At 55.2% G+C, this 58498-nt stretch overlaps 2 protein-coding genes across 2 annotated transcripts; one reads left to right on the top strand and one right to left on the bottom strand.

Moving 5' to 3' along the window:
- The first annotated feature begins 1637 nt into the window (after positions 1-1637).
- Positions 1638-22529, top strand: PPP5C (protein phosphatase 5 catalytic subunit). The gene is made up of 13 exons (XM_037155102.2): positions 1638-1838; positions 7640-7881; positions 14682-14829; positions 15371-15492; positions 17382-17447; positions 17773-17871; positions 18627-18732; positions 19507-19649; positions 19785-19872; positions 20677-20717; positions 20790-20968; positions 21769-21850; positions 22013-22529. Exons 1-13 carry the CDS (start codon positions 1718-1720, stop codon positions 22073-22075), a joined length of 1500 nt encoding a protein of 499 aa, XP_037010997.1. The 5' UTR covers positions 1638-1717; the 3' UTR covers positions 22076-22529.
- Positions 22530-45562: 23033 nt separating this feature from the next.
- PNMA8C (PNMA family member 8C) lies at positions 45563-49197 on the bottom strand. Its single transcript, XM_037155088.2, is given in 5 exon segments — positions 45563-45609; positions 45612-46037; positions 46040-46087; positions 46090-46517; positions 48989-49197. Coding segments are annotated over 5 exon segments (1158 nt in total).
- Between the last annotated feature and the right edge of the window lie 9301 nt (positions 49198-58498).

Raw genomic sequence — 58498 nt, 5'->3', positions numbered from 1 at the left:
GTGGTTTGTTTTTTATCTTGTGGTTCTTGTGCGTATGTGCTGTTGAGATTCTATGTACATGCATAGAACCGTTTGATACCATAATTCTGTGCGCTGCTATGTGACGTGATTCTCTGTACTTCGGTGTGTGTGAGATGTTGTGCGTGTACAAATTTTATGTGCAGAGGGCTGTGCCTCTTCTCTCACGTGTCTGTGCATCCCCCTGATAACACCTCTCCTGTGACCCACGTAGGGATCTTTTCAAAGAACAAAAAACCATTTTCACGACTTGGCAATTTGCTGCTCCCTCTGCCTTAAATGCCTTCCTTTCCACTCTCTCCTCAATTGTTTATCTCCTACCCGTACGTTACACGTAGGTTCCGAGACCCCCTCCTCCACAAAGTCTTCCCTGCTTGTCCCAGCTGGGTGAGATCCTCAGCCTCCTTAGAGTCCCCCTGTCCCCATCACAGGTGTAGGTCCTCTGTCCCACTCTGAGTATTTATAATGGAGTGACTGTAGAAAGCACTTCCTCTGTCAGGCCCTCTGCCAAACACTCTCCTCAGGTGGTCTTATCAAACTCTCTAATCCTACACGACGATTAGGCATGACGATTAACGCCATAAATCCAGAATTCAAATCCCCCATACACACCAAAATAACCTCAAAAATCTGTCCCAAAAGGTGGGCTCTGGACAGCAGAGTAGGAACTAAGAACCCAGGAGTTAGGTAGAAAAGGTCCAAGTTTTGACTCTGCCACATTCTTGTTGTATGACCTTGAGCAAATGCATTGACCTCTGCAAATCTATGTCCTCACTTGTAAAATGGAGATACTAGTATCTTCCAGGGTGATGATGGTTGGCTTTGGTTGCGGGGAGTGGGTGTCAGACTGCCACAAGAAGAGCCCTAAAGGATTTAGCGCGACACTTCGGCATGAATCGCGGTTAAAGACTTGGAAAGGATGGTCTGGAAGCCTGTATGTGTGGGGATTGGGGTAGGAGTGGCAGCGGGACATTTTGCATGAGGCTACACTATTCAGGGCCTCTTAGGTCCTCCGAAAGAACTCGAATTCTTCTCCGAAAGGCACGAGGAGCTATAGAGGGCTGCGGAGTGGAGCGGGGTGCGGGGCGGGGAGGAAGAAAGGAGATGGTGCAGCGAGCGTCTGAGCCGCAGGCGGCTTTCAATGAATAACTTAGAAACACTGATCCTCGGGGTCGGAAATGTATTCTGCTGGTTTGAGAAATCGCTCATTTTTCACAGAGGGATAACAGACCCTAGAGAGGAGAGGAAGATGTGTTCAAGGTCTTACAGGTTAATTGACAGCTGGGCTAGACTCCGGTCCCGCGCTGGGCTTATTGTGCCCTGCTGAGCAGCCACATGTACCCACCAATCCCGGAAGACGGAGGGTAAATCCCACTTTAAACCCCAAGGATCTTCGATCTCGCAACGTGACAACTTTGACAGCGGGGACCCTGCGGGGCCTTTTTTCCCCAGTGCGCCCGTTTTCACCTTCCCATTGGCCCGTTCTAGATAGGAAGGGTGAGGCTGCGGCCTCCGTGGTCACCTTGCCCTCCGCGCAGGCTATGGCAAAAGAGCCCTGCGCAAGCGCCCGAAGGCAGCTTTCGCGGCCCGCGCTTTACGACACTTGTGCAGCAGCGGCTGCTGGAACTCGGCTCTCCTTCGCGACGATTCGGCCGGGTGCCGCTGGCGGCCGTTGCCAGGGTGGGGGTCGCTTTGCGGCATGGCGATGGCGGAGGGCGAGCGGGCTGAGTGTGCTGAGCCCCCCCAAGACGAACCTCCGGCTGATGGCACTCTGAAGCGGGCAGAGGAGCTCAAGACGCAGGCCAACGACTACTTCAAAGGTGCGCCCGCCCCGGAGGGGGTCAGGGTGGGTGGACAGCTGCCGGGGTCTGGGGGTGCCCGGTCCGCGCGGAACCATGGCAACGCGGAGCGGCAATCTGGGCGCGGGCCCGGCACTACCAAGTGTCCAGGCGTGGGGAGGACTAGGATGGTGCTATCCAAGCGAGACAGAGGGGGCTTCTGAAAGGAAAGGTGGTACCTGAAGCTGGCGGATGGAGCGGATGCTACTAACTAGGGATTATGAGGAGGGGGCGGGAGGGGGAGGGGAATGAAGGGTCTACCAAATGCGAGACCCCGAGAGGTGCTAGCTTTTTGGTGAGACCTGAAGAGGACGCTACCAAATTTTGACATAGGGCGGGGGAGTGATGGCTCTGCCCAGTTGGGAGACCCGGGGTAGGTGGCACCCGGTGGGGGTTAGAGTGGACAGTGCCAATAGAGTAGGGAATCGTGTGGGTGAGGAAGTAGGAGGTGCGAGGTTGCACGAGGGATGTGTGGAAGGCCCTGCCTGGGAGTAGAGGTGAGGGAATCCCAGGAATAGTGTGACTTTGGATCTTGAGAAGGAGAAAGATGTGGGGGCCCTCATTCATTTATTCACTCGGCCTGTTGAGCGCCTGCTGAGGACTGTGCTGGCCTCAGAAGACGTAACAACCAATCAGACGGACGCAGCCCTGCCCTTGTTCAGCTCCTAACGCAGCAGGAGACTCAAGCAATGAGTAACTACACAAATTAATAAAATACCTAGAAGTTGTGATGAGTGATTTGGGGGGAAAAAACCCAACAGAGTGTGAGGTAGATAATAAGGGTTGGAGGCTACTCTAGGTAGTGGTCAGGGAAGGCCTTACTGAGGAGGTGGCATTTAAGTAGAGAAGGAGAACTGGGGGGGGGGGGGGGGGGGGGGGCGGTGCGCCAGGTGGGTGGAGCCTCAGGTGCCAGACGCCGACGGAGGAAGTGGACTCGGGACTTCAGCACGTTAGTGGGGAGACGGAAACGAACAAGTTTGGGACAGGGGCCAGATTATGTAGGATTCCATAAATCATTGCAAGGACTAGTTTGGATTTTACTCAGCTCTCCAAGAGGAGACAGTGAGTTAGATGGATAGGCCAGCCTGGAGCTCCCGGGAGAGGGATTTGGGCATGAGCAGCCTACAGATGCAATAGAACAGGCCGGGAATGGATGAGGTCATCTCGGAAGAGAAGGGGCCCAGGACAAAACCTTGAGGAATTCTAATGTTTAGAACAGAAGAGGAAGAGGCAGAGTGGGGGTGGTCAGCGAGTAGAAAGGAAATCAGGAAAAGTGAGAGAAGAGAATGCTTCTAGGAGGGACTGTACCCTGGGTCCGATGCTGCCAAGGTGGTCACGGGGCATTGACCGTTGGATTTGGCTCCACGAGTGTTGGTGGGAGTTTGACAAGAGCAGTCTCTGGGGAGTGGTGGGTTGGTGGCACTGAAGAATGAATGGGAGGTGTGGAAGTGGAGACAGCCAACGCTGACGGTGTTTCGGAGATTTGGGCTCTGAAGGGGAGTGGAGAAATGGGGGGGGACCTGCTTTTTTTTTTTAAGGATGGATGAGACTAGAGCCTGGTGCCTGTGAGGGAGCATTGATCCTAGGGGAGAGAGGGGAGACTTGCGATGGCAAAGCCCTGGACAAGGGGTGAGGAGTGGAACGAATCTGGAGCCCTGGAGAGAATTGGCTTTCAATGGGAGCACAGGCAGGTTCAGAGAGTAGGAGGAACGTTGGATCAGGCTGAGGCAACCAGGAGCACGTGGCATCGGTGGGAAATGTGGAGGTAGGGCCCTGAAGGCCAGTCAGGGACACTGGAAGCCCTCCTGGGGTGGCAAGGAGCCATGGGAGGTTTTAAGAGAGGAGCAACCATCGTCTGGTTAGTATTTGAAAAAGACCCCCAGCTGCCTTGTGGCGATTGGACTCAAGGGTCAGACTAGGGACCAGGAAGGAGACTGGTGGCGGACAGGGGAAAGGTGTGGTGCTGCCAGCCGGGCTGGAGAGACAGAAACTGACTCAGGAATGTTTCCAAGTGGCTGCCTGGAGAGGAGGAAGAGGGAAATCCAGGCAGAACGAACAGATGGCAGAGGCCCAAAGGCCTGGCACCGAGATAGGGAACGGGGCTGGCCTGTCAGAGGCAAGAGGACTTAGTTTGGTGAGGCTGCGGGGAGGAGCCTGCACTTTCTGCTGAGGACCCCAGGGGAGCCGGGGCTGGTTCTGGGAAAGAACAGAGTCGGGTTCGTGCCTAGAAAGACCCCTGTGGAGGGGCAGGAACCTGGGCGGGTGAGGATGAAAGCCAGGGCAGGGTGGGGCGGGAGGGATGGAAAGGAGTAGATCTGAGAGATGTGCAGGAGGCCGACTTGACCGAACATGACGGCTGCCTGGCTTTCTGCGAAGGGCTGAGAGAGCCGGAGGTGTCCAGGATCAGGCCCAGTCTCCAGCTGGGGGTGACATAGAAGGTGGGGTCTCCCCTGAAATGGGCTTGGGTGGAGCAGCAAGTGTGGGGGTTGACGCTGAGGCCCCTCGCCCCCCAGGACCTGGGATCTGAGTTTCCAGGAGCCCTGGGGCTAGGTGAGCAGCCAGGGGTCCTGGCACTGAGCTGGCATGGAGGAGAACGCCCCTCCTGGCCCCGGCCCCTCTGTGTGGCAGGCAGTGGCAGGCTCTGGAATAGCAATAAAAAGAATAATTGCAGCTCCCTTAATTGAGCCCTGTGCTGGCCAGGTACACCACTCTCTTTAATCCTCCCTGGGGCATTCGGAGGTGGGTGGGTGAGGCCCTGTTTGTTTTATAGAGGAAGCTGAGGCGCAGAGAAGCGAAACCACGTGCCCAAGGTCAGAGCGCAAGAGCTGCAGGGCCGGATATCCCCCTTCCTCACCATGTGCGTGCCTCCCACGGGCAGAGTCTCCTCTGTGACCTCAGGCCCGGTCCCCAATGTTATTCAGCTCCCTTTCCTTTTTTTTCTGGGCCTCATCAGTCCCCTTCTGTAAAATGGGAGAGGTGGTATTTCACTCCCAAGGAAGCCTTCGGGTCTAAGCATTCGTCAGCATGGTTTAGAGCTCAGTCTGCTTGGGTTCAAAATCTTGTCTCTTCCTCTTCCCTGCTGTGTGACTCCTGAGCAAATGACTTAACCTCTCTGTGCTTTGGTTTCCTCATCTCTACACTGAGGGCTGTCTTGATGATTCAGTGCGCTCCTGTTTATAAAACACAGGGAATAGAGACAGGATATAGTGCTTTGGGACATGTTTGTGAAGGGCTCCTCCTGTTTCCTCTGCTCCATTCTCTCTGCTTAGTCATTCATGCGTTTCTTACCCAAGTATCTGCCGTAGGCACGCTTCATATATGAGTTCCATTTAGCCTGCACGGCCGCCCCATGAGGCAGGACTGTTTGTGACTCCACGTTTCAGGTCATCAAACTGAGGCTCAGGGGGGCAGCTATTTGCCAGAGGTCTCGTGGTCAGTGTCCACAGAGCCGGATGCCACACACTCAAACACCAGGCTTTCCACACCACGCCAGACGGCCATGCAAGTAGCATCTCCCCCAGCAAGAGAGCGGGCCATTCCAGCTCTGGAACACGGCCAGGAGGCTGGGTCCTTGAAGGCACTGGCATCGAGGGGGGGTCAGTTGCAGACCTGGGCGGCCTGGTGCTGCCCGTGCTTGTTTCTGGGAAGTCCTGGGCTTGCGCTCCGGGCTCACAGGCCTGGGGGACACACCCATCACAGAGTGTGCGGGGCTGGGACAGTTAACCCAGAGGGGTACCCGACCCCGCCTGGGGGTCCAGGAGGGCTTCCTGTAGGAGGGGACACCAAGCCATTTGAAAGAGTGCCAGATGCTAGCCTGCAGAAGGAATCGTTATATTGTTCCTGGCCATCTCCCTGGGACCTGGCTTCTTGCTCTCGTGTTGGGTTGGTTTATCTGTCTGTCTCTTTTCCTTCCTTCCTTCCTTTCAGAACCTCTTCCATTCTGTTTCTTCACCTGGCTCACTCTTTCTCAGCCTCCAGGTCTCAGCTCTGACATCCCCTCCAGCTTCCCCAGCCCTCGGCACTCTGCTTCCACTTTATGGGGAGGGATCATGTGTCATCCCCCCCCCCCCCGGCCCCCACTGGACTGTGAGCCCCAGAAGGGCAGGGCTGGGGTGGGGGGTGCTGTGTCCTCAGACATGGCAAGGACTCAAAAGGAAGTAAGATAAGCAAGGCCCCTGCCCTCACGGGGCTTAGGTTGAAATTGGGGAGATAGGTTATAAGCAAAAAAAAGACAAAATAAACAAAAACCCTGGAGGCTTACCAGATGACGCGGGAGAGAAGTAGACCGGGGGTTAGGGCGGGCATTCCCATGGAAAGCCAGGTGTTAGGAGGACTCTCTGGACCTCGTGTCCCAAGGATGGTGCCAGCTGCCCAGGGACACCCAGCTGGTGAGAGGCAGAGCCAGGGAGGCGCCCAGGGCGCCCGCCCAGGTCTGTTCCAGCCCCTGTGCCAGGCTCTCCCAGAGCCTGCCAGGTGTGGAGGGTGAGAGAGTGGGGGCATTGGGTCTCGGCCTGGCTCTGAGTTCCCACCCGCCACTTTCCGTGTGACCTCGCTTATGGGCTTTGCCTCTCTGAGCGTCAGTCCCCTCATCTGGAAAATGGGGTAATGCGGTCGTCCTCAGGGTTGGTGTGAGGGTTCAGCGAGGGACCCATGTGCCAGGAGCCCTGCCTGGCATGTCGTGCCTCATGGTCCCTCACTTCTGGCGAGCCTTGGTCATCTTCTGCCTGTTGAATGGCCACATGGGAGGGGTTCAAGCCTGGCTCTGTGAATATAGACTTTGACCTTGAACAAGACCTAATGACCCATCTGTAATGTGAGCACCAGACGGCAATTATGCTATGGAAATGCAAGGATTTCACAGGTCCAAGTAATAAAGTGCACAGCCCTGGCCAAGTAGCTCAGTTGGTTGGAGCATCCTCCTGACATGCCAACGTTGTGGGTTCGATCCCTGGTTAGAGCACTTACAAACATCAGCCAATGAATGCATGGATGGGTGAAACAGCAGGTTGGTGTCTCTCTCTCTCTCTCTTGCTAAAAATTAATAAATAAAAATTAAAAGTGAAGTACAGGGCACAGCCATGGCTCATTTTAAGTACAATCGATCTCTTCCCCTTGATCAGGTGTTAACATCCTGTCGTTCTGCACTTAGAACGTCTCTGTCCAGACCCGCTGTGGCTGTGGCCCGCCAGCCTCCCGGCCCTCACCTGCCCCGCCCACACCAGCCTGTCATGACCCGCCCCCCAGCGCCTTTGCACCTTCCGTTCCTCCTGTCGGGAATGCGCTTCAGTCTGGTTTGTCACTTTCTTTGGACCTTGGCAGGTGTCTTGCTCCTGAGGCCTAAGTAGGTTCCATCTCCTTCCCTCCTTCCCGTTCTGGAGCCCCCTTTGGACTTGTGCCTTGATTGGGGACCAGACAACCAGGGGGCTCAGGGCAGGTGCACATTGGCTGGGTTACAGCTCAGAAACTGTCCTCTCAGAGACCCCCCCCCCCAAGTCCTAGAAGGAGTGTCACCCAGCCTGGGGCCTGGAGGGGTGATGGTCTGGTGGGTGGCGTGTAGCAATGACCTTGGGTCCTGGGAACTTGGAGCTGAAGAGACTAGGCCTGTGCTAAGGTGGGATGGTTGGGACAGGGAAGAGGGGCAGGCTGAAGGGACCTCTAGGAGCCCAGCTTTGGTCCTCAGTCTCCCCATTTGTAAATGGGGAGATGGGGCTGGCCTAGGTCCTGTTCTTGCTGGGTGGCGGCGGCCCCGCCTCACGCCTCCTCCCCCTCCTCTGTCTCCACAGCCAAGGACTACGAGAACGCCATCAAGTTCTACAGCCAGGCCATCGAGCTGAACCCCAGCAATGCCATCTACTATGGCAACCGCAGCCTGGCCTACCTGCGCACCGAGTGCTATGGCTACGCGCTGGCTGACGCCACGCGGGCCATTGAGATCGACAAGAAGTACATTAAGGGTTACTACCGCCGGGCCGCCAGCAACATGGCGCTGGGCAAGTTCCGAGCTGCCCTGCGAGACTACGAAACGGTGAGCTGCACCCCGGGGGCCGGGCGGGGAGGGGCCGTTACGCAGCACCCACTCCTCCAGCCAGTGCCCGGGAGGCCCCTTGGCCTGCAGCAGACCGCCCGCCCGGGCTCACCTCTTCCCTGATTCACTCGGTCACCTGGGCGACTCGCCTGGCCCTCTGCACCTCCTTTTCCACCTCCAAGAAATGGGAGGGCCGCGGGACCTGCCCGTGCGGGTCGCTGCAGAGGAGAAGTGTTTCCGATTTTCGGACATGAGTCACGGCCCCGGGAGCGGTCGGGTTCCGTGCCAACGAGCTGTTGGGGTTTCCGTGGCGGCTGTGGTCACTGGACGGGAGCCGCGGCCCTTCTGTCGGAGCTGCTCCTCAGGGGAGAGCAAAAGCCAGCCCTGGGTGGACAGAGTCAGAGCGGAGAGGAGATGGGACCGGGGTGTGCTGCCGGGGGGGGGGGGTGTGCAGTGGTGAGGCAATGACAGAGGAGACCCAGAGAACGGCGAGTCTGCTCGTTCCCTCACCCACCTGCGTTCCCAGCGCTGTCCCTGCTCCGCTCGTCATAGTGACCTGGGAGGACTTCCACAGCGCATGCCTTCATCCCACGCACCTTCGCCAGCCTTCACGGGGACCAGCTGAACGAGTCATTGTGGTGGCCTTGAAAGGTGGGACCAGGTCACCCCATTGTACAGATGAGACTACTGCCCGGAGAGGTGGGGAGCTGGGGCTTGAACTCGGGCAGCCTGGTGCTGCGGCCCCTGTCTCCTCCACTTCAGAGACTTGGCCTCCTGAGAGGCGAGCTTCCTCTGTTCCGTTCCTTGCGATGATGCGCCCAGGGGCTCTTTGGTCAGCGTGTGTGGGACGAATTCTTACTCTGCCCTCAGTACACACCGCCCTGCCCCCACTCCCTGCGGCCAGGGGTGCTGAGAGCCGCAGGCTGCAGTTGGAGGGACCCGGTCGGCCTGCTGGGGCTGGCTGCTGGCCTGGGTGGAGGGGGCCTTGCAGGCCCAGGGGACCCCTGTGTGGGTGGGGGCAGAGGCACGTCGGAGGGCATAGAGACTGAGGGGTGACCTGGAGGAGGGCGCGGGGTGGCACCCAGGAGGAGGGGGGTGGCAGAACAGGGTCCCCGTAAGCTCAGCTCCGAAGCCATTGCCCATCAGACCTCCCCCGTCCGTGGTGTCCGCCTCCGGAGCATGGTCACGAGTGGAGTGGCTGCGTAACGGTCAGTGGGGCAGCGGCCGGGCTCAGTAATGTGTAACCCAGAAGTTCAGTCGGGTTGGGTGGGGGCAGGGCTTTTCTGAGAGCCCCTGCTGGGGAGTCCTGGACGGGGCACTTGAAACTGAGAAGCGACCGGAGCACAGGTGCCCACAGGGTCTTCGCCCGCCCGGGGCTGCAGGCCGAGGGCCCGTCACTGGGGTGGGGAGCCGGGCTCTTCTGGCTCCCGCCCAGACTGGGGCCTAACCCTGAGTCTCGCGTGAGGCGGGACTTCCAGCCATCCTGTGTGGGGACCAACCCTGAGCTTTATCCCAGGTCTCGTGGGCGTGGTGGGGGGCTGGTGGGGGGCAGGGGTCCACAGCCCTTCCCAAATCAGCCAGCATTTCATTGTCACGGCCCGTTTCCCTGCGGGGGCTCTGCCCGCAGCCCTGGGAGTCCCCACGTGAGCCTGAGATCTTTGCCCGCCCGGGCCTGGGCCTGGGCCACCGTTGCAAGCCACCCACACGCCTACAGGCTGTTCGTTGAATCAGGCTCCATGGGCCCCTGGCCCTGGGGCGGCTCCGCACGCAGAGGCCTCACCTGCACCCTTAGAGCTGTCCTGTGACCTGCTGGGGTTTCATGGCCCCGCCCCTCAGCTCTAGGCACCTTGGGAGTTGGAGCCGAGCTGGGACCCTGGTTGAACACAGAAGCCCAAGGCTCTGCCTCTCTGCAGCCTGGCCCTCGGGTGAAGGGCCTTTCCCTCCTCCGCCTCAGTTTCCTCATCTGCAACCTCACTGTGGGCCCAGCTCCGTTGTGAGGCTTTACATCTGAGAGTTCAGTTCATTTAGCAGGAAGGAAATAGGTCCAGAGAGGGGATCCCATCCCCCAAGGTCACCCAGCAGGAAGTGGCAGAGCTGGGACTTGAACCCAGCGTTCATGCTGGTGACTGTTAGAGGGCCGTGAAGTCAGTGTAGTGGTTGGAGAGCAGTGCTTTCATCATCATCGAATACAATGAAGAAGGAAAAAGTGCATTATTTGGGGGAAATTGTGTATGTATTTCGTGAAAAAAATGTTGTTTACATGAATTACATGTGTGTTGGGTGTGATGTAGAACGTATACCCGGTGCTGTGTGGGTCGTGACCAGAGGGTGTGCAGGTGGCCGGCCCAGTCGGAAGCATCCAGGGTTAGGGCGCCCCCCCACCCCGCCCCAGCGAGCCACGGGGCTCTGAGGGCTTTGCTCTTCGGCTCAGCGTCCTTGTCTGAAAGGGGGGCGGGGCGGGCCTGCCTCGGGGTGTCCCTGTGAGGGCGAAGGCCGTCAGTACATTTAGAGGGGGGTCACCCCCACTGAGTACTCACAGCGCTTTTTCCTGGGGATGTCTGGGGGCCAGGACCTTGTCAGGGGCTGGGAGCCGGGATGTCTGTGTGCTCCCCTCTCCTGGGTCCATGTTGGCTCCCCACGCCCACGCCCCCTCATCTCCAAGGTAACCCTCCAGGGGGCCCTTGCTTCAGGATTCACTGCTCCTCTGTTGGCTCCTCTTCTCGGGAGACCCCACCTGTGTTCCCTCTGTGCTTGGAACTCAGGTGGTCTCGTGGGCCCGGGTGGGATCTGGAGGCTCCTTCTGGGGGTTCATCGGTGTGGTTTGTGATGTGGTTTGCATTGGGGTCTCTCACAGCGCAGTCCAGCCCAGTCAGGCAGAGACGCGTCTGCCTTGCGAGCCTGCGCCAGCGCCGGTGCACCTGCGGCTCGGACACACGATGGCACCGGGGTGGGCCCAGCCAGCTCCTCGTGCGGCGCCCGGCTCGGCGGGGACCTTCGTGCCCGATGGCTCCCGTGATCTTGCAGTGGGTCTGTTACCATCCTTGATTTGCAGAAGAGGAAACTGAGGTCACCCCCCCAGGCCCACAGCCAGGAGGTGACAACCTGGTGACAGAGCCAGGCTCCGGGCCACAGACGCCCGGGCAGAAGGTTCCCGCCTCGGTTCTTGCCCTCAGCTCGGGCCGTGGACTCCGATGGTCTTTCTGTCGTTGTAAGAGGGATGTTGGCTGAATCGGTTCACCAGAGAGTTCAGCCTGTGGGGTGAAGACCTAAGTGCCATACTTAGGATGGTACCCACCCGAGAAGCCTGGCTTCCCTCTGGCCGTCTGTGCCACGGGCCGGCCTGTGCCTCTCCCGGTCACATCCATCACCGTCGTTGCAGACAGTCCTAGTGCCCGTCACATGTCTTCATGTGGGTCCCCGGAGGTCCAGAGCACTTGTCCGCAGGGGCCCAGCTCCTGCTGCTGGTCTGTAGTCCCTCACCCCCAGGTCCAAACCCAAGCCAGTCGGAAAACCACAGTTTTGCTAGTAAGTTTGGTGGCGAACTCTGACCTGAACTAATAAGAGGCCTTTGATGGTGTTCATTGCTCCCGTGTGTGTGTGCCAACCAGGTACCACTCAGACCTCCGAGGGTGCGATAGGACAGAGCATGTACACTGTGTTACCCTTCCAAAACCCAGAACCCACGCAGCCCCCGTGGCCTCACAGGGGGACGGAGGGCTGTGCTGTTCCCGTCCTCTCACCGACTCCAGCATGGGCACCTGGGAGCTGCGGGCACCACTTGTGAAGCTGGCTTTGTTTTTTTACTTGGGGACGTAATCCCGAGATCACATTCTCCCCGGTTCCCCAGGGACGTATCTGGCGTAACTACGTAAATGTCACAGCCAGGAGGCTGGCGTGATGCAGTCCAGCTGACGCTTTGTGGAGACGGACTGAGCGTCAAGTCCTGACCCAGGGGGCCTCGGCTGCTGAAGCCCCCGCCAGGCACCACGGGCCCGGAGTGCTGACCTTCTGGGGAGCCGGCGCCCCGCAGGGCCACTCCCCCTTGCCCGGGAGTGGCAGCGGTCACGGCGGCAGCAGCCACAGGGTCCCTGGAAGGAGGCCTGGCTCATGCGAGGCCCTGTGATGGGCCTGCCGTTCAATCCCCACCCCCGCTTCCTGCCACAGGACTGCAGGCACCCCCCACACACACACACACACACACACACTCACAATTTTTAGAAGCCAAGGGAGGGCCAGGAGATGGGGCTGCTTGCCTGACCCCAAGCTGGTGCTTGGGACCAGTCCCCACCCTGTCTCCCTGAAGGGCATGAGGGTGGGAGGGGACGGTGGCATTGGGCAGGGGAGGGAAATGTCTGCGTGTGTGACAGAAGTCAGGAGCCTACACAGGGCGAGGACAGAACCTGGCTCTCGGGTCAGCGACACTGCTCTGGGCCTCAGTTTCCTCGCCCCTCAGGTGGGATCGCAGTCACACCACCCAGAGCTGCGTTGGGGGCAGTGGGAGCAAGCTCGCTGCTCACAGCAGTGTCAGGCACGCACTGCCGAGCGCTCGGGAAATCAGCACCGTTGCCGCTCCTGCTCCTGGGGCTGCTCCTCTTTTCCGGTTGTCGTGGGGGTTGTCCCCAACCCCTACCCCATCCTGGGGACCGAGAACAGAGACCGACACGGAGGGAAAGCTGGGGGGCTCGTCCCTTCGCCCACTGGGCACGCACTGCCGCAGCCTCACGTCATGGGCCACCTTCCGGTGGGAGACGGCCCCTGTCCAGCAGCGCTCAGGGCTGGCCAGGCCATCCAGGGGCTTGAGGGAGCCCAGAGGGGGTGCCTGACCCAGCCTGAGTGATGGGCCAAGGGGGGCCTGGAGGAGAGGAGGTGTTCTCGGCCGGGGGGCAGCTGTGCAGGCCTGGGTGGGCGCACGTGGGGGCTTGGGAGTTTGGTCTGGGGGGCAGTGCTAGCAAACAGAAAGCGGGTTCCCGTGAACCAGGCCGATTGGTGGTTTGTGCTTTTCCCGGGTGTGGACTCATCACCCCTCCCTGCTGCAAAGGGCTCCGGGGGGGGGGGGTGTCTGGTGCTGCCTCCCTCCTCGGCCCTGCACCCCACCCACACCCCAGGTGGAGCCGCCTGGCAGGGTGCCCTAGCCTGGGCCTGCCGGGCGGGGAGGAAGCCATCGCCAGCCAACGCAGCCCCGGGTTCTGCTGCACGTGGGCCGCACAGCCATTCCCTGGCGGATGAGCCACGCTGACCCTCCGGCTAGTGAGTGCACCTTGCACAGGCTTCCGGCGCCCTCCGCCAGCCTTCCACCAGGGGGCGTCACGGGCCCAAGGTCACACAGCCAGGCAGGGGCAGAGCAGGGGTCTGCATCCAGCCCTGTCTGCCTCTGAGCTCGGAGGATCTGAGTTTGTGGGAAGCCGGACAGAAGGTGGGGAGGGAGGAGGAGTGGACTCCTGTTTCTGAGGACCGACTGTGTCCCGAAGCGGAGCAGTGTCCCTCTGTGTGTGAGCAGGTGTGACCAGCGCAGCCGCTGGTGAAAGGGGCTGTGGGGAGCAGCCGACGCTTACGTGGGGTTGGCTGTGGCCTGGTGCCGCTGTGCTGGCTGCCTGAGCGCTTGCTCCTTTAGTCCTCAAGGCAGCCCTCAGAGGGGGGCACTCTCCCCGCCCCGTCCTACGGAGGAGGACACCGAGCCACAGAGAGGCGGGCTCACCTGCCCAAGGTGACTCAGCGGATGATTGGCGCAGCTGGGATTTGAACCCAGGCAGCCTGGATCTGTGGCCCACTTCCCCTCAGGAGAGGGGACCCATTTGTCCTGGGTGTCCCCAAAGGCCCCGGGTGAAGTGAGGGAGATGCCACTGAGCCTGACTGAGGGGCAGGGGTCTGGGTCACCCAGCAAGTCACTGGCCCTCCGGATAAGTCTGGGCTGTCAATCACGACCTGAGACCCAGCCCAGTCTTCCCGTTAGCCCTGCCAAGCTCTAGTCCTGCCAAGCTCGGGACGAGCTGTGGTGACAGCAGTGACGTGTGCCGCCACCTGCCCTGCACCCTGGACCTGGACTGGTCACATGCTCCTCAGGTGGGGCGGTCTGATTCTGACGATGGTCCGAGCTGAGATTTATCTATTTGTTTGTTTGTTTATTTTAAAGATCTTATTTATTTTTAGACAGAGGGGAAGGGAGAGGGAGGAAGAGAGGGAGAGAAACATCAGTGTGTGGTTGCCTCCTGCACAACCTCCATTGAGGACCTGGCTGGCAACCCAGGCCTGTGCCCTGAACCTGCAGCACTGACTAGGAATCAAACCTGTGACCTTTCGGTTTGCACTGAGCCACACCGGCTGGGGCTGAGTTGAGATCTATTAAGAGCACCCATGTGGGGCCTAGCTGGCGTGGCTCAGTCGGTTGGAGTGTCATGACGAAAACCAAAAGGTTGCGGGTTCGAGCTTTGGTCGAGACACATACGAGAGGCAACCCATTCATGTTTCTCTCCCTCTCTCTCCCTTCCTTCCCCTCTCTAAGCGCATCCTTGGGTGAGGATTTTTTTAAAGGGGTCAGAGTGCACCTGTGTGGGTGGTCGTGTTTTCCCCTCACAACAGCCCTGTGTGTCTGGGTGGTGGGTGCCGAGGCCTGGAGGTCGGAGGCGTCTGGGGTTGCACCACCAGGGCACTAGGGCCTGGGCGGTCTGGTCTGGCTGCCTCCTCAGAGCCCAGGAGGGCGGCAGGCATCCCTTCCTCCTTCCTGCTGCTCCCCCTGCTCCGTCTGAGCGTTGATGCCCCCTGCCTCTTCTCTGCGTTCCCCCCTCTGCCCCCTGCCTACCCAGGTGATGAAGGTGAAGCCCCACGACAAAGACGCCAAAATGAAATACCAGGAGTGCAACAAGATCGTGAAGCAGAAGGCCTTCGAGCGGGCCATTGCGGGCGACGAGCACAAGCGCTCCGTCGTGGACTCGCTGGACATCGAGAGCATGAGTGAGTTGGGCCGGGGGGGCCCACCACCCCAGCCCAGGACGCTCCCCATCCCTGCACCTGCACGGGCCTCTCCGTTCCCATGCACACCGCGGGGTGGGGGCTCAGGGGTGGCCTCGCGTCCCCGCCCAGACGTGGGGTTCACGTTACCCGTTTTGGGAGACATGGGTGAGCCACTCCTCCTGCTGCCTGGGCTCAGCCCCCTGGCAGTAGTGCCCGCCCCTCACGGGCCTCCTGTGCCCGATTTGTCTCCAGTTCCTCTAGTGCTCAGGTATTCAGTTCATCGCACAGTTATTGAGCACCTACTGTGTGCAGACTGGTCCTCAGCACTGAGGACATGTGCAGCTGGGAACAACACAGTCTCTGCCCTGTGGGCTGATGTCCTTGTGGGGAGGGAGCTGCTTGGTCAGCATGTGAATTCACAGTGTCAAGTGCGGTAGAATCTGAGGAGGGAGGGGGGCCCGGCTGGGAGTGGAGTCCTCCCTCCCACCCTCCCCATCGGAGCCTGCGGGCGCCCCTGACGCAGCCCCCATTCCCACTCCAGCTATCGAGGACGAGTACAGCGGGCCCAAGCTGGAGGACGGCAAGGTGACAATCACCTTCATGAAGGAGCTCATGCAGTGGTACAAGGACCAGAAGAAATTGCACCGGAAGTGCGCCTACCAGGTAACTCGTCTGAAGTGCCGCTCACCCGGGGCCGGGACAGCGTCCCTGTGCCGGCAGTGCCGGGCCAGCCACAGGGCAGGCGGGGGGAAGGGTGGCGGCGGCAGCGGCAGCTGAACCAGCGCTGTGCTGGGCACCGTGAACTTATTTCTTATACTGTTTTTTCTGTTGTTGTTTTTAGCGTTTCCTTTTTAATCGTTTTAATCCTTCTGCCCCATATGTTCACACTGTTGCCTCCCGTTCCCACTAGATCCTCAGTGCATTCATCAGAGTTATTTTAAAGTCCCTGTGTGGTAATCCCACCACCCGGGTCCTCCCTGGGTCTGCCTGCGCTGCCTCTTCCCGAGGGTCCTGGGTTTTCATTGCATTGCACACAGATGTTCCGTGGGAGAGACCGTGCACACCTCCCCCTGCCGGGCCGCGGTGTGAGGGCCCCTGTGGCTGGCGTGAGCTCACCACTGGCTTCCCTGTTTCCAGTGCGGAGTCAGGGTCTCCCTGCAGCAGGGCTTGGAAGCCAGCGAGGTCTTTATGTCGTCAGCTCTCCAGCTTTTGGAGCGGGGAGCGCTCTGATCTCCAGGCCACTGCCAGCCCTTTGGGTGCAGGGGGGAGCTCTACTCGAAAGTCCTCCCCCCACCCCCATTGTGCCTCAGGAAGTCTCTCCCCACCGCACTGCCCTACACCTCGCCTTTGGCGAGGCACAGCCTCGAGAGAGTTCTGGGCAAGGGCCGAGGCCGCCTGCAGCTGGGGCCCTTCAGGGCTCTCATCTGCCCGTGAACTCTGTGCTGTCCCCTCGCCCAGTGTCCAGTATGGCGGACTTGCCCCCCTGCCTCGCTGGCAGGACGCCCAGGATGAGAGCGGCGTGGTCTCCGCCCCCCGGGGCGGCCGGCACTGTCGGCAGTTGGACTCACTGGGGTTTCTTTGCATCCTCGGCTTGCAGATGTGTTTTGTTTCATTTTTGGTTTCTTTTTTCTTAATTTTGTGGAGATTTTGACTCGTTCTCATCATCAGGGTGTGAGTGATGGTCTTGTACAACTTTCTGCACTGACCAGAGTGGACGTTAATGTGTTCCGTAGCTTTTTATTTTGAGAATTGTTACACCTCCAGAGAAGCCAAAAGAGCAGTTAACTCCCATGTGCCCTTCACCAAGATTCGCCAACTGTGAAGGTTCCTTTGCTTTTTTCCGAACCACTTGAGAATCAGCGGCATCAGAACCCGTATCTCCTAAAAGCAGGACGTCCTCACCGCTGTGGGGGTGCAGCTCTGGCTCCTCTGCTGCTCCTCAGAAACTCGGCCTTGACACACACACACACACACACACACACACCCACCCCCACCCCCACCCCGACGCAGGGAGGCCGGCTGTCTGCAGACTGGCAGCGATCTGGGAGCATGGTCAGCATGCATGACCCCGTCACGGCCGTGTTCAAGTAGTAAAAACCGTTTCCACGTTTCTAGACAAATGCTTAAATTTTCCCAGTTTTCTTACAAACATCCTTTTTAGTTGTTCCTCTAAAGTCCAGAATCCCCTGGAAGGCTGCTCAGTGCACGGACCTGCCTTCTCACTTTCACTGAGAAGAGCCCCTTCAGTGACCCTGAGGTGCAGATGCGCCCGGGCCAGGTGTTGCATGAATTGCTCCGCATCCGGGTTCATCCAGGTGTTTCATGATGATGATTTTTTAAGAGAAACCAAGGATCTCAATTTTCATGTGAAACAACTCTGATGTCTAAATGTCATGGAGGCCAGTCAGGTCGCAGTTTGGGGGACACCTCTGGCTCCAGCCAGCACCCCATTGGCCTGGGCCTGCCCTGCCCATTCCTCTCCCCACCTCGCCGTCCCCTCAGTCCAGGGGGATTGGGGAGCAGGCCCACTCACAGCCTGCCCTGCCTTCCAGATCCTGGTACAGGTCAAAGAGGCCCTCTCCAAGCTGAGCACGCTGGTGGAGACCACGCTGAAAGAGGTGCGCGCGGCGTGCGGGTGTGGGCCGGGGTGGGGGTGGCGGGCTCTCTGGCTGGGGAGGGGCCGTGGAGCTCAGAAACTCACCGACCCACCTGGCTCGGTCTGCCTTCCCTCTCCCCTGACCCCCTCTCTGTCCCCCCACCCCCACGTCCCTCTTCTCCTGGCCTCGCGGCTCTGTCCCACCCTCCTCGTGTCTGTGTCCCCCACCTGTGTCTTTGCATGGTTCTTCTCGGTCTGCCGTGACCTCTGGCCCTTCCCTTCCCTCCTACCCCCTCCCCACGTCTCTCTCTGGGCCCCTCCCTCTCCGGTGGCCTCTTTTCTTCCAGACAGAGAAGATTACAGTGTGTGGGGACACACACGGCCAGTTCTATGACCTCCTCAACATATTCGAGCTCAACGGTTTACCCTCGGAGACCAACCCCTACGTATCCTTCCCCAGAGGAGCAGGCCGCCCCCTAACCTGGATGTGGGAGAGGGGCCGCAGCGGAGGAAAGGGCCTGAGCCTGGGAAGGGCGAGGGCGGAGCACCTACTCGGGCACCGGGGGTGGGTGGAGCGCAGGCGGTCGGTCCCCTGTGTGGGGACCGGGGCAGGTGTGCAGCCTCCCTGGGCACCAGCTCATCCTCACTGTGAAACGGGACTGCTGTGAGATCAGACATGTGGACACTGTCTGCACTGGGTCCCTCTCGGCCTTGCCAGTTCCTAGCTGTGTGACTGTAGCAGGTCACTTTATCTGTTGGGGCCTCGGTTTCCTCATCTGCAAAGTGGGGGTGATAACAGGGCCCACCCCTCGGGGTTATCAAGAGAGTAAATGAGTTAATACGTGTGAAGTCCCTGCAGTCAGTGCTGTGTGTTTGCTGGTGTTACTGTGACGACGGCTCGATGAGTGGCCACTGTCAGGGCCACAGGGTGGGGGCAGCACTGGTGGGGACGGGCACCCCGTTGCCCCTGTGGCTGTGGGCCGGTGTGTCGGGGAGACGAAGTGGGCTGAGTATTTAGTGTCTGCCCCTCCGCCATCAGTTTCCCCGAAAACAGGTGAGGCTGGGGGCCAAGCCACTGGGCCAGAGCCACACGGTGAGGAGAGGGACGGAAGCCCGGACCCCCGGGGTGGGTCCGGCGGGGCAGAGGGTGCGGGGAGTCTGGGAGGGAGTGGCGCCGCCCGTGTTGTCCTTAGCGGGGCAGATATTTAACGGCGACTTCGTGGACCGCGGCTCCTTCTCCGTAGAAGTGATCCTCACCCTTTTCGGCTTCAAGCTCCTGTACCCAGACCACTTCCACCTGCTCCGAGGTGAGCCGGGGGGCGGCAGCGGCTGGGTCGGCGTGGGCCCCGGGCGGGCAGTGGCTTTCTCCTCCGTGAGCCTCCAGCTTCCTGTCTGGGAAGCGGGGGCACAGGGGCGGCCCTATGACGTCGGGCGGGCTGTGCATTGCACGCTGGCATCACGCAAATGGGGCTCCAGGGGCCTTTGGTCACGGAGGGCTCTGAGTGGAGGAGGGTCATGGGCTGATTTGGGAGGCACTGGGCCCCCTCGGGCCTCTCTATGGTGGACAGACCTCGGGCCAAGGGCGGGAGCAAGGGGACATGTTGGTGCTGGCCCAGGGCAGGCAGGGGCTGGGTTGGGCTCTCTGTGAGGTGGAGTCCAGAGTGTTCGCTGGTGGGCCGAAGTGGGGGTGCTCCACGGTGTGGGCTGCAGCACCGTGGCTGCCACGGGCGGACAGGGGTAACAGGTGGATGGAAAGAGCAGGGTGCGGGCCAGGAGAGGAGGGGCTCGGCTCTGGACGTGGCTGTGACTGAGGAGACACATCGGCCACTCCTGTGGCAAGGACTGCATGCTGCGGCCTCGTGGCCACGCGCCTGTGTGTGCTTCATGGCCCACACTCTCCTCCAGAAAACGGGCTGAGAACTGTGTCTGTCCCTCGTCGGTTTCTGTGAGGGGCCATGGAGCTGTGGCCTGAAGGTCGCCAGCATGGGGCCACCACACAGGTCTCCTGGACCCCCAGGCCTGAGTCCGAGGGCCCCGGGGGAAGGGGAGCTGAGGCTTCTTTCTGTTCTGCTGTTGGCCAGGCAATCATGAGACAGACAACATGAACCAAATCTATGGCTTCGAGGGCGAGGTGAAGGCCAAGTACACAGCCCAGATGTACGAGCTCTTCAGCGAGGTGTTCGAGTGGCTCCCTCTGGCGCAGTGTGTCAACGGCAAAGTGCTGGTGAGGGCGGCCGCCGGGCCCACGGGCTTCCTTCCCCACCGCCGCCCGTGGGCAGGTGGGGTTGGCGAAGCAAGTTGGAGGGCTGGGGTGTGGCTGGCCCCCCCCTCACACAGCTGTCCCCGACCTGAACCCCAGATCATGCACGGGGGCTTGTTCAGCGAAGACGGCGTCACCCTGGACGACATCAGGAAGATCGAGCGGAACCGGCAGCCTCCAGATTCAGGTGACTGGATGGGCCTGGCGACAGCCCCTCCCCCCCGGGGGCCTCGGTGTTTCCAGCAGAGAGGAGCCGCCCGGGCCCTGCCCTCGTGAACTTCATGCCCTTGGCCGGGCCGGCAAGGCTGGGCCTCCGTTTCCTCAACTGTGGCCTCGGTCGGTGCAGCTCGCTCGCGGGGCCGCACTGGCGAGGCAGTGGCAGTGTCCAGGCCCGGGGGTGTCTACTCCTGTGCCCAGCCCTGCCCCTGCAGCGGCGGTGCAGCGGGGCGCCCACTCTGGTGACGGGGACACAGCAGAGCAGTCGCACCCGTGCACGTGTGACATGCACCCCCGGGAAGGCCCCCGGTGTGGCGGGCGGGCAGGAGGGCCTCCCTGGGGACGCCGCGTCACCGCTGACAGGAGAGGGGACACCGGCCCTGCAGAAGAGCGTCCCGGGCAAGCGCAGGTGTCCCCAAGGCAGGAGCAGGCCTGGCAGGTGGGAGGGACGGGAGGCTCTTTGAAGGGATTGACCAGGTCGGAGCCTGTGGAGCCTCAGGCCCAGGCGAGGAGCCTGGGAGAGGCCATGGGCTTGGGGGGGGGGGGGGCTGAGCCAAGTGGCTCTGTCACAGGCTCTCCTGGCTCCGAGGCCTGGATGGATTGACCTGGGTCTGGAGGGAGGGGGCCGCACAGGTGAGAGAGGCTTGCAGCCAGCTCACAGTCCCCCCTGCGCGTCCCACGCCCCCGTGCACTGCTGTGGGGTGGGCAGGGCGGTGGTCCGGGAGCGCACAGGTGGCCCAGGTGCCGACGTTCTGTGCCTCCCCTTCCCCTCCAGGTCCCATGTGCGACCTGCTCTGGTCAGACCCGCAGCCGCAGGTCAGTTTGCCCGGGGCCACGGGTGGGGGCGGGGCTGGGGCGGCAGGCACCCTCATCTCCCTGTGTCCACAGAACGGGCGCTCGGTCAGTAAGCGGGGCGTGAGCTGCCAGTTCGGGCCGGACGTCACCAAGGCCTTCCTGGACGAGAACCACCTGGACTACATCATCCGCAGCCACGAGGTCAAGGCCGAGGGCTACGAGGTGGCCCACGGCGGCCGCTGCGTCACTGTCTTCTCTGCCCCCAACTACTGGTGGGTCCCCGTCACCCCCACACATCCGAGCCTCTCTCCCCAGCCCACTGGTTTTTACTTTTAATCACAGGAAATTCCAAAGATACACAGAAGCAGGTACAATTGTATAGTGCACCCCCACGTCACTGGCTCAACTGCACCAACTCAGGTCGCTTTCCAGTGCTCCCCACCCCCACCCGGGGCTGTTGTACAGCAAACCCCGGGCAGGACCTCTCCTGCCCACTGATGTGCGGTATTTCTGAACAGCCTTCTCCGGGCGTGCCATGTTGCACCGTGAAACCCTCGTTAGCGGTCACACGACCGCAGCCAGGGATCGTTTCCCCATGTCTCATAAATGTGTCTTCAGCTACTTTCTTCCAAGCAGGGCCCAAAACAAGGGCAGTGTTTCAGCCTTCTTATCCCCGCATTCATTTGCCGTTTTTGGTTAAAGAACCCAGGCCCCTCGTCCTGCCAGGGTGCCTGTGCTCTGGGCCAGGGCAGCTCCGGTCTCAGGGGCTGTTCACCACATCCCTCTGCACCTGTCTCCTGGGGCTGCAGATCCCCCACCCGCTCCCTGAGCCCCCCCTTTTGTCTGGACTCTTCTCTCCCACTCCTGTCTCTGTCCTTGACTCCATCTCTCCGCATCTGTCCCCATCAGTGCCTGCCATGGGCGCAGTCCCTCCCTCTCCCTCTTTTCTCTCAAGCCTTTGTGCTGCCCAGCCTCTCCCCGCCTTCTTGCCCCCTCTGTCTCCTCTCCCAGCCCTGCTCTACCCCCCAGCCCCCGCAGCCCCAGACTGGCCACTCTGCCCCTGTCCCCACAGTGACCAGATGGGGAACAAAGCCTCTTACATCCACCTCCGGGGCTCCGACCTGCGGCCCCAGTTCCACCAGTTCACAGCAGTGGTGAGTCGCCCCTCGGCCCCTAGGGCCCTAGGGCCGGGGCCTGATCCGCGGAGGGGGCGTGGGGGCAGTGCATGGCAGCCTGGGGTGGGAGCGGGGCGGGTGGACACCTCCAGCTGGTGCCCCTGGGACGCTGCCCCTAAAGCCTCCCCGTCTGGTTCCCAGCCTCATCCCGACGTCAAGCCCATGGCCTACGCCAGCACACTGCTGCATCTAGGGATGATGTGAGGCCCGCGCAGCAGGGTCCCCACGCCGCGTCTGCCCCCAGGCCCCGCCCAGGGCAACATGGGACCCCCTTTTACTTTGTAAAGTTTGTATTTATTCCCCTTTAGGTTTGCAGAGGGGGTGGGGGGCTGGCCCGAGGGTCTGCTCCCTGGACAAAGAAGGGGGTGGTGGAGAGGCTGGGTTGGGGCGCTGTCCCGGGCATTTCTGAGGGAGGCCCGCCGTGGGGAGGGGAGGGGCCCAGAGGCTTCCCCGCCCCCTTTGTTTGCATGGCCCCTCCCTTGCTAAAGCAATAGGGCCCCGCCATAGGAAGACCCTGGAAGGAGGGTCATCAGGGAGGCCTCGCCCGCACCCCCTCCTGGCAGCCCTGGGGTGGGGCTAGGCTGGGGCTCACCCCCTCCCCCAGCTGTTTTATGTCTGTAATTAAATATGTTAAAAATAAAGTCATTATTGTAAGTCAGCTTGTCTCAGATGGTGGAGTCTCCGGAGCTGCTAGGATTTGAGTGACCGCTTTGTTGGGGGGCAGGGGAGCCATAGAATCCCTCTGTCGCCTGGGCTGGAGAACCCCGTCAGAAACCTCACACGCAGACTGAAGAGAAGGGTGGGTGGGCCCACAGGGCCGGTCAGAGGGAAGCTTCAAGACACTGCTTTCCACTGCGGGCCTGAGGCTGCTGGGCGCCGCTGCTGTGCCCTGGTCCTCTCACATTTCGGGCGGCAGATCCCTGTCCCAGCAGGCCCAGCCTTGGTTCTTACATCACATGGCAGAGCAGACGTTCCCACCCCACGCAGAAGCTCAAAGGCGTCCTCGCCACGCCCTCTGCTCCCTCAGAGGTCACCCTGACTCCCAGTCAGGCTGCCCGGCCTGGCCCAGGGCCTTCTGGAGAGATGCCTATTTTCAAGTGTGAGCTCTCCTGGACCCACCTTATTCTGGGGAGGCAGACCTGGGGATTGTCTCCGGGCAGGTGATCAGGGACAGGGTGGAATCCGGTGAGTACTCCGCCCCCACTGGCTGCCCCCGCCCCCCGGGGGGGGGACAGAAATGAAGGGACCTCAGCCCTACTTCCGTGTTGGCGTTCAGGGAAGCCCTGGGGGCTGTGCACAGGTTTAGCGTCTCCTAAAGGAAAGAGGCCCCGGTCCCGGTGGGCTAGCCTCGCTCCTTTCCCGAGCCCTTCAGACCTGCGGAGGGAGCTGAGCTGCCGGAGAAACCGCAGTGTTCCCAGGCACCCGGCGGCTGTGGCCGTCCCCTGCTGCTGCCCTTCCGGGGTCCCCGGACCCACACGCGCCGGGACCTGCGGCGGCGTTAGCCGAGCCGGCTCCAGTCCTCATCACGGTTTCCTCACGGTCTCTGATGTCTCTGCCTGTGTGTGTGGCCGAGGTCTCCACACGCCCATATCCGCACCTGCACGGGCAGCTGCAGCCACACCCGCAGCTGTGCCCTTGTCTGTGCCCCGGCCTGCCCGGACAGCCGCGTCTCGACCTAGATCCAGGCCCACATTCGTGTTAGTCCCCCGGAGTCACCGGAACAAACCCCATAACCTGGGTGGCTTGAAACAACGGAGATGATTCTTCCATAACTCTCAAGGCAGGAAGTCTCTGTCCAGGGGCCCTGGGGGGGGCGGGGGGAGGGGATTCTTGCTGCTTCCGGTTTCTCCCGGCTCTTGGCATTGCTTAGCTCCAGCCTCCTCCTCCTGCTGTACCTGGCCTTTCTCTGTCCTCTCTGTCTCCCATAATGACACTGGTCATTGGATTTGGAGCCCGGGTGAATTTCCTGGGTGACCGCATCTGAGATCCTTAATTATGTTTGCAAAAGTCTTTTTCCCACAGGAGGTCGCATCCGCAGGTCCCAGGGGTTGGGTTAGTGTGGGGACATGTGTGGATACGAGCAAATAACAATGGGCGTTATTTCTGACCAAAGAATCTTAGCTTATTTTAATTTTTTTATGATTTTATACTTATTCAAATTCAATAAGCATGTACTACTTTTGAAACCAAAAATAAGAAACCTGTTACCATATTTAGGAATATGAGAAAACCTTCCCTGTGTCTAAAACTGACCCAACTGTCCTGTCATTCCCAGCTTCCTCTCCTGCCCCACCTGGCTGTCCTCTCCGTCACCCAGGGCATACATGGTCCCAGCCTTGTCCTGGCCCCCCCACCCCCTCCCGTCTTCCCCACCTTTGCCCCAGGTGGGGCTCAGCCTCTGCACCCTGGTTTCTTTTCCATACGGGGGGTTGAGGGTGCTCTCCCCCTCTTCTAGGCAAATGCACAGCCCCAGCATCTGCAGAGCCTGGGGAACAGCCTGGCCTCACCTGCCACAAACCCTTCACCCCAATTAAAACTGAATCCAAGCCCTGGCTGGTGTGGCTCAGTGGTTGGAATGTCATCCCGTAATCGAAGGGTTCTGGGTTCAATTCCCTGTTGGGGCACGTGCCCAGATTTCGGGTTCCTCCCTGGACCGGGCGCTTGTGAGTGCGACCCCCACTCTGGACGCGCATAATCCCTGGTCTGGTGCAGATCCCCAGTCTGGGTGCGTCCAAAGGCGGCCAACCGATGCCTCTCTCCCATCGATCTCTCCCTCTCTCTGGAAAGAAGCAAGTGGAAAAAAGATGTCCTTAGGCAAGGATTTTTTTAAAAGCTAAATTAAAGAATTGGGGTTTTACATATATCTCTGTAGATTATTTTATTTTGAGGCTTCAAAATAACTGTGCTCTGGGTATAATACACATTTGCGTATAAGCATTGAACATGGGAGAGGGGAATATGTGGAATCTATAAAACTAAAAATGCGATCAAACCGAACATGGAGAAATAGTACGTGCTAGCTGGAGAAACTAATGAAGATAAAAAAAAATTAGAGGTAACAAGAGTGGCCCAGCACCACGGGCCTGAAATAACTGTAAAAATTCAAATGCACTTAAGTGTTTGGAGATGGAAGCAACAGACCATCTGCTCTGACTTGCTCAGGCGTCTGGCTGGGAGCTGGTGCTCGCTCGCTCACTCGCTCGGCTCCTGGTAAGCCCCCTTCCTCGGCCGGCCGTGTCTTCTGGTGAAACTGGGAGCGCCCCCCCCCCCCCCGGGGCGAGGCGCTCGCAGTGGTCGATGGAGCACAGGCTCGGTTTCCTGTGGAGGATCAAGCACCCCGTCAGCCCCGAGTCTGCAGACTCGGGCCTTTGTTCCTCTTCACTGTGTTCCTCTGGCTTCACTCAGCAGACACTTTATTATGTTCTCTGCACAAAACTTTAAATGAATGGCCTGGGAGTCATAAAATGAAACAGTTTGATGAGAGATGTTGCAGTAATGAGAGACCGTGGATGCCTGGGTGAATGGAATCAATGGGAGCCTCTAAACAAAGCCACCTTCACTATATGTCAGTTACGTTGCAAGCCCTGGCTGGTGTAGCTCAGTAGATTGAGCACAGGCTGCAAACCAAAGGGTCATCAGTTCGATTCCCAGTCAGAGCACATGCCTGGGTTGTGGGCCAGGTGCCCAGTAGGGGATGCGTGAGAAGCAACTACACATTGATATTTTTCTGTCTCTTTCTCCCTCCCTTCCTCTCTGTCTAAAAATAAATAAATAGCCCTGACTGGTGTGGCTCTGGTGTGGCTCGGTAGATTGAGCACAGGTGGCGAACCAAAGGGTCATCAGTTCGATTCCCAGTCAGGGCACATACCTGGCTTGCTGGCCCCAGTGGAAGCCACTTGAGAGGCAACCACACATTGATGTTTCTCCCCCTCTCTCCCTTCCCCTCTCTCTAAAAATTTTAAAAACCTTTAAAGAAGAAGAGAAAGTTGCAGAACATGGTGCACAGAAGTTTTCCAGATTTTCATTAGAGTGACCTTACAGCCATGGCCTCTAGCCACAACTTGTATTTTAAAAAATAAATATATATTAAGATTTTATTTACTTTCAGAGAGGGGAAGGCGGGGAGCAAGAGAGGGAGGGAAACATCCATGTGAGAGAGAAACATCCATCAGTTGCCTCTCACACCCTGCTCAACCTGGGAACGAACTCCCAACCCAGGCACATGCCCTGACCGAACAGGACCAGCAACCTGTGGCTTTGTTGGAGGACACCCTATCAGCTTAGCCATACCGGCAGAACTCTTATTTATCAATGAATTCTTATTCAAGCTAATGTCTTCCCAAAATTCATTATACTATTTCAAACATACCTTTCCATTATGAAATATACTTGACCAGTGCAGATGCTGGAAAAATACACCGCTGGGTTGCCCCCAAAGACTGCTGCTTCCTGTCCATGCGTGTCACTCCTCCCACCACTAGGGGCACTCTGCTTCCCCTTCCCCATGACTCCAGGCAAGCCAGTCGACTAGTTTTGACCAATAGAGTGCAGTGGAAGTGATGCTGTCAATTTAGGGCCTGAGCTTTATCAGGCCGGGCAACTCCCGTTTTTGCTCTCTTGGAAACCAGCTGCCATTTTCCAAGGAAGCTCAAGCGTCAGTACCGAATAGTGAAAGGTCATTTGGAGGGAGAGAGGCCGCCTGGAGAACCAGCCCCGGTGTCCAGCAGCCCCAGCCACCACCAGCGGACTGCAGCCACTGGCAAGACCAACAGAAGAACCACTCAGTGACCCCACTGTGCGGTAGTAACTGTCGCTGTTTTAAGCCCACCCCTTGACCTTGGACTTCCAGCCTCCAGCATTGTGATGAAATTAGTTGCAGTTGTTTAAACCACCCAGTCTGTGCTATTTGCTGTGGCAGCCCGAGCTGACTAATGTACCGCATGGCCCAGCAATTCCGCTCCTCAGTATCTGCCCCAGAGAAATGAAGACATCTGTCTACACAGAATCTAGTACATGAATGTACTTAGCATTGCTCATAGTAGTCAAAAAGCTGAAACAACCCCAAATACCCATGAACGGATGAATGAAGAGACAAAATGCTGTATCCGGACAATGGAATGGGACTGGGCCATACAAATGGAGCTCCACCACACGCTACCATGTGGATGAACCTTGAAAACATTGCGTTAAGTGAAAGAAGCCAGACGCAAATTGCCATATATTGTGTGATTTCATTGCTATGAAATGTCCCGAACGGACAAATCCGTGGAGCCAGAGAGTAGATTGGTGGTTGCCAGCAGGGCCTTTGGGGGATGTGGATTGACTACTAATGGGTGTAGGGTTTCCTTTGGGGGTCGGTCATGAAAATATTAAAACGTTTTTCATGGTAATGTGCAAGTCTGTGGATATACTCGAAGCCACAGAATTGTATATGAATTATTATCTCAAAGCTATTATTGGCCCCCCCCCCAAAAAAAGAAGAGAAGGAAGGAAGGGAAGGGGAAATTTTTTGGAAAGAAAAGTTACATGTGATCCAGACATGGCTCTAAATGGCTGGATAAGAAATCAGCTCTGAGATGCTGCTAAGGGGCAAATGCGAGAGCAGAAAGATGTGTAGAATGCAAAGTCGTGTGTGGCGGAATGTGTAGGGTGGCTCATTGCACTTTTGTGTACACCTGCACACACCTGGAAGGACACACGAGAGACACCAGGGGTTTCTTTGTTCAGAAGGTCGAGCCCCGCTTTTTCCACTCCCCTTGACCTTGGCTTAATCATTACAGGTGTCTTCTTGGAACAAGTTTTTCCCCTGGGTCCCTTTGAGACTTCCTTTCTTTTTAGGGCCAAGTCCTGAGTTTCTGTCCCACTGCCAATAAGAATATTTCCAGAAAATGCAAGTCCCCTCAAATGGCAGACTTCAGACTTACTTTGTGTTCATGCCCCTAAAATCAGTGTTTTCAAAAAACTATCTTCCCCACCACATCCAAACATCAGTGGAGAATATTTTAAAATACATTTTCAGAAACGATTAGCAAGTCACTAATGGGCACTTGGCTGTACTTGATTGATACAAATGGTGGCACTAGACACATTCTCCCCGTGACTTGTTTTATTTCCCCATTTGCCAGATCAGTGTCCTGGGACCCAACAGACCATGAACTTGACACAGCTGTCAAACAGCTGTTCGTGGGATTGACACTGTCAGGGGAACTGAGCTTACCTTGATCACAACTGTACCCATCAAAGACGGGTGCTCCGTTGAATAGATGAATGGAGTGATGGGGAAAACATTGAATGAATGAATGAATGAATGAATGGCAGGAGTGGTGCTGCCAAAGGCTGCCTGAGGTAGCGGTGGAGTCCAGGGTTTGAAGTCTGAGAGAACCTGTGTTCACTTCCTGTTTTGCCACTGCCCAGCTGTGTGGGCTTGGCAATTTCTCTTCTGGAAAGTGGGTTCGGTTTTTTTTTAAACAATGGGTAGGGTTACAGTTTCTTTTCGTATTGTTTTTAAAGAATTTAATTATGTTTAGAGAGAGGGGAAGGAAGGGAGAAAGAAAGGGAGAGAAACATCAGTGTGTGGTTGCCTCTCACGTGCCCCCTACTGGGGACCTGGCCTGCAACCCAGGCATGTGCTCTGACTGGGAATCAAACCAGTGACCTTTGGATCTCAAGCCCGCACTCAGTCCACTGAGCCACACCAGCCCGGCCATGAAGTGGGTGTATTAATAGCATTGCCCAGCCCTGTGACTTCGAGCCTCTAAGCTTATCGGCAGCTTAGATGTGTGACCTCGGAAAATTAAACAAGCTCACTGAGCTTGGCTTTCCTCGTCCGTGTTGGTGAGGTCTCATCTAGCTGTTGATGTAGAGATTGGGTGTGTGGATCACTTAGCGCCACCCCCGGCAGGCAGGAGAGCTGAATTAGCCACTTGGTGTAACTGTTACTCCTTTCTCAATGCCCGACTTGGCCTCAGCCCTGAATTAAATATTTATTGGGTCAGAGCGCCCTCTGATGGGTACAAGGAGCCACAGCTCAAGGAAAAGAGATAGGGACCCAAGTTTAAACCGAAGATTATTTCATTCTGTTGTTCAACAAACTTCCTTGAAACCCTTCGTGCTAGGTGGTGTCGGGGACCCATTTATGACAGGACAGTTCTGAGCCCGCCCTCCCAGGGCTCACGGTTCAGCGGGAGAGACAGAATGACAGCCCAGAGGAGGCACCTGCCTTAGCCCTAGGCGTTTAGGCTGGAGTGAGACCCAGAGGACACACCACACCCTTCCCCACCTCCTTCCTGGGCCATGGTGAGACGCTGGACTTTGTCTTAGAGTCACTGAGGAGCCATCCGTGGTAAGTCCTGAGCTGAGGAGGGGCAGGGGCAGATGTGCGGTTTGATGGGAAGGGGCATGGAGAGGGGGAGGTATCAGGGTAAAGCCTGGGGCTTCCCAGAGAGGGAAGGCTCCAGGCCACTCCCAGCCTAAGGGAGGATGGGGCGGTCTCCAGCAGAGGCCACACCCACTCCTGCTCGGACTTCCCCTCTAAACCCCTTCAGCCCGGAGGAGGGTCCCGGGTTCCCCAATGCCCCCAGCAAGTCCTAGCCCTTGGAACAGGCCCGTATCTGCCAAGGGTGATAAAAAAAAAAAGGCACCAACCGGGGAAAGGGGAGAATGGACGTATGTGTGCACGCACACGCGCGACAGAGATGAGTGTGGGAGGGAGCTGGGTGTGTGTGTGTGAGTGGGTGATGGGGTTTGTGGATATGTGAGGATTTTAGCAGGCGTGTGTGTGTACCAGGGTCGGTGGGCGTGCAACTGTGTGGTGTGTCTGTGTGTCTGTGAGTTACTGTGTATTCACGAGACTGTGATACGGGCTGACAGAAGCCTACTTCGCATCTGAAAGCCATTACACCTGCACTTGTCCCTGAAAGGAGTCGCCACCGGGAGTCTGTACGTCCTAAACGGGGTCCCAAAATTTGGGTGTTGCCCTCCGTAGAATCCCTGCGTATCGGAGCCTCCCAAGTGCAAGGTCAGCAACTTCTCTTGTGGCACAAAACAAATGAAAACAAACACAAAAACAGAACCCCTGGGAAGAAAGGAAGCCAGGACTGGATGGGAAATAGTCTCGGAGGACGTTAAGGAAATCCGTGCAGGTTAATCTCAACCCCGCTTCCTTGCTCAGCTCCCTTCCCGCCGTTTCGTGTTCTCGCCCACCGGCGGAAGCCAGGCCAGGCGCCTTTTCGGGGCTGACCCTGAGGAAAAGGACGAAGGCAGGTTTTTCTCCCTCGTTTCCCGGATGAGGAAATTGAGGCCCGGGAGGTGGAGAAGAAGAGCTCGAACAGGGTCTGTCCGACTTCAGGGTCTCCCTGGTCACTGCCCCTCATGCCCCCTGAGGAGGAGCAGAGCGGATCCCCCAGGCAGGTGCAGCGGAGCTGCCCCCGCACCAGGATCTAACCTCCCCAGCCCCGCACACACACCATCCCCTGAGGCTGACCCTGTCCGGGCCTCTTGGCGCGTTCAGGCATGACGAGGGGTGCCCCACGACTCCCTCGTGTGTGACCAGGTCTTACAACAGTCGGAGGGAGGAACGAGGGCCCCGGGAACAGAAAGCAACCTCTGCCCGCAGCAAGCAAAGATCACTGCAGTGGCGTCAGCCCACGCGAGTCGCAGCGCACGCGGTGCCCACCAGGGGGCGCTCCAGGACCGCTGGTTGGAGGCGCGCGGTTGGAGGGCGCCTCCAGGTGCAGGGGGCTAAGTAACTTGTCCCGACTGACTCAGCTCTGAAGTGGGGAGGTGAGATTCAACACTAATTACGAAAATAGCAATATTTTTGTATAGTTTCTACCATATTCCAAGGACAGTTGAAGCGCTCAGGCTGATTTTTTATATTTATTTTTATTTTTATTGAAATACACATAACAAAATTACCATCTTGGCCCTTTTTTAAAAAATCATTCATTCATTCACTCATTCATTCTTAGACAGAAGTGAGGGTGCCCGGTGCCCGCACACGGTGGTTGCTGTTTTCAGCTATTGAATGACTGACGGATCGGATGAACCTCGAGGGCTTGGCGAACCGGACCCCGTTGTGTGCCCAGCGAGGCAGGTGCGGGGACGCTCTGGCCCGGCGGGAGGGAGCCTGGGCCCCACTGAGCGGTGCCTGGGGTCCCGGGGGCAGCGGCGTAAAGGCCCTGAGATCCCACCCGTAGGGGTGGCGCGAGGAGCCCCCAGGCCCTTTGGCAGCGGGTTTGCCCCCGCGGGGCCCGGAGTTGCCGGGGTCAGTGGGGCGCGGTCGCGTCCACTCCGGTGGGAGAAGGAGGTGGTGTCTGGAGAGGAGGCCGACGACCCGCGCGCTCTGGGCACTGGGGCTGCAGCTGGGAGCAGGGTGGACACACGCAGACGCTCGCGGAGCATCGTGGGCGGGGCCGGGCGGAGGGATACTGAGTGCAGAAGGGCAGCCAGGGGTTCAGCCTTAGACCTCGGCGCCGGCGGGGAGGAGAAGCCGGCGGGCGGGGCCTGCGGGTGCGGGGCAGGAGGGTTTCCAATCGCCACCTGTTTAAGGCTTTGTGGGGAAGCCCTCACTGGGAAGGTGGCACTAGGTGCGGGGCGAGGCAGTGGACACCCGAGGGAAGCGCACCCAGGGGCGGGAACAGGCGGTGCAAAAGGCCGGAGCCAGGGCTGTGATGCCCGGGGCTGAGTCATGTGTCATGACCGACGCCTCCGGAGCCAGGCTTCAGTGCTGGGCTTGGGTCTCTGTGGAGTCTTCGGGGTAAATAGATTTGGTGTGTGCGTCTCTATTTGATTCTGTGATTAGAATAGGTTTGTAGAAACAGGGTGAAGGCAGGTTTTCGTCCCCATTTCCCAGAAAAGGCATCTGAGGCTCAGAGAGGCAAGGAAGGGCGCTCAGTCCCTGTCCTTCCCCACGGCTCCCTAGCAAAACCGCAGAACTGTTCCCGCGCAAGAGGCGGGAGTGTCTTGGATCAGAATCCCATGTCCTACCCAAACTCACCCTCACTCCCGGCCAACCCTGTCCTGGCCTCTCAATCAGCTCAAGTCCGGAGTGTGGTCAAGTCCTGGAACTACTGAAAGGGAAGATCAGGGGATCCAGGAGCAGCGAACAACGCCTCCTCTGCATTACTCAGCACTTCGGAGCCAGGGAGACAGCCTGCACCAGCTGCAGTACCCGCGGCGCCCACCCGAGGGCGCACCAGGACCGCTCGTTAAATCTGCTTTAGATAATGAGTTACGCAGAGCCAGAGGCTCCACCTGGCCTTTGACCCCCAGGCTGGGGAAGGTGGACATTCCTAGAGGGCAACGCTCCTTCAAGTGAGGTCCTGGTAGCAGCCAAATTAACAGAATAGAAATGCCTGTTATTGGATACATCGTAGATCTACGAAATCATTTGAGGCTGGGACCCAGCAATTTGTGATCAGGTGATTCTGATGCACGACCAGGTCTGATGAGTCGCGATTCTTAGCGCCTCCAAGAGCACATTGGAATCATCCCAGGTGTACATTGGAATCACCCCGGAAGCTTTAGGGCTCTCAGTGCCCCAGCCATACCCTGGACCAGTTCCGAGAGAACCTGAGAGTGCGGACTGGGCATGCGTGTTTCGAAGCTCCCAGGTCATTCCATGCAGCGCTCAGGATTGGAGACCCTTTCTCTAGGAGTCCCAATCCGGGCTGAGATGTCTCCTCGAAATATTAATATAACAGGAAGAAGACGAGATGACGTCTGTTGGGGCTGATTTGAGCTCTAACACATCAGGTCTTCTTCAATCCTCTCAGCCATCCTAGGAGGAAACCTCTGTGATGCTTGTGCTTTCAGATGAGTACGTGGGGGCACAGAGACGTTAAGTAAACAGCCTGAGGTCACGGAGCTTGCGAGGGGTGGTGCTAGAGCTGAGATGGGCAGCCTGACTCCAAATCCTTCACTCTGTCCCCCTAACAGTTTCCTCCCTTCCAGTCACTTTATCATGGGGCCTGGGAAGGGGGATCCAGAAAGTCCCTGCCTGTGGCGCGATGGCATTTCTGTGTCCGTGTTCCATTGTTTTCTCTTAGGTCACAGTGAAAGGCGGGTTTGACGACGAAAGCTCCTGGCGCGCCCTCTGGTGGGCACCGTGGGTGCCGCAGCTGGTGCGGCCTCTACCCCACTCCAGAGTTGTGGGTACAGGGGAGTTTTCTGCGGACTCCTCCCTGGAAATCCCAGCACGTTTGAATCCAACCCAGGAGGCACCTACATTATGGGGCTGGGTCTCCACTGGCACCATTTGAAACCCCTTGGGTTGAAAATAACACTGAAAGCCCCGCTACCATCTCAGGCTACTCAAGGGTCCTTCCACCTGCAAGGCCTGGCTGGATGCTCACGTTGGGGACACCGGGGACAGGAGGGACAAATTGAGAATCAGCAGAGGCAGGGGGACAGATATGCCTAGCTTCTGAGCCTCTCTGGGTGCCTCTCACCATCTCTGCTCCCAGGTCTTTTCACCTTTCAGGCCAGGCCCCTCCCCCGCCCCCTGGAAGCAGGCCAGAGGCCACTATTCCCCAAAATGGGAAGTAGCCGCAGCCGGCCCCAGCTGCCACCACCAAGCTGGCTTCCAGAGTCCTCACTGGCCACTTCAGACACAGCTCCACCCAGTTAAGTTATTCCACTGCTGTGTCCTGTCCCCCGCATCCCTCCAACTGGAGCTGAAAGCCCAATGGGAGCTCCTTCTTGCAGGGATGTGAACTACGCCCAATACAAAGGGGTTCTCAGCGTAACGATAAGCGGCACCCATGTGACCACTTCCAGGGGAAGGGGTGAGAGAAGCCATATCGTGCTTTAGTTCCAAGGGGAATAACCAAGAAACTCAGGCCAGGCAGCCACCAGAGTCAAGAGGACAGAGCTGGCCTTCAGATACCTTCTTCTGGGAATTTCCACTTCTTCCGCTTTCGGCAAAGCTGGGGCGTGGTCCTTGTTGCTACTTTTCTTTGGTGGGAAGCCAGAGGGGACACACAATACAGAGATGTCCCCCGGCCCCCCAGTCTCTCCCAGCAGTAATCACAGCACACTCCACACTACTTACTCCCTGCCGCGCTCTCCCCTGCTCCGTTTCCACTGCAGTGATTTGCCCAGCGGTCAGGCGGCCCCAGATGTTCGTGGAGCTTGATCAAAGCAGATTCCTGGGCTGCCCGGCCAGTGCTAGCAAACCCACAGCTCTGGCACGAAGGACCCAGAATCTGCACACGGGCACATTTCCCGGATGAGTCTTCTGTGCCTTGTCAGGCGTGTGGGGCATGCGCACTGCAGGTGCTGGGCTTGTGGAGCTCACGGGACTCAGCAGCGCAGGCATGGCGGTCAAAGTGCCGTAAACGTAGGTCACCCTCATGGAAGGCGGAGGGGACACAAGCGCGTGACAAAACCGCCCTGGAGCGTTCTTCAGCTGCCAAGTCCAAAGCCAGGAGGAAAGTTTGTAAACATTTTTATTTGCACGTTTTAAGTTCCAGGAGGCCCTTAATGTGCAGGAGAAAGGGGGATGCAAAAGGGGGTGGGGGAGGAATTTCTCCCTATCCCCTCCCCGCCTGGCTCCCTGTTTCAAGCTGAGCACCTGGAATTGAACTTGAGGAAGTGAATGCAGCCCTATTGTACGGGGTTTCTTTCTTTACATTCCTTGGGTTACTACAAAGTCTGTATTTTTTAAAATCAATGCATGAGAGAAATGTTTAACAAGAAAAGAAAGAGGGGTGTTCGGTGGAGATGTGCGGGGCGCTGCCTGGCCCTCTACTCCACTTTCACGTGTGGGGCAGAAAGAGCATCTGTGTCCCAGTGCAGAAGGGGGGGACACGCCCTGAGTGGCCCATAGGTGGCAGGGTGCTCTGGGGCTCCCACGCCCTCTCCTCACGGCAGGTCCTCTTGCTCTTGCTCTCCCCACTCCGCTTCTGCTCCGGCCTCAGCGCTCAGTACGCGGAGGCTCCGGGCCTCGCCTGCCCTGGGGACTCTTGGGCAGGGCCGCCAACAGGGGAGTGTGCTAGAAGGCTCTCTGGCGCTTGCAAAACTATGAAAAGCACCCAGGGCCTGGAACCTCACTGTCTTCACCTGTTTCCAGGCCCTAGCTCCTGGGGCTGCTCCTGAGCCCCCTCCCCCCAGGCGGCTAAGGCTTCAGCGTCGGGGACAGCTGGGGCCTTTGCCCCCTGATGATGTGCAGCTTCTGCCCTCCGGTCAGCGCTGGCCTCCACCCTCTGCCTTCTGATTATGCACAACATCTGCCCTCTGGTCAGCCATGGCCTCCACCCTCGGATCAATTGCAGCCTCTGCCCCCTCCCCCCCCAGCTGTGGTTGCTGCTTCCTCCCTCAGGCACAGCCTAAATGAGGCCCAGTTGACCTTGGGCCTTCATCGCCTTGTGGGGGGCTCAGGCACCACCAGCCCATCTCCTGCTTTCCCCACGTTACTCCACTGATTGGCGCTACCTGGCACGCCCTCCCTCTCCACCCTGGCGGAGTCCTGCTGGGCCTCACCCACTCCGGGGCTGGACCTGGGCGCCCAGCCCTTCACCCTCCTCTTCAGCTTCCCCCAAGACACTTGGCTGACGCGCTCTCGCCGCCTGTCCGCTTTGGACGGCTGGGGCCCCAGGTTGTCTTCAAACGTGGGCACCGGCATGTTCACGTGGCGGCCGGCCGGCGGCGCGTTGGGCTGCTTCTCCCTGCGCCGGAGGAAGGCCTCCACCAGTTGCTCCTCATCCTAGCTCTCCACGTCGCTCCCCAGGAATTTGCTGCCCAGGTAGCCAACGGGCATTTTGCGCACCTTCCTGCCACGCCCGGAGCCTCTGTGGCCCTTGTCACCCTCCTCCTGGAGGTCTCAAAATCGCTGAGCTCGCCGTCGCTGGCGTTGCTGCTGTCATAGCTACCCACGACCAGCTGGGGGGAGGGGTCACCATCTGCTGGGCTCTCCTCCCCAGTCGGGGCTCCTGGGGCTTTTGGGGGTGCTGGGGTGGGTGCAGGGTGCTCTTCCCAATGAGGCGGGCAACATCCTCCAGGGTGCGGCCTTCTTCCTCCAAAAACTGAGTCAGCCGCTGGCGAAATTCCGCCTCCCTGGTGGCAGGCTTGGCGATGACCCTCCAGACGCCCCCTGCCGGCCTGACCTTGAGAGGGATTAGCACATAGTCTGTCTGCACCCTCCACAATCTGCAGCATCCCCACGGTGGAGTCCCCCTCCCCACGGAACACCTTGCCGATCTTCTTAAAGGTCCCCGCAGGCTTCAAGGCTCCCACGAGGGCGTCCAGACCCACATCTTAACAGACGTCGGGGCGGCTCCAGAGGATCGGGCAGTCGGGGGACGGGAGGAAGCCCCAGGGGAACCAGCCCCCCCGTGAGGCTTTTCTCGAGGGCCTTTAAGATCTCCAGGGTGAGATCTGGGGTGGGGAGGCCCACGAGCCCAGACTGCAAGAAGGCCCTACTATGGGGGTGGGAGTCGCGGGGATGGGGGGCTCCCCAGGAGTGCGGCCAGAGTCTCCACCTCTCCAGCGGGGATGCACCAACACTTCCCATTTCTAAGCCCGCAACAATTTTCCGTCTGAACCGAGGCCGGCTCCCCCCAACGACTGGTGGGTATCAATTTTCAGGATGCGTACGTGAGCCGGGGTGAGGCCATCCTGGGGCTCAAAATCCACTGTAACCTGAAAACGTGGTGTCTCTGCCCCAAAGTGGGGCGCATGGACTCCCTGCGATTCTTCCTGACCCGGGCTCCGGGGGCGCGCCTGGACCTTGGGAGAGGACTTCGCAGACAAAGACGGCCCAGCCGTGGCTATTCGATACCGACGAGGCACTTGGAGGAGGCAGCCCAGCCCCCCGGGAGGGTCTCCGGTCCCTGGGCAGGCTGCCACCCCGTCCAGGCTGACCTTGACGCCCTCCCGCCTCCCCGCCCGCGCAGGAAGTTCCTCCTCACCCTCCCCCAGGACGAGGCCCACCTCCCCCTTCTCATCTTTCACTCCCTGACCCGGGAAGAGTGACAGGGGGGCTGTCCTCTCTCTCCCGGGCGCCCTCACTCCCCTCCTGCACCGGGGTGTGGCCGCGCCCCAGGCCTCGCGGGGGCCAAGTCAGCACCTTCCCCGAGAAAGGCGCCGTTTCCAAACCTTCCATCCTACACGGGCAAGCCCGGGAGGTGGGGATGCTAGCGGGACCGCCCCCTGAGAGCCACTGACACCGCCTATGACCACTTTCAATTGACACAACTTCTGGTCTCAGACGTGTGGGTGGAGAAGGCGGTACCAGGGGTCTTCCCGCACCTGCCCCTAGCGCGGGCTTGGCTGGCAGTAAGTGCTCAATAAATATTTTTTGAATGAAGTGAATGAATGACCCTAATTGTTCATTAGTAGGGGCTGACTGAATTTTCGGATCTACTCTCACCGTGAAATACTGAGTAGCTATTAAAAAAAAAAAGGATACTCAAGTTTTATGGAGCAGTGCTTAATGATGAGACGCCCCTTTAAGCACGTTCTGTGAAGTCCTCGCCATAACATTAAATATAATATGACGGTCATTCCCAATTTACAGCGAAAGAAATAAATCACTTGCTCAACGTCACACGGCCAGGAAATGCTGGTTTGGATACAAATCTGATGTGTGTGTGTGTACGTGTGTGAGAGAGAGAGCAAGCTTAGGTGTGTGTGCCTACAAAAGGCGAACACTGGCTGTTTCTGGGGAGGGGCCTGGGGCCCCACAGAGGGGGACGCGACAGGTATTTTCACTCTCTGTCCTTTTGGATTGCTTGGAGTTTCAGCAATCCAAAATGTTAATTAAGAAATTCAATGAAAACCTAGGTCCTCAGATTCCACCACACACCTAGTGGGTCGGGATACCCGGGACGCCGGGGGCCAGGATTTGCAGTCTCCCAGGCAACGCTTGGGCGGCCGGCTCAGCAACTGTAAGCAGAACAACAGCGGCGGCGTTGGTAATAATAACAGCAAATTTATGCGGAGGGTCGTCTTGAAACCAGACACTTTGCAGTGTGCTGAGTAGGCCTGTTGTGAGTCCTCAGTCACCTTACAAATGGGGAAACTGAGGCTGGCCCCACGCCGCGCAGCTCTAAGTGAACGTGAGCTCTGGGATCCCAGCCCGGCAGGCTCAGGAGACACAGCGGATCCTCATCAGTTGCCCGGATCCCCGAAAACGCCTCTTCCGCTTTCGCTGCCTGCAATCCACCCCCACCCCAGCAGCCGGAGGGACCTTTCAAAAACAAGTCCGATCTGTCTCCAGTCTTTTTAAAGTTTTCATTGCAATCGAAGTCCTCACAAAGCCCTGTTAGGGCTCCCCCACTTCCCTCTCCCTTCCTCTCTTCACTCCGCTCCGCCCCCCCCCCGCCCCGCCTGCTCTTTACTGCTTCTGCCAACACGCTGTGCTTCGCCCCCAACCTCAGGGCCTTTGCACTGGCTGTTTTGGTCCACCCAGAATGCTCAGCTCTCCCCTCCTCTGACAGTCTCCCTCTGCCCTCTCGGCTCCACAGCCGGGATTCCTTAACCCTTCCCAGGCCATTTTATCTTTCCAAGATAAAATGTCTCAGCGCATAGAACTGCATCTATGAGATTACAAAGGAAACCAATTATAGTGAAATTCCAACAACAGCAGCAAAAAAGAAAAAAACCACTTGTAAAATACTGGCTTTAATACACGATATAAAAATGAACACGTGTGATTTTATTAACTCAATACGTGCGATTTTATTGAACTCCTGAAGGAACCAGGCAGAGGTTTAGAGAAAGAGGGACGGGAGAAGTCAAAGGAGGGAAGGGAGAGCTGAGAAAGAAGGAAGAAAGAAAGAGGCCTGGGCGTTGGGGGAAGGTTTCAGTCTCCGCCAGGCCTTTGCACGATTGTCGGCTCATTCCGGTCGCTTTCCCTGTTGCACAGCTGGGTCGTTAGGCTTCGCTGGATTGTCTGCTCCTCCTCCTCACCAGCTCCATCCAGGCCTCCACGGTTGGCTGTCCCCGGACCTCCCCACGGCGCCCCTCCTGCTCGGCTTCTTGCCCCGCCTCCCAGCAGTCTCCATGGCAACGCGGAGACCAGAGGGGACTCTGAGAGGGTGAGATCCCGGCCCTCTGCTCCTCAGCCTTTCCTAAGGTCTGATGCCCTAAGTCATCAACCCTGAGTAACTGCTTTGTAGAGACCCTAAGATAAACCCCCCTCGGAGAAATAATGGCGTAAAAATCCAAACTGAGGCTGTGAGGCTGTGTATAGTCTTCATTTATTTCGCCGAACGTCAAGATCCCACAATTCCCTGGCTGGTACAGCTCAGTAGATTTGAGTGCCAGCCTGAGAACCAAAGACTCCGGTTAGATTCCCAGTCGGGTCACCTGCCGCGATTTTGGGCCAGGTCCCCAGTAGGGGGCGCGCGAGAGGCAACCATTCATTGATGTTTCTCTTCCTCTCCTTCCCTTCCCCTCTCTCTAAAAAATAAATAAAATCTTTATTTTAAAAAAATCCAAATCATAGAAGTCAAGAAATGACTTCGCACGTGAGACATTTGGGTTGTTTTTCACTTTTATTTTTTGTTTTTTGGTGGAAGGAAGGGAGGGTTATCCCGGAAATGAAAACCTCAAATATTCAACATCCTTACAACACTTGGGAAACCCTGAGCAGTTCCACTGGGGGTGTTTTAAATTGCCCAGAGCCCTGGCAGGCCAGATCCTCCTCCAGCCGCCCCAGGAAAAAAAAAAAAAAAGGATATTAAAGCTTCCAGTTTTATATATGTTGAAAAAACACAGAAATCAGAAAATGGGGGAAGAAAACAAAACATGGCCCAAATCTCTCCACTCAGCTTCACTTGGTTGCCATTATTTGAAAATTAGTAATATTAAAAGTCACACACACATACTAAGAAAACGCTGAAGTTACAGAAAGGTGTAAAATTAAAAACAAGCCCCACACCCACCCCCTGCCGCAAGCCTCCAGCCTCGCATTCTCCAGAGTAACCACAGTTAAAAAAATATATATCTGTACTTTTCCAGGAAAAAAAAAAAAGCTTACTTTAATATCTGTGTAACTTTAGGATTTCCCCCACAGCACATTTTCACATTATCCTAAGTTATTTTCACCACAGCCCTTTCCACTTCCTGTTTTCTTATATGTTTATTTACTGTCTCACTGTATTACACCGTCAGCCCTGTGAAGACAGAGGTATTTATCTGGGTTGAAAATTTATCACTGTGGAATCTCCAGCCTCTAGAACAGTCCTGGTAGGTACTCAAAATATTTAATGAGTGAGTGAATGAATAGATTGCATTTAGATCTCGTACCATAAAAATGACTTTTTTTGCTTATTAGCCTCTGTCGCGGTCTTCTGCACCCAGTTTTCTTTCTTCCGTGACAGCCTCCACCTTCGTGGACACCGGAAAGGCGGGAGCCTGGTACCACTCGCTTTGACTGAACGCCCATTTTGTCCCCTGCCCTGTGGGTTTCCTCTTTTAACCCTTTCAACCCCTCCTACGAAAGTGTCCTTCCCATTTTCCAGATGAGAAAAACTGAGGCCAAAGAAGGCCGCGCTGCTAGGAAGTGGCAGAGCTGAGCTCTGAATCACTTAGGTTCCTCAGATTTTTAACCCCCACGCTTTTTTTCAATTTTTATTGATTGATTCGAGAGCTTTGCTGTTTCACTTAGTGATACATTCATCGTTAATTGTTTTTTTAAAAGATTTTATTTACTACCCTTTGCAACAACATGGATGGGACTGGAAAGCATTATGCTGAGTGAAATAGGCCAGGCATTGAAAGACAAATAACATATGATCTCACCTTTAACAGGAAGCTAAACAACAAAACAAACAAGCAAGCAAAATAAAAACAAAGACACTAAAATAGAGAACAAGTGGGCAGCGACCAGAGGGGAGAGAGAAGGGAATTTAAGGGGAAAAATAGGGAGGGATTTTGAGGAACAAGTATGAAAGACACAGGGGACTTCCGCCAAGATGGAGGTATAGGTGGATGTGCCGTGCCTTCTCACACAACCAAGTTTAGGGACAACTAAATATTAGCATCAGAAAACACAACCAGAACACGGAAAATTGAACTTTTCGGACGTCCGTTAACAACAAATTCTTCAGCCCGACCGGTAAGGGGCGAAACCGGCGTCTGGTGAGGGGTTGCAAAGGAGGACTCTGGTCGGACCCGGGCGCAGAATCCAGACGCGCGAATCCAGACGCACGGGTTCCAAACGCAGGATTGGACCTAGTGAGCGACCGAGCAACCCACCGGGTGAGCGACTGCAGAGGAGACAGTGGGGAGGCGGTGCTGCGTGTTGACTGCGGTTGCCTATCTGCGGGCGAGCGGACAGGCGAGGGAGTGGGCGGTTGGACGGGCCACAGCGATAGAGGGCGCCGCCATTTCCCCGCTCTGACCACGCCCCCACATACAGCGTCACAACCCAGCGACCTGGGAGTCCAAGGCACCGCTTCTCACATTTAAAGGGCCAGAACAGACCAAAAATGTCGCAGGAAGACCTCAAAGCCCCAGAGATAAATCTAAGCGACGAAGAAATAGCAAAACTCTCAGACGCACAGTTTAAAACACTGGTCATCAGGATCCTCACAGAACTGGTTGATTATAGCCACAAATTAGAGAAACATATGAAGGCTAAACTAATGGAAATGAATGGAATTCCACAGGAAACCCATAGCGATGAAAAGGAAACTGGGACTCAAATCAGTGGAGTGGACCAGAAGAAAGCAAATAATGGCCAAACAGAAAAGAGTCAAGAAGCAAGAATTCAAAGAAATGAGGAGAGTCTTAGGAACCTCCAGGACATCTTTAAACGCTCCAATATCCGAATTATAGGGGTACCAGAAGGGGGAAAGGCACAGCCACCAGTGGAAAACTTATTTGAACAAATAATAAAAGAAAATTTCCCCAATCTGGCAAAGGAAATAGACTTCCAAGAAATCCAAGAAGCTCAGAGAGTACCAAAAAAGTTGGACTCAAGAAGAAACACACCAAGGCACATCATAATTACATTAGCCAATATTAAAATGAAGGAGAGAATCCTAGAAGCAGCAAGAGCTAAGGGGACAATCACCTACAAAGGAGTCCCCATCAGACTGTCAGCAGATTTCTCAAAAGAGACCTTACAGGCAAGAAGGGGCTGGAAAGAAATATTCCAAGTCATGAAATCTAAAGACCTACAACCAAGATTGCTCTATCCAGCAAAACTTTCATTTAGAATGGAAGGACAGATAAGGTGCTTCTCAGATAAGATCAAATTCAAGGAGTTCATCATCACCAAGCCCTTATTATATGAAATGTTAAAGGGACTTATCTAAGAAAAAGAAGTTAAAGAAACATGAACAGTGAAAGGACAGCAAACTCACAGTTATGAACAACCACACCTAAAACGAAAGCAAACTAAAAGGACAGCTAGATCAGGAGTGGAAACATAGAAATGAAGATCTCAAGGAGGGTTAGCAACAGGGGAGTGGGAGGAGGAGATGGGGGGAGAACGTACAGAAAATAAGTAGCATAGACAGTAGATAGAAAATAGATGGGCGGGGGGCAAGAATAGCACGGGAAATATAGAACCTAAAGGACTTGAGACACATGGACATAAACTAAAGGGGGGGTAATGGTGGGGATGGGGGGCAGGGTGGAAGGGAATGAAGGGGGGAATAGAACAACTGTAACAGCATAATCAGTTTAAAAAATAAAATTAAATTAAAAAAAAAAGAAAGACACAGGGATGAGGACTGGGGGGGGGAAATGGGAGGGAGGTGGGGAGACGGGGCAGGGGGGGCTGGGATGGGAGAAATAGACAAAAAACTGTACTTGAAAAATAACTAAAAAAAGACAAAAAAAGATTTTATTTACTTATTCTTAGAGAGAGGGGAAGGGAGGGAGGAAGAGAAGGAGAGAAATATCTACGTGAGAGACAAAGGTTGCCTCTCGCGCGCCCCCAACTGGGGACCTGGCCTGGAACCCAGACTGGGAATGGAACCGCCGACCTTTCCATTTGCAGGTTGACGGCCGGTCCACCGAGCTACGCCAGCCAGGGCCGCCTCTCCGCCTGGAGCAGGCCCTTGGAGGGCTGCTCGTCTTCTCGTTTTTTTCTCGGGGAATCCTGAAGCATTTCTGCCCGGCTGCTTCCCAAGAGCCAGGCACCGACTCTCCCCAGCCCCTGAGAGACCCGGCCCTGTCTCGGGGACACAGACCGGGGTCATCAGAATGGCCTGGATTTTTCTCCCTCTCGAGCTTTCCCCGGTGGCCTCAGGCGAGTCACTGAGCCTTTGAGTGTCACGTTCCTCATCCACAGAATGAGATGATGGTCGTGTTAATACTGCATGTTCGTAATCGCTTATCTCCTCTTCTGAAAGCCAAAAACTTGAAAGCTTTGCATCAAAACTCCCCCTCCCTCCCCCAAATAAACAGACAAACGCTGGCAGGCATGATGTGGTCTGCTGTGAGGCTGCGTACAGTCTTCATTTATTTCCCCGAATGTCAAGATCCCACAATTCCCTGCAGAATTCTAATGAGTTTTATTATGGGAGCTGCCCAAACCTCCCTGGTGGGGTGGGGGAGAATCACGCAATGTAAGAGACAGTCACTCTATCATTTTGCCAACATCCAGAATTCTGAGCCACATCTGACACAAGAATTTCCGGTAAGGAGTTGTGAACCCACAGCGCCACCTCTGGCGTTAAGAAGATCTACGGAATTAACGGCTCTGCTGGGGGTGGGGGTGGGGGTGGGGTGGGGTGGGGTGGGGTCACCTCTCAGAAATAAGACAGGGGGTGGACCCTGGAATTCACAGATGTGATTACCCACCTGCAGAAATACACTGGGGGTCTCCAGCGTTACAGTTTGGTTTGCGAGCTGGCACTCAGTCCGCCGAGCCACACCAACCAGGGCTCAGTGTTACAATTTGATAGGTAAGAAGCTGAACACGCACGCAGAAGTTACATTTTTGAAAAGAAAATCAGTTCAAACCTTTGCAGATCCCTTTGCAGAAGATGAACGTTTGCAAATTCGCAGGTAAGACACCGGAACCAGAGCCCTGCCTACCTACGCACAGGCATTTGGATTTAATGTCAATGAAGTTTTTTTTTCTTTTCTTTTTTGTTCTTTATCATGAGAGGGGACTTGGAGTCTCAGGCTGCATGCTGTTAATGGATAACTCTTGAACGTGACCTCCTAGTTATTTACCTCCCTGTGGCCCATTCCCTGGAAATCTAGACTTTGGTTCTTTAGGGTGGAGTGTGCCCCTCCCTGCAAGTCAGAGCTTCTGGGGTTTAATTTGGGGAGAAACCTACCCTCTTCTCAGGGCCAGTGAAAGCGGAAGTGCCCCTTCACCCCTCCCCCACTGACCAGCCCTACAAGGGAGACCCGGCGTGCAGAGAACAGCGACAGCCGCTTAGTCACACACAGGGCAGTGAAGTCCGCGGACAAGGCGACAAGGCGAGCAGGCAGGCACGGTTTCTGCTCGTCCTGTGCAAACCAGGGTGGCCCACTCCAGGCAAGTCCGTACCAGAGGTGTGTCCAAAATACGTCCTTTGAAAAGACGAAAAAACGACTCTAGACTTTGCAATGGTAGGAATTCCAGCCAGCCACAAAGCTAGAAAGAGGGGATCCATGCCTCCGTCCCTACAGGGCACACCCAGCAAGAAGTCCTGTCCCCAACATCAGGCAGGCCACGGGGGGGGGGGGGGGGAGGGTGGCAACGGGGTTGGTGGCCTTCCTCCCGAGCCTGCCCCCTGCCACGTTCTTCCCGCCTGGCTTGTCCTCAACCCTGTTAGAAGGCCTTTTGCAGAACTTTGCTGTGCGGGACCGGGTTTCTCTCCTGCCGCTTCCCAGCTGATACCTGAAGACGTGGGGTGGGCCGGGGAGGGCACTCGGTCTCTGCCTGCGTCTGCGGGTTGCCGCGTCTGCGGGTTGCCGCGTCTGCAGGTTGTCAGCCATTGTTTGCGGGTTTCTGAGATCCTTCCTCACTGGAAAGTTATCTTCACCCACTCAAACAGCGCCCACCCACCCATGTACTCCGGTGTCAGTCCCACGGCCACTCAGATATCACCCACTCGAACACCTATATGACACACGCTCAGACAGTACCCACGCGCACTCGTGTTCCAGGAATGCAGATGCCGCCTGCACCTAGTCAGCTATTTAACAGGAGCGCCCTGGGGGCACGGTTTGGGTCTGTTTTGCTCCCTGCTGTGTCTCTGGCGCCTGGAACAGCGCCGGATACACTGAGGACACTCAGGAAATATTTGTTGAATGAATAAACGACCCACACTCGACCATACACTACCGGCACCTGCCCAACCGGCGCCCACGCCCGCTCAGATGTGCCCGAGGAACTCAAACGTCACCCACTTAACTGTGCGTGTGATGAAGGCAGGACTCGTTTCCTCCCGTGTCCTTAGCTCCGAGAGCGGTGCCCCGGCCGTGGTAGGTGTGCAATAAGTGTGTGCAGGACCAATGAGTGAGCGCCCCACGCCCCACTGGGCGTTCACCACACCCCCTCCGATGTTGCCCACAGGTTGACCCCGATGCCAACGCCGCCTGCACGCGCTAGGCCGAGGTCACCCTGCTCACTCCGACGGTGACCGTTCTCACTAGGTTTTCCACTCACTCCGGCAGAAGGCCCCCACGGCCCCCACCCACTTGCACTCTCCAAACTCGCTCAGATGGAGCCCATGCCCCCCACACACAGGCGTCACGCACACCCACTCGTCTGCCCCCCGCGCCCACCCCGCATCACCTCAGCTTCTTGTGGTACGCGTGGTACCCTCGGCGGTTTTTTTGGGCTTGCGCCTGCCCCTCTGGCTGTCTCCAGCCCCCCTATCCTTCTGCGCGGAGTCCAGGGGCCGCACGGCGTCCAGCCGGGCAGAGGCCCCAGCTCGGGACGTGTCCCCGGGCCCGGGCGCACAGCACTTTCTGGCGGGCAGCTCTCGGGGGCCCGTCCCGGTCGGGCCGAGCTCCTGCCTCAGGACCCGGGCCACGTCCTCCACTGTCCGGCCCTTGCTCTGCAAGAAGAGGTTCAGCTTGGTCAGGAATTTGACGTCCTGCTTCCACGGCAGGCAGACCACTCTCCACAGGCCGCCCTTGCCCTGGACCTCCCTGGGAATGGCGGAGTAATCGATGTCCTCTGTCAGACTAATGATGGCCGTCTTGGATCTGTCCTCCTCCAGAAAGGCCTTTCCGGCCACTGCGAACTTGCCCAGGGGCTCCTGGGGACCCTGAGGATCTCTTCGAATACCTCGTGGTCGCAGTCCTCTGGGGTCCTAGGACCATCAGGCACCTGTAACTATCCATCTCCAGGGCCCGGCACCCGCGCTCCAGCAGCGCGATGTCTGTCGCCCCGAACAGCCTTTGCCCAGCTCTCGGAGGCAGCAGTGTGCCCGCTGGTGCCCGCTGGTGCCGCCTCGGGGCTCCGTGCACCGGCCCAGGGTGCCATGATCCCTTCCCAAAGGCCGTGAGCACGAGAAAGATGGACCTCGCAGGCCCAGTGTGTCCACCTCTGTCAAGGGTTCCGCGTGCGCTGCCCGCTGAGGTGCCCGGTGTTCGGTCCCCGGTGACGACCCCCGGGAGCGGCCTCGTGGGAATTCCCAGGGGCTCGGGCCACGGGAAGCAGAGGCGGGCGTCTGGCCGCTGGCTCCTGCCTCCTGGGCACGGCGCAAGGGGCAGGGTCTGGAGGTGGGGCGCGCGCTTCCTGGGCGGTGGCCCCCAAAGGTCTCAGCAGATCTCGGGCCGAGCTCCCTGGGGCCGTGGCCACCGAGGCGTCGCGGGTGGAGGCTTGGCCGGTTCCTCGCAGCTGACCCGCAGGCTGGCCCGGGTGCCCTGGAACCAGGCTGAGAGCGAAATGTGACTGCTACCCCTGCTCCCGCAGTGACGTCACCGCCTCCTTCCGCTCCAAGTCCCAGAGGTCTCCATGGCAACCACCAGAGGATCGTTTCAGCCATTGGCCAGGCCCAGCCGCATTGCAGGCGGAGTCCATCAGATCTGAGGGGGTCTTGCAGAGATGAGGGGTCAGCCACCAGCTTTCAGAAGGACCCTCTTCCTTTATCCGTGGGGGAAAGGGCTGATTCCAGAGGAGAGGGGACAGGGGAGATACAAAACGGGCCTGAAATATCTTCTTGGGTCAGAAAGTAGGGAAATGCTCAAAGAATCATGAGAACAGGTGGAAAGACACTGGGTTCGCTTGAAGGGCTCCCGCTGAACAAGTCTGAGACACTCGGAGCATTGACGTTTCAGTTGGGGATAACATAACGCTTTTCTTTTTTTTTTTAAGATTTTATTTATTTACCTTTAGAGGGGAAGGGAAGGAGCGAGGGAGAGAAACATCAATGTATGGTTGCCTTTTGTGCGTCCCCTGCCGGGAACTAGCCTGCAGGGAACTGGCCTGCAACCCGGTATGTGCCCTGACTGGGAATCGAACCGCGATTGTCTGGTTCGCAGGCCCGTGCTCAATCCACTGAGCTACACCAGCCAGGACATAACGCTTTTCGATAAAGTCAGTGTCCATGAGTCCATGTGGCTGGCTATAAGTAAATGGACAAATGCAACATTTGACGGAGGCATGTGGGGTTTTATGTTACCTCCTAGGCAACTTATGACCCAAAAAGAACAAAAGTATCTTTACGGTGGAATGCCCTTGTTTGTAGGACACACCCACTGTGGTATTCAAGAATAATATCCAGAATGACCCACCGGATTGGCAATTCACCCTCAAAATGGATTCAGAGAGAAAATAAGTTCTTTGCAACTTTCTTATAAGTTTGTGATTATTTTAACAAATATTTTAATTAAAAAGAAATGTCTTGTCCTGGCTGGTATTGCTCAATCAGCTGGAGCATCGTCCTGCAGACCGAAAGTTTGCAGGCTCGATTCCCGGGCAGGACACATGTTTAGATTGTGGGTTAGGTTCCAGGCTGGGGCTCATTCGAGAAGCAACTGACTGATGTTTCTCTCCCTCCCTCTCTCCTTCCTTTCCTCTCTCTCTAACACCAATAAGCATAAAATCCTGGGTGAGGATTTAACAAATATAGTCCTGTGTATGTGGCCACCTTTACAATGTCTATTCCTCCCCTCCTTATACCAGTAATAAAAGCCATAAGGTTTGGGTCCAACAGTCTCCAGATCCCTAGCTCCAGAGATGAATGACTCAAATTCACCCTCCTGACCCTTCCCCTTCACCACTTCTGAGCCACTCCCCCATCATTCCTGAATGACTGGCTCAGAAACGGTCACCCAGGTCACCAGGGCCTAAGCCAATTGGAGCCTTGTATCTCCCTAGTTAAGAGATGGGTCAGGAGCTGGACTGTGAACTCAGTGTAATTAGCATAAAGCTCAAGGAGAGGAGGAAAAAAAAAACCCAGGAATGAATTGCAGAACTTTTGTGACTAGTTATGAGGAAGACACCTGTCTGGGAATCACGAGAGCACCTGCTTTCAGGATGGACTCTGCATCCCGAGGTCGAGCTCAGGGAGCCATTGGGAAACCATGGCCTCATCCTGATGCCGCCATGGACGTCCCAGCAAACTATCCCTGGCACTCTACCTCTGAAGCTTTATTTTTTTTAAATATTTTATTTATTTATTTTTAGGCAGAGGGGAAGGGAGGGAGAAAGAGAAGAAGAGAAACATCAAAGTGTGGTCGCCTCTTGCGCACCCCCTACTGGGGACCTGGCCCACAACCTAGGCGTGTGCTGTGACTGGGAATCAAACCAGCGACCCTTTGGTTCTCAAGCAGGTGCTCAATCCACTAAGCCACACCAGCCAGGGCTGAATCTTCATTTAAAAAAAACAAAAACGTTTTAATTCAAATGCAACATACATAATAAAGAGAGCACAAAATATAAAAGTGAATGGCAAAGCCACACTTCCTTCCTCAGCATCCTGACTCCTGGGCCCAAACATTTGAACTGCTACAATGCCATTCACCGAGAAGAAGGTGCCTTAGTGTGTCGCCTAGCTTAGCTCCTGTTCTCTCGCTCCATTGCTGTGTGACCTTTGGCAGGCTAATTTCCCTCTCTGGGCGGTGCGGTGATTTTGTCTTGTCTAACGTAGCTAAGTTGGGCCTGTGTATTCTAGAATACCTTTCCCCAGGCGGCCCTGGCTGGGAGTTGGCTAAAAGAGAAATTCGCATGAGACTCAGAGGCAGGTGTGAAGAAGCCACCATTACGGCGGGAAGCTCTGCACAGGGCCCAGGTGCTGCAAAGGCTCATGGGTGTTGTCACCACCCCGCCGGCCTCCTTGCTGGCTTGGGGCAGCACCGGGCTTCAGCCCCACCTGCACCTGCCGGCTGTTTTCTTCTGACTTCCATAACTTTGGGGCCAGGAACCTGGGAAGCTCCATGGGGAGAGATGCCAGCTTCTCCTGGGGGTCGCACATGGAGCTGAGGTTAGAGGTGTCAAGAGACACACGGGGCACCCAGGCTGCTCTTGTAGGTTCCAGTTTCCCACCTACCCAGCCAACTGGCCAGAGACCTAGGACCCAGAACCAGTTCCAGAGGCACTGACCCCCCCAGAGAATTTTGCACCCGCAATCCTCTGCTCCCTGGGTCGTAACTTTTCTGGTGTCCCCCCCACCCCTTTCCAGCTACGATCGCCGAAGGTCCTGTCCCTGTAACAAGTTCCTGACCCGTGCCACTCACAGGGGGCCTGTTTCTCTGCTGAGTACCAGCCATCCCTTATTAAATGACAGCGAGAAGGAACGTGTGCCCTCTCACCTATGGGTTTTAGAAGCCAGCTCTTTGATGGCGATTTCTCTGAAGTCTTTACTATGGCATTAAGAAGTCACGTGCGTGCTCCATTACCTAACAGTGTCCCTTTTCATGCAGAGATGATTTTCCTTGAAAAAGTGAGGAAACTTGGCAATCAAACTATCTGCCACAGGGGGCCCTGGCCCAGTGGCTCGCTGAGTTGCAACATTGTCCCGTACACCAAAAGGGGGCGTCTTTGATCCCTGGTCAGGGCACATGCCTGCGTTATGGGTTTGATCCCTGTCAGGGTGTGTACGGGAGGCAACCAATCAATGTTTATTTCTGACATTTCACGCTGATGTTCTTTTCTTTCTCTCTCTCTCTCTACCCCACCTCACCCTCCTCTCTCTGAAAACTTAATGAACATATCCTTGGGTGAGAATTAAATATATATATATATGAGTAAATTTATGAGTAAATAAATCTAAACATATATATATGAGTAAATTTATGAGTAAATTTACTCATATATATATGAGTAAATATATGTGTGTATATGTATATATATGTATATATACACACACACACATATATATATGAATATGTATATTTGCCACGGGGAATATAAACTGGTACAGCCACTGTGGAAAATGACACGGAGGCTCTTTAAAAAATTAAAAACAGAACTCCCCTATGATTCAACAATTCCAATTTTGGGGATTTATCTGAAGGAAGGAAACAATGATTTGAGAAGATATATATATATATATCCCTGTGTTCATGGTAGCATTATTTACAATAGCTAAGACATGGCCACCACCTCGGTGCCCATCGATGGGTGAGTGGAAAAAACAAGTGGTATGTCTGTGCAATGGAATATTATTCAGCAACAAAAGAGAAATAAGTCTTGCCATTTGGAACAACACAAATAGCTCTTGAGGGCATTCTACTCAGCAAAACAAGACAGGCAGAGAGAGGTGAATACCACACAGGCTCACTTGCGTGTGCAACCTTTCTCTCAAAGCCCAAACTCATACACACAGAGAACGGGCTGGCAGCTGCCAGAGGCGGGGCAGGAGTGGGCGAGATAAACACGGGTGGTGAAAAGATGCCACCTTCCAGTTACACGTAAACAGGTGCTGGGAATTCGATGCGCGGTACAGCTACAAGAGCTAATAGTGTTGCATTGCACGTTTGAAGGTTGCTAAGAGAGTAGATCTTCAAAGCTCCATCACAAGGAAAAAAAACCTTTGCAGATAAGGGTGGTGATGAATGTTCTAAAAGCTTGCCAGGGGTTTCCGACGCCCTGGGGCTCCGTGGCACACATCTGGGCTAGTGCACATTCCAAACGGAGAAGCAGGCGACAGAACAGTGTGTTTATTTGACCCACCGCTCTCCACCGAGATGGTTTCTTGCTCCAGGCTCCGGGCGATGTGCTGGACAGATCCGAGGGAGTGAGACAGGCCCCGCTTTCACGGGCTCGGTCCAGCGGTGGCGGCAGGCTGGGCTGGCCTGTTTACAGGCCGGGAGGGAAGCCCTGGAATTATCGCCAAGGTGTGTTCTCATCCTTGCCATGGGGCTTGCAACACAGAATATGCTAATTGGGATGTGTTTTGCCAAAGTTTTTAAATATATATTTTATTTATTTATTTATTTATTTTTAGAGACAGGATAAGGGAGGGAGGGAAACATCAACATGCAAGACATACATGGATTTCTTGCCTCTCGAGTGCCCCCTACAGGGGACCTGGCCCACAACCCAGGCATGTGCCCTGACTGGGAATCAAACCAATGACCTTTTGATTTGCAGGCTGGCACTCAGTCCCCTGAGCCACACCAGCCAGGGCCTGTTTTGCCAGAGTTGAAACAGATAACTACATAAAGTGCTTTGGGGGCTCTGAGCATCTGATCCCATCTGGCCTCACCAAGGTAGACTTCCTGGAGGAGGTGACACTGGAAGAGATCTTAAAGGAAAGTTATATAATAGCCATGATTTTAGAGAAAGAGTAACGTTGACATGAGAGAAACATCAGTCAGTAGCCTCCCGGTTGCTACCTGGCCAGGGATTGAACCTGTAACTTAGGTATGTGCCCCTGACCAGGAATCGAACCAGCAACCTTTTGGTGTACAAAACGACGCTCCAATCCCCCGAGCCACCCAGCCAGGGCCGTAGTTCTGTTTTGAAAAGCAGGCATTGCATCACTTATATAGGGCATGTTACACGCCAGGCAATATTTCAAGCTCTACATCCACACTAAGTCATGTGATTCTCATAACACGCCATGAATCAGATATTACTGTACTGATTCAGTTGCTTATTCACTCAACAAACATTTACAGAGCAGCTCCTGGATTTCATAGCCAGGAATACTGAGGACCAGAGAGATTAAAGCACTTACCTAGAGCCACACAGCTAGCAAGTTCTTAAATTTTTTGTTTAATATTTCTGTGATTTTCTGCTCATATCTTTTACCCAATTTTTAAAAACTGGGGGTGCTGTTGGTTTTTTGCTGAGAAGTAAGAAACTTTATGGATGAGCCCTGGCTGGCGTGGCTCAGTGGATTGAGCGCCAGCCTGGGAACCAAAGGGTCGCTGGTTCCATTCCCAATCAGGGCACGTGCATGGGTCGTGAGCCAGATCCCCAGTAGGGGGCGTGTGAGAGGCAACCACACACTGATGTTTCTCTCCTTCTCTTTCTCCTTCCCTTCCACTCTAAAAATGAGTAAATGAAATCTTTTTTTTAAAGCTTTACAAATGAAAGAAAGTAGCATACTATCTGCACTGTGCATTATAATTGCGTTCATCATCAGCTGGGTCTGGAGACGCAGCAATGAACACGACAAACAAACTCTGCTGCCCCCTGAGAGCCGCCCCTCTGTTGGGCAGGCAGAGCAGATGCCAGTGAGTGAGAAAGACATGCAATACATTACATGGTGCTAGTGAGTGGTTACAGGGAAAATAAAGCAGGAAAGGCGAATAGAGAAACCGGGTGCCCATGGGGTTGTGGTCCTCCACAGGGTCCTGAGGGAGAGCCCTACGGAGGTGACGTTTGAGCGAGACTAGGCAGAGATGAGGGAGCGACCGTGTGAATACCCAAAACAGTGTCCGGAGCAAAAGGAGCAGCCAGTGCAAAGGCCCTGAGGCTGGAGCCTGCCTGGTGTGTTTGAGGAACAGAAAATGCTGGTGTGACTCGGGGCAGAGGGGCTGAGGGGGAGTTAAGAAGAAAGTTGGAGAAACCGTGGGTGGGGGGACAGGGGAGGTTATTGCCAGGTCTTGAAGCACTTTGGGCCCATGGCAGGGACTTGGGACTTTTGTCTGGCTGGGATGGGACCCACAGGGTGGGGAGGTTTAATGGGGTAACTGAAGGCCAGCAAGTATAGGAGTTTGCAAGTCAGGTAATAGTGCTGTAGTTGGGGAAAAATACATATATTTTTTAAATATTTTATTCATTTATTTTTAGAGAGAGGAAGGGAAAGGGAAGAGAGGGAGAGAAACATCAACGTGTAGTTACCTCTGTGTATCCCCTACTTGGGGCCTGGCCCACAACCCAGGCATGTGCCCCGACTGGGAATCAAACTGGTGACCCCCTGATTCACACGCCGGCACTCAAGCCACTGAGCCACCCCAGCCAGGGCAGAAAATAGCTTTCTTCACTTTTACAATACTTTCTAGATTTAGAAATTAATGAATGAGATTTCCACACAGTGACAGGGACAGAGCTCAGACACAAAACGCCAAAGGAAAAGGGTAAGACACAGTGAGATTTGCAGCAGAACTGGCAAGGTCTATTTCAAAAATATGTAAAAGTTCGGCCTCAGCTTTCGGGTTCAGTGTTTAGAGAGCCAAGCAGCCATCTCTGCCTCCCTGAACACAATGGCTTCAGAGATGCTGGGGTTGCCTAGTGACCATTTGCCCAATCCCATCGCTGGATTTTTATAACTGTGTTCTTGCTGTAACTAGAAGCAAAAAAACCTCTTTATGTTGTTATATGTTGAAATGTTTTACAGTTGAAATATAAAAGAATAATTTACACTTCAAGAGTAAATTGTTGAAATAATAATTATTGTGGAAGCTGCTGATTTTGTGACCAAAATAACTACTAAAGGCTTACATGTGCAAGTATTAAAGAAGTAGTGTTAATGTTAAGAAGAGCATTATACACTTTCAAGCCAACCAAAGCTGAAATTAATTTTTTAAATAATAAAATAATGGGACTTCTGGGGAAGATGGAGGTGCAGGTAGATACACTGTGCCTCTTGGCACAACCAAAATAAGGACAACAACAAATTTAAAAACAAAAAACAACCAGAACTTACAGAAAATTGAACTGTATGGAAGTCTGACAACCAAGGAGTTGAAGAAACATTTACCCAGACTGGTAGGAGGGGCCGAGACAGGCAGCCGGGTCCGAGAGAACTTGAGGTGAGGTGGTGGCTGGTGGACCAGGGGGTCCCACATTTCCGTGTAGTTAAACTGACAGACCTTGCAACCCAGGGTCCCAGCAGGGAAATAAAGCCTCAAAACCTCTGACTGAAAACACCTGTGGGGGTTGCAGGAGGAAGCGGGGAGCAACTCCCAGCCTCACAGGAGTTTGTTGGAGAGACCCACAGGGTTCTAGAACATATACAAACTCACCCACTTGGGACTCAGCCCCAGAAGAGCCCAATTTGCTTGTGGGTGCGGAGGAAGTGACTGAAAGCCAGGGGAGAGCTGAACCAGAGACACTGTTCCATCCGGGACCCCTCCCCCACATACAACATCACAAGGCAGAGACATGGATTGTCCCACCCTGGTGAACATCTAAGGCTCCACCCCTTACTATGTAACAGGTTCACCAAGACAAAAAAAAAAAAAAATGGCCAAAATGAAAGAACAGGTCAAAGCTCCAGAAAAAAATACAACTAAGTGACAGACGAAGAGATAGCCAACCTATGAGATGCACAGTTCAAAACACTGGTAATCACCTGGCTGGTGTAGCTCAGTGGATTGAGTGCAGGCCTGCGAACCAAAGGATCGCGGTTTCATTCGCAGTCAGGGCACATGCCTGGGTTGCAGGCCAGTTCCCTGCAGGCTATTTCCCAGCAGGGGAAGCACTAGAGGCAACCACACATTGATGTTTCTCTCCCTCTCTCCTTCCCCTCTAAAGATAAATAAATAAAATCTTAAATTAAAAAAAAAAACCACTGGTAAATCAGGATGCTCACAGAATTGGTTGAATATGGTCACAAAATTGAGGAAAAAATGAAGGCTATGAAAAGTTAAATAAAGAAAAATGTACAGGGAACCAACAGTAAAGGAAAGGAAACCAGGACTCAAATCAATGGTTTGGACCAGAAGGAAGAAATAAACATTCAACCAGAAGAGAATGAAGAAACAAGAATTTTTTTAAAAATAAGGAGAGGGAGACTTCCGCCAAGATGGAGGCATAGGTGGATATACCGTGCCTTCTCACACAACCAAGTTTAGAGACAACTAAATATTAGCAACAGAAAACACAGCCAGAACACGGAAAATTGAACTTTTCGGAAGTCCGTTAACAACAAATTCTTCAGCCTGACCGGTAAGGGACGAAACCAGAGGCTGGTGAAGCGGGATTGCACAGGAGGACTCGGTCAGACAAACTCAGGCGCGGAATCCAGACGCGCGGAATCCAGGCACAGGGTTGGACCTAGTGAGCAACCGAGCGAGCGACCAGGTGAGCGACTGCGGGGGAGACAGCGGGGGAGCAGTGCTGCGTGTTGACTGTGGTTGCGCATTTGTGCGCGGGCGGACAGGCGAGGGAGTGGGCGGTTGGACCGGGCCCCAGGGAAGGTGCTGCCATTTCCCACTCTGACCCCACCTCCACATACAGCGTCATAACCCAGCGACTCTGAGTGGCCCGGCCCAGGTGAACCACCTAAGGCGCTGCTCCTCACCCAGCTGTGAGAAACAGCAGAGGGGGTCGCCATTTCCCCGCTCTGACCACGCCCCCACATACAGCGTCACAACCCAGCGACCTGGGAGTCCAAGGTACCGCTTCTCACACTTAAAGGGCCAGAACAGACCAAAAATGTCGCAAGAATATCTCAAAGCCCCAGAGCCCATAGATCTAAGCGATGAAGATAGCAAAACTCTCGGACGCACAGTTTAAAACACTGGTCATCAGGATCCTCACAGAACTGGTTGATTATACCCACAAATTAGACAAATATATGAAGGCGAAACTAATTGAAATGAATGGAATTGCACAGGAAACCAATAGCAATGAAAAGGAAACTGGGACTCAAATCAATGGAGTGGACCAGAAGAAAGCAAATAATGGCCAAACAGAAAAGAGTCAAGAAGCAAGAATTCAAAGAAATGAGGAGAGTCTTAGGAACCTCCAGGACATCTTTAAACGCTCCAACATCCGAATTATAGGGGTACCAGAAGGGGGAAAGGCACAGCCACCAGTGGAAAACTTATTTGAACAAATAATAAAGGAGAATTTCCCCAATCTGGCAAAGGAAATAGACTTCCAAGAAATCCAGGAAGCTCAGAGAGTACCAAAAAAGTTGGACTCAAGAAGAAACACACCAAGGCACATCATAATTATATTAGCCAAAATTAAAATGAAGGAGAGAATCCTAGAAGCAGCAAGAGATAAGGGGACAGTCACCTACAAAGGAGTCCCCATCAGACTGTCAGCGGATTTCTCAAAAGAGACCTTACAGGCAAGAAGGGGCTGGAAAGAGGTATTCCAAGTCATGAAATCCAAAGACCTACAACCAAGATTGCTCTATCCAGCAAAACTTTCATTTAGAATGGAAGGACAGTTAAAGTGCTTCTCAGATAAGATCAAATTCAAGGAGTTCATCATCACCAAGCCCTTATTATATGAAATGTTAAAGGGCCTTATCTAAGAAAAAGAAGTTAAAGAAACATGAACAGTGAAAGGACAGCAAACTCACAGTTATTAACAACCACACCTAAAACGAAAGCAAACTAAAAGGACAGCTAGATCAGGAGTGGAAACATAGAAATGAAGATCTCAAGGAGGGTTAGCAACAGGAGAGTGGGAGGAGGAGAAGGGGGGAGAAGGTACAGAAAATAAGTAGCATAGACAGTAGATAGAAAATAGATGGGGGGGGCAAGAATAGCATGGGAAATATAGAATCTAAAGGAATTGAGACACATGGTCATAAACTAAAGGGGGGGTAATGGTGGTGATGGGGGGTAGGGTGGAGGGGAATGAAGGGGGGAATAGAACAACTGTAACAGCATAATCAATAAAAAATTTTTAAAAATAATAATAAAAATAGGAGAGGCTTAGAAATCTCCAGGACAACTTTAAATGTTCCCATGTCCAAATCATAGGGGTACCAGGAGAAGAGGAAGGGCAAGAAATTAAAAACTTATTTGAAAATATAATGAAGGAGAACTTCCCCAATCTGGCAGAGGAAATAGACTTCTAGGAAGTCCAGGAAGCTCAGAGAGTCCCAAAGAAGTTGGACCCAAGGAGGAACACACCAAGGCACATCATCATAACATTACTCAAGATGAAAAATAAGGAGAAAATCTTAAAAGCAGCAAGGGAAAAGGAGACAGTTACCTACAAAGAAGTTCCCATAAGACTGTCAACTGATTTCTCAAAAGAAACCTGACAGGCAAGAAAGGGCTGGAATGAAGTATTCCAAGTCATGAAATCCAAAAACCTACATCCAAGATTGATCTATCCAGCAAAACTTTCATTTAAAATGGAAATGGGGATCACATGGAGGGTTATCAGAGGGGGAGTGGGAGGGGAGAAAGGGGGAAAAGGTACAGGGAATAAGAAGCATAAATAATAAGTAGAGAATTGATGCAGACTCTGACCAGCAGTGTCCACAGTGTTGTGGCTGCTATGAACAAATTCACATGAATTGCAGAGTCCTGTGGAGAAAAAGGGACAGCATGGCCACTCTCTGAGTGAGACATGGCCCTGACCCCTGCCTGGACAGGCTTTTATTGCTTTTCTGGGCACATTACATCGAGGATGGTCCTCATTTACTAGGCACAGGTTTACATTAGGTGATTACCTTTTACAGATAACAGAGGAAAGGATGTTGGTAATTACTTCAAAGAAAAGGATGTTGCAAATGCAAGGGGAAAAGTGGTTGAACTGGTTACATTCATCCTTGGGAGGTTTAGCACAGATTTTAGGAAGTTACTTTAAAGATATGCAGTAACATTTCCTGCCTCAATTTAGGGTGAGGGAGTTTTAGCAAAAGCACACCTCAAAGCAGCCTAGGTACGATGCAGGCCTGGTTCCCCATGGGAAAGCCAACCTGGAGGCCTGGCTCCTGTGTGCTGACTCACTCCCTCCAGCTTTCCAATTCAGGGGCTGGGCTACATTTGCCACTGCCACGAGGATCGGTTCCCTATAGAAAATAGACAGAGGGAGGTTAAGAATGGCATATGAAATGTAGAAGCCAAAGAACTTATATGTATGACCCATGGACATGAACCAAGGGGGCCGGAATATGGGTGAGAGGGGGTGTGCAGGGTGAAGGGGAATAAGGTGCGGGGAGAAATGGGACAACTGTAATAGCATAATCAGTAAAATATATTAAAAAATAAAAGAATAAATAATAGAGATTGAATTTTATGGTAATTTATTATAATTTTCATCTCTTAGAATTATTGAGTGTGCTGATGTTTATAAAGTCACATAAAATAACCTTTAAAAGCTGTGTCTAGCCCTGACCAGTGTGGCTCAGCTGGTTGGGGATTGTCTGGGAAAGCAAAAGGTCACTGGTTCTATCCCCTGTCAGAACACATGCCTGGGATGTGGGTTGAGGGGCAAGCGATGGATGTATCTCTCACTCATCGATGTTCCCTCCCTCTCTTCCCCTCTCTCTAAAAATAAATAAATGAAAACAAAATCTAAAAAAACAACTGTATTTCATGCTTAGTCCTTTCACTGCATTTAAGCCACGACTTAGTCAAAACAAATGATTAGAAAACGGAAGGCAGAATGTCAGGTTTGTTACT

Source organism: Artibeus jamaicensis, unplaced genomic scaffold (genome assembly GCF_021234435.1).
Source record: "Artibeus jamaicensis isolate MK-2021 breed Jamaican fruit bat unplaced genomic scaffold, CSHL_Jam_final contig_1526, whole genome shotgun sequence".
NCBI lineage: Eukaryota > Metazoa > Chordata > Mammalia > Chiroptera > Phyllostomidae > Artibeus > Artibeus jamaicensis.
Note: the sequence above shows the minus strand (reverse complement) of the source record. Positions and strands in the feature narration are given on the sequence as shown.

Bases quoted from the DNA above. Each gene is read 5' to 3' on its own strand.
- PPP5C (XM_037155102.2), top strand. From the start codon at position 1,718: ATGGCGATGGCGGAGGGCGAGCGGGCTGAGTGTGCTGAGCCCCCCCAA. The intron at 7,882-14,681 runs GTGAGCTGCACC...CTGCCTACCCAG, and splicing joins CCCTGCGAGACTACGAAACG to GTGATGAAGGTGAAGCCCCA. The intron at 20,718-20,789 runs GTCAGTTTGCCC...CTGTGTCCACAG, and splicing joins GGTCAGACCCGCAGCCGCAG to AACGGGCGCTCGGTCAGTAA.